We start from the raw sequence: 72,089 nt of genomic DNA, 5'->3' as shown, positions 1-72,089 counted from the left end.
CACTGGTGCAGGTGGACGGCATGCAGAGCACTGAAACTATATATGCTGGGCATGTGGTCGGCGGGCAAATGCAACCCGTTGGAGGTCTGAAGGAAGGAATAGTTCGCCAGCTGCAGAGAGGGATGAAGAGGCACGGGTGCTGGGAGCGTCTTACTGCCCATGTCTGATTCCAGAAAGTTTCTGTTGGAGACAAAGACAGAAAGAGAAATGAGTAAAGTAAGAGCAAATAACACAATGTCTCAAAAATAATACACCTGCAGACATCCATTGAGAATATGCTCACTATGTTTACATTTTCTGTTATAGTATAGGCCTGTATTATGCGTTACTTGGAAACAGTTTGTTTTAGGTCCTTACAGGCTGAAGGGACTTCCCTAAAAAGAAAAAGAAAAACGCGCACACACTCACGTCAAGACATAAACTGCACATGTCAAGTGAGACACCTTGTCTGACATATTGAAAGAGCACACTTCAACATGAGCACAAAGCAATGCTCAAGCCTGCCAGATGAGTGTATGTGTGCGTACATTTTGGTGTGGGCGTCTTCTGAATACCGAAAATATGCCTATGGCCATGAAGACGAAAGACAGTAGGTGACATATCTGCCTCAACTGTTTAATCAGGTTGGATGAGAACAGACACAAAGCACAATAACTCCTCTTTGTCTCATCAGGAACTACAAGCACACACACACTCAAACAAACAGGCTTGGTATGTGTATACAGTGTTACTCATATCGTCTGGAGAATTTTTTTTTCACACACTTTTATAAGTACCACGTGAAACGAAACAGTGTGTTGTGTGTTATATTACTGTGAAAACAAAACTAGTCTATGCCAGATATGGTTCTAGTTATGATGGATGAGGTCAAAGCGCTGCAAATGTTGTACAAAATTTTAAGTCATAGCCTATGTGTCATGTTTCTAAAGGTCAAGAAAGTAAAAAAAAAAGAAAAGAAAAAAGGAAGTAAATCACATCTCTAGAATTTTTTTAGCTAAAAATTCTGAAATGTAAATGACGATGCTTATCTTGTGTGTATTTCTGTCTTGAATACTCATCGTGAAGCGGAGAGGGTCTGATCTGCGGTAAATAAAAAGTGAAATAGCCCTAATTAGTCTTTCTGAAGCTCAAAGCTCCCCCGGGGATTTGGACGCTCTGATCATGACGCAGAAGTAATTGACTTTTACTTACGGGGGTCATTAGAGGAGATCAGGACTCGCTCCCGAGAACAGGCTCGTACCCTTAACCCTTTGAAGTCTACATACCTTTAAAACGAGTGCAGGAGGGGAATGTGTTAGGGAACTATCTGCTTAACCGCTAAATCTAACGCCAGTTGAAAGTTTTGGGGGGGACTAGACATTTCTGAATTGTGGGATTTCACAAGTGCTTGGACATTTTTTTCCGGTACATTGTTGGCTAATTAGTCGGATTTGCGCGCTGTGTCTGGATAAATCTCCCAGATTTTGTCCCCCACGCCAGGCAGAATCAGTGTTGTGGGGCTAAAGACGTTTATCCCAGACAAGGTGGTGAAAGAGTCTCAAAAATCACACCGCAATTTGCTGAGCTCGTGGTCGGCTACCCCCATCCACCCTGGGATACAGATCTCAAATGTGACACGTCCCCCTCAAAATGTAGTGAAACATTTTATATATATATATATATATATATATATATATATATATATATATATATATATATATATATATATATCAAAACATATTGTAGGCCTAAAGTAAAATCTGATTTGTTAAGCCTAATTTGAAACATCCATGCATTTGTAAACACCCATCAGTGTGTAAATACTTCAAAATATTGTCAGACGCATGGCAAGTGCCTCTGTCTCAGTAACCCTCCTTATCAATAACTGTGATTGCTCAGCTTTCATCAGTTGCGCGTTGAGCGCGAGGAGGTCATAAGTGTTTTATCTCTCGGTAGGTGTGAATGTGCGCCTGTCGCGAGTATGGAGATCACAGAGAAATCTCGACGTGTATTACAGGATTTAATCACGGTCTCGAGGCTCATGCGTTAACGACGAGTCTTTGGTCAATTGTCCAACGATTATCAAGTAAGTGTATGTTTTCCTTTTTCCGCGCAGCCCCCTGAGAGGATGTGATCACTTAACCCTGGAGAGAGGGAAACACACCATTCATTAAGCACCGCCAAAACAGTTGACTAAATATACAAATATATGTAAGTATTGTGGAGAAGGCCTAGCGCTTATTGTGTTTTCAGTTTGATGTAATACGCATGTGTCTGTACTATATCATAAGGAAAATAATTGACAGTGTAATATTTGAAAGTACTGAATAATGGCTAGAGCATATTGTCAGATGCATGCTGATGTACTTTGTGTAATCAGATCAACACACGTAACAGTTAAAGCTGAAAAGGTCACAGTACAAATACTAAAATACTTATTAATTTTAAATGCCTAATCTTTGAACTGATGCAATGTCGAAATTCGTTGCATTTTCTCTCTAGAAATTAAACAAATTGTGCAGCCTATACCTTAAATGTTTTTATAGGAGTCATTTCTGACAGGGGGCATCCAACAGATGTGGTCATTAATTTATGGCAAAACCATTTTAACATTAATATTTTAGGCTAAAATGCCAATCGTTATTAATATCTAAAATATTTCAATTGTTGGGTAGATTTAGATTATGTATTGTAGAACACCTTAAATGCAAAATAAAATCATTATGGGACAAGAAAAATATTTATTTATACATTGGCATATTTTAAAATATGCCCGTATTATTTAAAACAAAAAAACAAATATAGGCTTAGTCCATATTATTTTAAAAGGAATGACGTTTCGTTTTATTAAATATTAAAAAGGTCGCAGCCGTTTATGATTAATTGTACCTACTGGATTTTTCTGGGAGACAAAATATATTTTGTTTTATTTATGACCATTTTGATGCTTCCGGAAGACGTTAGGTGAACGAATAGCGCTTAAAATAAACCGAAACAAACGAATAACTGCTAATTTTCTCAACACCGAGCATCACTGTAAAACCATTCAAACCACACGCGAACCACGACTCGAGATCACCGACCACAAGGCCTCGCATGGCTTCGAAAAAAGAAAGTTTTCTACATATGCATAATACAATCTAAAGATTACAATTTACGTGAACGAATTTGTTACAGTTTTTAAACGAAAAACATTGGGTGACATGAGAGCAGCTTCAAGGCTTTCCACAGACGACATTTGTGAATCTTAATTTTGTTTGAGTAACGTGTATGTATTGTAAACAAGTTATTTTATTCCCACAACAATATTTTAAACGTATTGACATAATTTATAATTAATAAGAATTTGCAATGCGCATCCCACCTGTTGATCACTGACCCGATCACGATTAAAGACCATCATTTACACATTAGTTACTTTGCTATGACTTTTATCTGCAATAAGCAACAAATTACTTAGACATTGCAATGAAGTTAATTCAACAACTGTTTCAAGAATTTTCTTTAAACAGCTGAAGTGTTACAAGTTGTAGGCTACCCGTCATGCTTTACAAGCAATTTCTCGCTTTACTAATTCATTCTTAAATGCACTTGAACATTACACATTTGTAGTTTAGGCTACGTCTTGTACAGGAAATCATTGACAGTGCAATAGTAAAAGCTTGTCAGAAATATTCCAAAAAGCCAGAAAATATTTACCAGGTCTTGGTGAAGCAGGGCGATCCAAAATAAGTTTTAGAGTCACTTAGTTTTCCCACAGCGTTTTTAAATTCAGTGCAAAACTCTCAGGCGCATCGGAGAAATGTTCGTCTTCCTCAGCATGTTCTCGCAGCAGAGACACGGGAAAACCCTGAAGTTCGCACAGCTGTGGTCCAGCGGTTGTGCGCTGTAAGTATTTGGTTACTCGGGGTAGAAACTCTCTCTCTCTGTGTCTTACTCTAGCTCTGTCTTGCGGTCCCAAAGTCAAACCGCCTCTTTATTGTAACCCAACCCGCGACGTCACACAGCCAAACCCCCAAAATACTGAAGTGAAGTTTCCTCCACTGGTACAGCAGCCCTCAACGCTGAAGGACCAAACACATGCAGACTTTTATCCCAGGCATACATGCTCGAGGACTGAACTGAACGCCACTGCAACTTTTGAAACTTTTACGTTGGCAATAAAGGTCTTCCACCACTTGCGCGCTGATAATCAGCAGAAGGAAAGAGAAAAATCTAAAAAATTAAAATGGGAACATTTTGCATTAAATATGCTACAATGAAAAACAGCCTACCTTTTCCACATTATTATAATTATTATTATTATTATAAAGAAGTTTTCACTTATAAGCTGAGCTTAGAAAAGTCTAATTAAATAAACGCTCTCATCAATAAAGCATAAAGTCGAAGCATTCTTGTTTAAAGTGAGCTTCTGTGCGAGGTGGGGGCGGCAACAAATCAAGCTTCACTTTGTATTAATTAAGGTAAATATACAACTGTCACCTTTAACTTGTGCTCTCTGCGAGAAAGAAATGAGAGACCAGTTTTAAACGTACCAAAACCATTAGTCAATTTGTCACCCCGACCCCAGTGAAGACAGATTAAGAGCACGAGTTTCATTTTAGTAACACGGGAAAGGTGAATTCAAGAAGTTCGAGCACTTCTCTTTGATACGAACTGAAGCGCGGTGGAAATTCTTGGTATAAACGTTTCCTCTTGGGGTCAAACACACCTAGGTTAGCGTAAACTGCGAATGAGAAAAAATTCACGTAATCTCACAGTTGTGTATATAAGAGAGAAATAAAAAATAATTTAGTTTAAAATGAAAATAGACAAAATGGTTTAAATTACATGTGTAGCCTACTTCGATTTCAACTGTTCTGCTCGCATGCAACTTTTTAAGATTTAGGCTAAATGTTAAAAATACATCAAATTCTCATTTCCCCTCTATTGTTTTTTTAATGGAAATAAACAGTACATTTTCACTAACTCTAATTTGTTGACTCGGGAACTCTGTTGTGACGTCACCCCACACAAGATAAGATGAGATGCAGGTTGCAGGTTCCTTAGAGTGAGACGCACAGAAACACTCTCAGTGGATCAGAGCTGGACAAGGACTCTGGTGCGCATCTGTTGCGCGCTCAATACGCGCCACCTGGTGGCGAGAGCGCGTACAATTGCAATCCAGCTACTTCAGAGGCGCTCAGCCTTACTCCTACCTTCGTGCAGAATTTAGTTCCAATCATGTTCTACCTGTCATTTTCAAGTGATCCATAGACTTAGTTTAGCGGGTTCAGGTGTGTTTGCTGAGAGCTGTTAGTAAATTTGGCACCCTTTATATTCTGAGTCATTGTTTTTAACTTGTTTGAAAAACCTGGAGCAAAAAAACAGTCACGAGTAGGCTAAAGAGTAAACAATCGACTGATTTAATGGGAGTGTATATTCATGTGTGAGGTGTTTGGAAGGTGTCGTGTAAGCTTAGACGTTGGCTTAATTCCCCATCTCACACAAGAAGGAAATGTTAACTACTGTAAAAAAAACTATTGTTGGTTTAACTTTATAAATTAAGTTACCTGGTTGCCTTAACATTTTGAGTTCATTGAAATTAAAAGTGTGAGTTAATGCAACAAAGGAGATTGGTTTAATAAATAGAAACTCAAAGTATTATGTTATCTGAACCACATTAATTATCTAAGTTGATTTGACAAAAGATAAAAAGTTGTGATAAGAAATCGTTTTAGTGTAGGATAATGCATAACAAACTATGCTTAGGCCCATTTTACTGATCATCTACACAGAAGATACGTTAAATGCTGAGTGCAAATGCCCATGCAGTTTATTCCATGCAGGTTTTATCAGAATATTCTGGCTGTCTGTGAGTCCATGTTGCATCACTGAGCACAGCGCAATAGCCCTGACCTCAGGAAATTAATCAGCAAAACCTGCCACGGAAGCCGTGCGCCCACTCTTCGGCTGCATATAATAAAAAACAGCAGCTAGACATCATTTACATTTTTGGAGGGAAAAAGAAAACAAACTGTAAAGAATAGATTTGGTGCGAGCGCGAGTTGCGCATGTTTAATGCGTGGCTCACACAAATACGCTCTGCACATGCACATGAACGCACACACGGCTGCCTGAAGATAAAAAGAACTGTTTACAGCTCACTTACATATTTCATCACGTCTATTTACATCACTTTCGCTAATCTAAACACTTCAGCCACTGAAAGTTTAACATTTCAAAGTCTGTGAAGTCAGAGAGCTGCTCTCAAATTCTGAACTACTGACGGCTGTCTAAATACAGGCCCCCTGCCTGCGTCTATCACGCTCTTTAAAGTCCTGATAGATAGGCTACACATTAACGTATTTTTTCAAAGCAAACCTGAGTTGTAAGCTAAAGGCAAAACAGCCTGCAGTCTCACCAGTTCCATTTCAATTTTATATAACGCTTTACTGATTTTCCAGCCAATCGCAAGAAATTCGGCATGGATCTCAATTCAGATTCCAAATGGAAGTGAGCATCTCTATGCCCTACTCACTCAATGGCAGAACCTGACCATACATTATTAATTTATTTCCTTGAAGTGACCATTGCATGTTCCCTTCGCGAACGGACCTGTGGAAGGGCCCTTCGTGAAGGGATTCAGTTGTTCACTTTCGTTTGGAACGCTCCTATGGCGTCCCCTTCCCGAAGTTCCCTTCAAGGGTGCAAAAACGCAGTTTTCTCTTGCCTCCCCTGAGCCCATTAAGTTTTAACAGCCTAAAGTGGGGTGGGATTGGTGGGGGGTAATAGAGAATGAATGGGAGAAAGTCACGTGAGAGGAAGCAATGCCTCCATCGCGTTATGATTGGATGATTGAATATGATTGGTTATGATTGGTTTGGGTGATAAATTCCACCTTTGGTTTTCTCTGGGGGGTGGTGGTGGATGTGTTAGTGAGCAATCAGTCTGCTTGGTGAAATTAAAGGTACATCTTCATGTTTGTAACCAGTGTTTTCAGAGCTTTATGACTGATGATCCGAAAAAAGGTTGGGTAGGCCTATATAAGGTGTATCACTCTACATCAAACTCTACTGATAGTCAAACGAATTTCCCAAAAAACAAATTTCAGAAAAATATGTCACCTGACCAAGTAAGTAGCCTATCATATCTGCTGCTGTGGTTCGTATTTTGTTTTGACAAGGCTTGGTCACATTCACTTTTTCACTCTTCACTTTTCAAGGTTACTTTTTGCTTTGACAATGTAATTCCTGTTGTTAAGAAGAACTGTCAATGTTAAATTCTAGCTCGCTGAATAGTTCAAATTCTATTGACCAAAAACTGTAGTAGCAAGCCTTGTTTTCTGTATTTACGGACATCACGTAACCACGCAAGAATGAATAGAGTGGTGCAGGGCTGACGTCAGAACCCAGAAGACTAATATGCTGGTGGTTCCTTTGTGATTTTCCTATATACTGTAAAAAAAATTATTTTCATGATTTGTTACTGTAACTTTTTTCTTTTGTCAAATCAACTTAGATAATGAATGTGGTTAAGATAACATAATATTTTGAGTTTCTATTTATTAAACCAATCTCCTTCATTGTATTAATGAACTCAAAATTTCAAGGCAACCAGGTAACTTACTTTTTTAAGTTAAACCAACAATAATTTTTTACAGTGTATGGGGTTTTATAATGGGGCTTTTCGGTTTATGTGTAAAATAAAGCCTGTGGTAGACATAACTTGATTATTTGACGTTTAGTTCTACAATGTAAATTACTTACACCCATACCGAAAACGTGAATTTTAAAGCAGTTATTTTCATTTTTAAAAACGTACACTGTAAATAAGACAGCTTGGGGTGTGAGTGTGTGCACTGTACGTTGTAGAACAAAAACATCAAAGTACCATCAAGTTATGTTTACAACAGGCTTTATTTTACTCATAGATTGAAAACCCCCATTATAAAACCCCCTATAGGAAAATGTTGAAGGAACCAATGGCGAATTAAACTTCCAGGTTCTGACGTCATATTCATATCATATTTCTCAGCGAAATATATATATAATAATCATAATTACAGTAGTAGGCTTCATCCATTTAATATTGTTTAACACAAGTTATTAAATAGCTCAATAACAAAATTTTAATATTTTTAGGCAAAACTTTCATAGTTTTGAAAATTGTTTTATTTAGCTATGCTTTATTCAATTGTGGTTAGATTATTTTTTCCTTTCTGAAAACCTTTCTGGTTTCATTTTTTTTTCCCCAGTAATGATCTTACCAGTCTCACTAGCATGCAAAAATCAGGAAGAAACTTATGCATTAGCTTATAATAAAAGCAATCACAGCTGTTCATATATTAGAGAAAGAGAGCTGGAGAGATGTATAGGGCTGGGTTGTGAGTCAGCTGGATGGAATGGGGCTTGGTGCTTCTCAGGGAGGTAATCCAGCACGGCTTTACGTTCAAACTGAAACCGCAAAGCCATAACGATGCCCCTTTAGGTCACTTATTCCCTCTACAAAAACAACAGGCTTTTAATGGCTAATGAAGAACAGAGGTGTAGCTTCTCTGAACCTCTCGTGGTTACGTGAAACTGCTGTGTTTTTAGCTCAGATGGCTTTGGAGGTGATTGAGATAATTGAAAGCGCTCAGAGGCGCTTCTAATACTTTACGGGTAAAGGCCGTGTTTAGACTTAGGAAGGATCATCTTTTGACAGACCTCTCAATGGTGACACACGCCGGATGGTATTTATGAGGGAAATGATTATGCGTTTATAGGAAATGTTACAGCTGCTGCTGATGATGATGTTCGCAATGAATATGCACAGGTTTAGTGTTCAAATCCTTGATGAATACGGGTCAGATGTTTGTTAATTCATTTATGCTGTGTAAAGTCCACAGTCTCTTTAAGAACATGTTGGCCACTTTCCCGAAGAGGGTGTGAACCGAAGGCACTTGGTTTGACCCGTATCAACAGTATCTGCATTTACTAAGACTTGGCTAAATAATTACAAACATACACCCTGTGGTCAAATTTATGAGCCCTATGCTCTTATCCTAAGCCCGTCCTATTGAGTTTCATACCCCTGAGATAAAGCCAACATTAGAACATCGATTAAGCATGAACAAAGTCATGGAGTGTTTTAATTCGATTATGTTACATAATATCTTTATCCTCCTTTCCACAGAAGGACTTGTTCGAGCAGACATAAATTCCTGAGGAAAATTTAGTTATTTTTGTCCTCCAACCTCATTTTATGGAATCTGTATGTTTCTTTGTGCCAACATTTACGAAACACATCAGACTTTTATAATAATGCCTTTCAAGTTGCACTTGATACATAGAAAAATACTAATGAATGTAAAGCCTCATTCTGTTTTTGATGATAATTTTAATGACTCAATTATGCCAGTAAACAATTTTTTGTATGTGTATTTTTGTGTTTCTATAACTGAAAAACTTCTATAAAATCAGTTTTATTGGCATAATTGAATGAGTCAGATTCATGCAAGGAATTAAAAACAAGTGAAGGTGATTTAGAGTGTTATCCTCTTAATTTTTCATATATTAGGCAAACAAGTTTTAAATAAATGTAGTTTAAATAAATGTAGTGCATTTATATATTTGTCATGATGACCAAAGTGCATGTCTGAATCGTTTTCCTATTCGACAAGTCTGTTGTTCATTTTTGCTGCAGTATGTCAGCATCCCTTTCTCACTTTCTTACTCTATGTTTCATCTTCTATCTCCGCTGACCATGTAAAGAACAGAAAAAACATCAGATGGAGCATTTGACCTTTTAAAAAAATATCCGCAGGACTTCATGAAAACAAATTCTCTTCAGCTGAGGTCTCTTTCCCTCATGTCCAGCCTGAAAGAGTGCGAGAGAGGGAGGGATAACTAGAGCAAGTGAGAGAGGGAGCTCGAAGGATAGATGTGTAACACCCGTCAGTCGCTCTTCTGACCCCTGTATGGCCAGTGATAAATGTTTTTACCATGGCTGAGCAGAAGTGTCAGCACGGGTCAAGCTCTGTGTGAGCTGAGGGAATGTTCTGCGCCAGAGAACGAGTATGGCTGAATGCAAAACATTTCAATAAAGTCGTAAAATAACAGTGTTATCAGATCTTAGGCAAACTGGAGGGAAGGAACAAAGCTGCGCTTTGATATATTAAACAGCTGATGCTTTCAACGAAACACTCCCAGTCTCCGATTTATGCAAATGATGTTCGTAAAAGTTTCATAAAACATCGCATTTAGACAGCAAATACTTTTGGCCTACATGCAGCCACACAAATCATGTTTAAAGTCACCATGAAATCAAATTTTACTCTTCTCTTCTCTTCTTCCCGCCCTAATTTTTTTTCTTGTTCGAGAAGCCGTTTCACTCAGTACGTATACAGTACGTCGCAATAGGGAAGAAAAGGGGGTGTCCAGTCCTGCTCCTGGAGGGCCGCTGTCCTGCAGAGTTTAGCTCCAAGCCTCCAACCCCAATTAAACGCACCTGAATCAACTAATCAAGGTCTTTCTAGGCATACTAGAAACTTCCAGACAGGTGTGTTGAGGCAAGCTGATCAAAATTTTACAGGACAGTAGCCCTCCAGGAGCAGGATTGGACACCCCTGGTCTATCACAACTTCCACCGCATGCCGACATTAAACATAACAATCAAAATGTACATCTTAGATTTGGCTCAGAAAGCTTTTTTTTTTTTTTTTTACTGAAATGTCATATAATTATGCCCAAAGCACAATAGTATGAAGTTTGTGATTGACTTTAGAGGTCATAACTGTGACCCACACTCCAAAGTAGTCCCTCCATTCATAGGGCCCTATCTTGCACCCAGCGCAATTGACTTTGTACACCGACGCATGTTTCATTCCTATTTTGCACCCGCGCAAAGCGCGCTTTTCCCTCCACAGAAGCACGTCGCTAAACTAGGGAATGAACTTGCGCTCCCTGGGCGGTTCAGCGCAAAAAAAGGAGCCGTGTTCCGGCGCAAACAATCCCTGGTGCTATTTTACTGTTCCATAAAACAATTGCGCCACTGGCCAGAAAAAACCTAGTCTAAAGTCAGTGGCGCGTTGCGCGTTGTTCATTATGCTATTTTAAGGGCGCATGCTTGACCATAATGTATAGCGTGCACAACACGCATACACTTTGATTCTCTAATCTACACAGAAGCAGCAGTTTTCATTTTTGCAAATCATATTATTACAAACGATAGATGATAGATAGATAGATAGATAGATAGATAGATAGATAGATAGATAGATAGATAGATAGATAGATAGATAGATAGATAGATAGATAGATAGATAGATAGATAGATAGATAGATAGATAGATAATTTATTATAAAAGCATACATGTAGCTTACACATTTACCCACATTATTATATACCTGTTTAACCGAAGCTAATTTGGGTGTGTTTCTCCATCCCCAATGTCACTTCTCTCTCTTTTACGGCCGTGATGAGAGCGTTGCTCTCCTCGGCTGTGAACCGCTCCTGGCGCGTGCCTGGCAAATCCGCCGTTATAATAGCAATACGCCAAGGAAAAAGCGCGTCTGCTCTTAAAGGGAATGTGAGATGATGCTCTGATTGGTTTATTTCACGTTACGCCCCAAACCACACCTATGAATAATGAAGCTACTTCAGACCAACCCCTTTTAGATTTGCGCCAGGCGCAAGAGCCATTTATCCCGCCGGGAAAATAGCAACAGCGCCGAGACCCGCCCACAAAGTTACTTGCGCTTTGCGCTTTGACACTTGCGTTTCAGATCGTTAAAATAGGGCCCATACTCTCGTCTGTACAATTTCGAATCCAGGGTGAATAGCTGTCAGAGGGCAGAGTTAAGATTATGAATACTGTTAATTCTTCTTTCAAACACTCAGAAATACAGAAAAATAAACATATTTCTGCATATGTCCGTGTTTAAAGGTCAGAAACATTTTACAACTTCTGTTCTGCCCACCCACAGAGCCTCAAGAGAATTTTGGTTTGTGATTGGCCTATTTTGAAACCGAGTCTCTATATAGAGTATGCCTGAATCTGGGAATGGGTTGGTAAGACCTGGTGGGACCTTCCACTTTAGAATGCCAGGAGTGTGTGTATGTGTGTGTACACGCTTTACTTTAGACCATCAGGGAGCTGTTGATGAGCCTTTCAGCTGTGCTTGGGAAAACATAGCAAATCCACTGCTCTCACCCCAGAGTCCCACAATCCAGTGTGTTTTGCCAGAGTCAGAGTTTATAGGTACCGATCGGCTCGGTCTTTAATCTGCTGATGATTTAAGATCTGCCGACGGACGCTCCGCCACTCTGTGGGTTCACTGCACTCATGGCAGGGCGATATAAGCGGCGGCGAAAGTTAAACAAAGCGAGCAACAGTAACACGAACATCAGAGCAAAATTTGTATAATTAAAATTAGTCCTACCTTTTAGGAACAGCTTGAGGACTTGATGTTTTCCAGATGTCACAACTTCAAAACGCTAGTATTTGCATCTTTAGCCAGGAGCGAAACACTTTAAACTTGACCTGGTTGACTGAGACATGTTTTGAGCTGTGTAAAAAATGATTTTACAGTATTTGGCCTTTGACCTTTTAAAGATGTGAGGTCCGGTTTAAAGCTGTCAGGGTCATTTTGGTAACAGTACTGAGCATTTGGTGCCTTGTAGCACTGTAAACACTGAGCGAGATCTGATGAGACCCAGGACTCTCTCAGCATGTTTGATTTAGCTATGAGGTTTGGCTGCTTCATTTCAGCAGATTTGTTTCTCTACTTAATATTATTTTTGTTCTGATATTATGACAGTGTAATTGCCTCTAAAAATCCCTGCTGTGGGTGAGACCAGGGATAGCAGTCCAATGTCTTTTTATAATAAACCTGAATGGTTTCAACATCTCTATGGCACACAGAAAACTGTTAACAGGTTGGTTAATGTTACTTTGCCCCGTGATCCACAGTTAATAGTAAGAACATCTGGGCTAAGATGCAATATTGGAACTTCATGTCCGATCAAAAACATTAAAGGGTTAGTTCACCCAAAAATGAAAATTCTGTCATCAATTAATAACCCTCGTGTAGTTAAGTGTAAGACTTTCATTTATCTTCTAAACACAAATTAAGATATTTTAATGAAATATGAGACATTTCTGTCTCTCCATTGACAGTCCACACAACTACCACTTTGACGCTTTAAAAAGTTCATAAAGGGATCGTAAAACTAATCTATATGAATTGAGTGGTTTAATCTACCGTGAAGAGACACGATCACTTTATATGATAAACAGATTTAATTTAGGCTTTTATTCACATATACACGTTCATCAACTCACAGATCAGTTGTGGTAAACGGAAGCTCAAGCATGTTTGCTTGACGTGCGAGAACCAATAAGATTAATTCTCGTGTTACGCAGCACGTTTGAGCTTCAGCAAGAACCAATGAGGTTCATTTTTTGTGTTATGTAGCACGTTTGAGCTTCAGCAAGAACCAATAAGATTCATTCTCATGTTACGCAAGTACGTTTGAGCTTCTGCAAGAACCAATGTGGTTTGTTCTCGCACGTCAAGCAAGTATGGTTGAGATTCTGTTTATGTTCGCTGATCAATATTTATATGTGAATAAAAGCCTAAATTCAATATGTTCATCATATAAAGTGATCAAATCTCTTCAGAAAATGTTGACGAAACTGCTCAATTCATATGGATTAGTTTTACAATCTCTTTGTGAACTTTTCGAAGCAACAAAGTGGTAGTTGCGTGGATTGCTCAGATTTCATTTAAAATTTCTTCATTTGTGTTTCGAAGATGAACGAAAGTCTTACGGGTATGGAATGACATGAGGGTGATTAATTCATGACAATTTCTTCATTTTGGGGTGAACTAACCCTTTAAGATTTCACTGTGGATGGAGTTGCCCAGGGTTGTGTTTCCCGCAACTGACGCAACAATGACGCAACTCGCTGCTTAACTACCGTAGTGCGATGCATCGTTGAAGAAATTAACTAGCTAGTCACGACTGTTTCCCGAAACCTTACCGTCGCAAATTTGTCTTTCAACGACGTTGGTAATGATGTCACACAGGTGGTGGAGTAATTACTTATTTTAATGAATACGTTTGAGATCAAATTAATTCTATAAATTACGGACATGTCATCTGAGGACTAATTCTCATTTTCTTAGTTATTTTGCTTTATTTCCAAATTCAATCATAGGCTCATTCTTACGTAGAGCACGTACGCACATGCGGACTTTTCAAAAACGGTTCTTTATATTTTTTGACAAACTTAAATATGTTAATGACATTTGTATATATTCGAAATAAAAGATATAGATTGTACTGAATGTATTTTGCTCAAGATAATGATTTATTAAGCCCACATGTCTTGTAAAGAAGAAACTCTGCTTCTAACCACAGGTCGAGAGCTGTCGTTCCAAACACACAACTCTGGATTTGCAGTTTGGATGCAGTTTGGATTGCGAATGTTCGTTGGAACGATGGTTTCGGGAAACACGGACTCGTTGAACTATGCTGAGAACGAAGGAACTTGCGACCATAGACGGCTAATGATGCTTTCGGGAAACACAACCCAGTTCAACTTTGCAGAAATAGAAAAAATTTGCAAAGCGAGCAACAAAAGGTTCAAAAGAAAGAAATAGCTAAGTTGTCTTTTTATCATGTTAGCCCTGGTTAGGACACGGTTTTAGAGAGCAGGTGCTAAATACATTTATTTCGGTTGGTTTGACGACTGGCCCCTCACTTGTTCTTTCAGGTGTTGTGTTGTAGGCTGGTGGGATTAACAGACATGTGAAATACATGTTTAAAGCTCACTGAATAGATTTGTCACAGATTTGTCAAAGTTCCGTTGCTCAGAGTAGCATGTCTGTGAGCTCACGAAATGTGAGAATTCTCCTATGTACTATTGAAAACTCTCTCTTCCTCTTTGCTTTTATTTAGCAAAATGACCTACAAGCACAAGGGACTTTTAAACTCTGAACATACGTTTTATTGAGACATTACAAACATCTCTCTCTCTCTCTCGTTTTCGCTTTTCCTTCCTCTTTTACTTTGTCACATTGGCAGGGTTTCAGAGTAACCTGAGATCCATCATTTTAAATTATGTTTTATTAAATTGGTGTTTGCATCAGTTGTACTGAGGCCCTTGTGAAATGACGAAAAATGCTTCTCTGGAGGGTGTCTGAAATGGGAAATTGCAAGATATCATGAGACCTCATTAGAAACCTACATGTGCATGTTGGTGAGGGGATTCAAAGCAAATAGGATTTAATTTACCAGGAAATCAGAAACCTTATGTTAAGGAAAATATCTCAGAGTCCTTAAATGGCCTTCTATGCTATTTAAACAGTTAAGCAGTTCTAAAATACAGAAACATGTGTGCAGAAAAGATGCATGCATGTACTCAATGGCTAGTTTGGAAAGATTAAAAAACAGTTAAGTAATTTATTCCAAATAAGGTCTTCATCTTATTATTCATAGATAGACATGACCTGATTCACTAAGTTGATGTTTCTTTAACAGGTTTCAAGCAGCAACTATTAGGTGTGTAACAATGTTTTAATAGGTGCTTAAAAAAGAATAAGACAAACCTTAACAATCTCTCTCTGAATAAATGACAGGACCGCTGAGTTCTCACGGCATAGTCTCCCATTTCCCTTTTCAGTCCTTCGTTCTCTCTGTTTTCTTTAGTTCTGTTAAACGTGACAGTTTAAAGTAATAAATCCGAAAAGGAAGAGGGATAATATTTTGAAAAATAAAAAAGATATAGAGACAGAGACATATATTTGGATGTGGGTATAAGTACGTGGGTATAAGTACTCCAGCTTTTTGTTGGTTGGATTTTTAGAGTTGGGATTCAAATCTGGCGTAAATCACTGCAGCAACCCCCCCCCCCCCCCCCCCCCCCTCCCCCCCAAAAAAAGTTCAATCATATTTCATTTAATCATCATAATTATTTATGAGGGTGGTATTTCATTCGTACATCAATTGTTTACAGATATAATTCTCATCATTTTATTCTCTGTCTCATGATGACTGATCTATATTAATCCAAAAGTGGCTTGAAAGTCTGGCTCATAGATCCAATGATGCTAGGTAATGGTAGTCCTGGGTTTAAACCTTTAGCCAGTTAGATTTGTAACTACTAGCCTACACCACCCCAAAAAGTGTAACACTCAGATCGTCAAAGGTCTGGTGGTATATGTTCCGTGTGTGTGTGTGTGTGTGTGTGTGTGTGTGTGTGTGTGTGTGTGTGTGGAGAGAGAGAGAGGATCTTGGCAAGCATGCAGAGAATAATAAATGATTATACTGCTGGCAGTAACAGTGCTTGTAAATCATGCTGTTTGGATGCTCTTATGCATCCAGTTACCAGATGAGAAACAGGGAGCTTGGTATGGTTTTCTTATGCATTAGCAAACAGTAAAACACTGAATGATAATCTACTGGTACTACAATATATATGCATAGTTTTTTTTTGTTTGTTTTTTTTTTTGTAGCCATACAATAAGGTTAATTTTGTTAATTACATTAACATTAGTTAATGCATTATGTATCATGAAATAACAATGAGCAATATTTACAGCATATTAATAGGTTTATCAATATCCTATCCTTCATCAGTAATTAATATTAATTCATAAAACATGAAATATTAAAATGTATGTATATATTAACATTAAGCAAGATGATTAAAGTCCAACTGAAATCAAAATTGACCCTATTTACTTTGTTAGCGCATATTAAATCAAATCAAATCAAATCAAGTATATTTGTATAGCGCTTTTCACAATACAGATTGTATCAAAGCAGCTTCACAGTATTAAAATAAAATAATACAACAAAGTTTGTTTCTAGTGGAATTTATTGATTGATAGAATAAAATTAAATATCCCCAAAATATCCCCAACTGAGCAAGCCAAAGGCAACAGTGGCAAGGAACCGAAAAACTCCATCAAGTGACCTAATGGTGTCCTAAAACTCCATCAGGTGACCTAATGGAGAAAAAAAAAACCTTGGGAGAACCCAGGCTCAGTCGGGACTAGTTAGTTAGTCGGGACTATTACTAGTCTTGTGGTGAACAACTAATCCGTGCAAGTTAAAACACAGAAAAAAATTGTTTGCCGTCGTAATCTTTAATCAAAGTCTGAAAAGTTACTTCCGGTCTGGAATGGCGTCCCTTCTCTGATGACGTAGGTTTGAGGACTTGGGCTGGGAAACCCTTAACCACTCCCCTCAAACCGTTAGTCTGCTATGAGTGAGAGATGGAGAGGAGGAGCGCTAGAGTAAAACCCTGCCCTCTGTTCAATATTCCGTTTCACTGGGAAATACGTCACAGCACTGGAGAAAAGTCGTTTGCAACTTCCGGTTCACGCAGACTTTAAATGCTGTAAACGTGTTGTTCATTGTTATGTCTTGTTAGCTTTAATATAAACATATATAACCTATTTGTAAAGTGTAAATATTATTTTAAATAAATATTTTCTGGAGGACTAGCCTGGCTGATTCTCTTCCTAAAAGAAAACCTCACATTTTCCTTCTTTAAAGGAGAGCACAATGAAAATATCTGCGCATGTGTGCAAGTGTGCTGGCATGCTTTAATGTTTGATGAAGAGCATATAATATGTGTGTCGTTCCATGTGATGTAGTGCACTCGGTACATATGTATGTATGCGTGTATGTTCTGCTGGTGTTTGATGTAGAGTGTGTTCTACCTGTGGAGAGTGTGTGTAGTAATCAGTCCCATCTGTACAGACTCAGCCAGTAGCCAGATTGATGTCAGGGAGTGAACACACACACACACACGCACACACACACACACACACACACACAAACACACACAAAATATGAAACCTTTAATGGTGTACATGAGAGTACTTTCAGAGCATGTGTGTATGTATTTTCGTATGTGTGTGTGTGTGTGTGTGCAGGTGCATTGGCTGCACAAGATCCATCAGCTGCGCCAGTGTAAACAGGTCCCATGTGCAGGAGATCGGTATCAGTTATCTGAGGAAAGTGGCATTTAACTTGAAACTCAGAAACACTGAGTAATGACAAAGGAGTGGAATATGTATAAAATGAAAGAGTGAGAGGCATTGGGGTGTGGAGGAACTTGTTGACAATATGTGTAAAGCACCATCAGAGGTAGCTGTGATCCTTCATTTGAATTTATTACACCATAGGTTCTAGCTATTTCTACAAAAGCACCACCTGATAATAATAAAGTCTGTACTGTGATGTCCAAAATACCAGCGTAGCATAGTGGCCCCTAAAAGTGTGGACACTTAATCAAACTTAATGCCTGAATGTCATTGCATTAGATAACAAAATGTCAAACCTAGATGAATCTAAATAATGCACGAGGTGTTCTCAGAACTATAACTTTGCTTTTCTGAGCCATTTTTGCAATTACTTTTAATCAGCTTGTCCTTGGGTCATTTTTAGTAAAGTCAGTTTCCATTGAGTGTCCATGCAGAGTGACCTCCAGGTGTTAGCTCATCACATAAAACATGTTTCACATTTGGCAAGTCTCATTTCACCATTTTGTTGTATATTTATTAGTGCGTTCAGTGCTCTACAAGTAATGTTGAATATGCACAGTCTATTGTATAGTACATCTCTCATGTAGTACAACTATCCAAATAGGTTTTGTTTTAATGTTATAATGATTTAAACTTTTTTTGCAAAAGTGTGCTATATTTTTTCACAATAAAATTCATTATTTGTACTGAAATTCTGTTATCTTTAATGCAGTTACATCGATACATTTAAGTGTGGCATAAAGTAAGTGTCCAAATAGTTTTGTCTTTATTGTTTTATATTTTAAAGCCAAAAAACTTGAAAAGTTTGCTATATTTCTTTACAATAAATGCCAATTGGGTGCTATAATTTGTTAATATACACTGCCGTTCAAAATAAGTACTGTAGTAATGCTCACAAGGCATATACAAGGCAAATATTGTGAAATGTTATTACAGTTTAAATCAGGGGTGCCCAATCCTGCTCCTGGCGATCGACTGTCCTGCACAGTTCATCTCCAACCCTAATTAAACACACCTGAAGCAACCAATTAAGGTCTTCAGAGCACGTCAGGATCACTTGAAAATTAAAGGCAGGTGTGTTCGATTAGGGTTGGAGATGAACTGTGCAGGACAGTCGATCGCCAGGAGCAGGATTGGGCACCCCTGGTTTAAATGAACTGTTTACTATTTTGATAGATTGTAAAATGTCATTTAATCCTGTAATTTTCAGCAGTAAGTGTCACATGATCCTTCAGAAATCATTCTGATATGCTGATTTGGTGCATTATTGTCATTGTTGAAAATGGTTGTGTTTTCTGGAAACTGTGTGTGCGTGCGTGCGCGTGTGTGGTACAATAAATGGGGCCACTGTATACATACCACTGGATTATACATGTAAATATTCTTTCCGTTTTCTAATACCATCAGTCTGTCTGCTTTCATCATCACTAAAGAGCTTTTTTTTTACTGGTTATGGATATTCTTCCACACAGAACTCTTTATTTTCTCTTCCCTCTGATATAATTGTAGAGCTGTTGAATCGCATAGGGTATCCTTTCCCGAAGGCCGCTCTATGGGTTTTGAGTTTCGTGTCCAAATGTGTGAGGAGTGAATTTATTAAGCTATAGAAGACTTTTCAGGCATTCCTTCTGGTCTGACTAGAAAGAAGGATGTGGAAAAGAAGGAGAGAAGAATTGCTTTGTGGTTAATCTGAAAGATTAGTGAATATTTGAGGGATGATTATTGTGCAGTTGAGCAGAGGTTCGAGCAGCTTTACGGTGGGAACGTCCACTGTAACGGGAGGCTGCTGCCCAAAAGCCCTGACCTGAGATCAGATTACGTTCCCTACATTTCCTCATCCACAATTAACTATCAGAGGGAGCAGAGCATATAAAAGGGCACTCAGAACATTCACTTTGTCTACTTTCTCAATTGATTTTCCATTGTTTTCCTCCTCAAATGTAAAACTTAAAAGCACGAACAAAAGTTTTCGAATTTTATGAAACTCAATAAGCGCATATTTCCTGAACCGACTGTTTTTTTGTTCTGTTCTCTCCACCGTGAGTGCTGGGAGTTTATGGGTTTACATTAGAGCAGAATTCATGGACTACAGACACTCATAAAAGTGACAGTATGCAGCACCGCCATATAAACTCTTACAAGCTCAACTGCACTGAGGCTCTCAGCTACTGGGGTCGATTTAAGAAAACCTCTTTCTCTCCCCCTCTCGTTCTCGCACTGTTTACTTTACATGCCTTGGGCTGAAATATGGGAGGGAAAATAATTGAAAGCAAAGTAATTTATTAGCTGTGTTCTCCAGTTCTCTGCTAATGCCAGTGCAATAAGTAGCAGCTAATGTAGAGGGAGGAGGCGGGTGGGCTTGCAGCGCTGACGGATGAGTGCAGCTATGCTCCGAAACATTCCTGTGTTACGGCCGAACCCTGGAGAACTGTATTCTGGTCCAATGCATTCCAATGCTGTGTCGCATTCACACATAAAACAAATGTATCCAAAAACAGCCCTCCTCCCTGACTCTCTCTCTCTCTCTCTTTCTCTTTTCCTGCCTTTTTTTGTTTGTTTTGCGTTTCTGTTTGTATCAGCATTTGTTACAGCGTCTCTCTTTGTTTACCATCACAAAAAGAGCATCTGTGTCTCTGGAAGAATATGGAATTTACTTCATGTTATTTATAGCAGTGTTCTCTCCAGAACGTTCACATTTTCAGGTAAACTAAATATAAATATCACAAAAGCAATGTCCAAAAGTGCATGAAAATAACATCCAAGAAGCCCCAGAGAGCGATGCAGGATGCTATTAAGTACAGTTATGAGGATTGTTATCTTTTGAAAGGAACAGAGAGATAACATTGATAAATTAGGAGAAAGAACATTGCGAACTCTCCATCTGAGTATGACACATCCTGCACATCTCAACACTGGTTGTCAAACCAAACAAACCTAAATGGATTTCTGTTGAGCTCAAGCTAGGTCTCAAATGTTGCCAGAAGAAACAGTCATTTATAAACCCTCTTTGCACTGCTAAATGTAATACTTGACTTCTGATTGGTCAGTTGTGAAATTCAGCAGTCAAATTTTTCCAATATATTCCATATATATATACAGTATAAGACACAGCAGACTTGTGCTCTCTTGAAAGAAAACGCAAACACAAACACAACTGTTGCCATCTTGCGTCTAAGTTATTGATTCCTTTGGAAATATTTAATATTAATATTATTTTAATGTTGCTGCAATGTTCACACTTTGTAATGGACTATGTTGTTTCTAGAAAATAGACAAAATATAGGTTAAATTATAAAATAATTTCAACTCAAGTCAATTAATGTCCACATTTTTACTTATTTGCAGAGTAGCTGTGCAATGATAAGGATAATGTCAGCAAGTCATTATTGTGAAAAAAACAATGACAGGATGACCAAGACCCTCACAGCGATTGACTGAATTAGATGAACACACTCTTCCCAAACTCATTTGGAAATGAGACACTTCTCATGGAGGTTTTTCAAGGAGAACAGTACTTCCTAATTTTGTATTCAACGTGTAATTTATCTACCTTGTGAGTTATGTAGCACAGCATTTAATATTGGCCCAACCTCATGTGTAGGGTTGAATCTTCATATTCTGGACTTTTAAACCTGGGCTAAATGAAAAAATAGACACATTCTGTGATTTAGGAACAGCTGATTTTGCCAAAACTAACAGATCACATTTTGCCTTAATTCCTTCTGTGTTACAACAGACCCAGAAAGCCGAAAGCTGGACTTGGATTTCATTCAGATTTCTGAGCGGCACATAGAAAGCAAATGCAGTAAATCTAGGCCGGAGTGGAAGGCCTGTTATTATCTCTAAAATAAATGAGCTCACTAATTAATAGCAAGACGAAATCATGTAAATCCTTTCCCATTGTTTTGTTTCAAAGAGAGAACAGCATGTACCCAACCAACACAGAGACATGCCTTTACACGCAAATAGAAGATGAGCTGGAGATTTGGAAGGAGAGATAAAAAGTGAAAACAAGAAAGAGTAAGGAATTCTCATGCACAGAAGGACATATCCAAACACAGTAAACAAACATGTCTTTAAAATCAAAATATTACCATGAACTGCATCGGCACAACAGTATGCAAAATTTCCAACATGACATATGGTGAATATTGACCATTTTAGACAAGGTTTCAAGATGTCTCTTGAATTTCGATGGTTTCATGCTTTTGGCTACCAATAATAATTGTGTGGTCATCACAAAGCATATTTATTGTCTTGTTTCATGGTTTTATTAATGGTTTCTAAGCATTAGGACACATTATGCAAGCTTTCCATGTTGGCATCTGCCTAATTTAACTGGCTGAATGAAATTGCGCCAAAATACTGTAGGGTTTGTGTGGATGCACAACCTTTGAAGTCAACAATAAAAGATGTGGAAAGAGTTTTCTCCTCCCTCTTAAAAGTTGAAAAGTCTATTCATGTTGCCTGCTTATCGTACCCTTTCCTTATTATATGCTTAATTGCATTTTATGACTTACGTTTCGCTTTTTTTCCCCCCTTGCTGTCTGGAATTGGACCTGTGATCCACTTTCAGGTTGCAGCCCTCAGTTCAGAACCGTTATGTTAATAAACATCATGAAACTCTTTGCCTTAGAATCACAGATTTAGACTTTGGTTACATGAAGTATTATGCGAAATCTGTCATCACCAATGTTTGGCCTGGAGAACAATACATATACCGAAATTCAAATTCAATTCATAATCATTATGGTAAGGGGTTGTGCATCTCCTCTTGCCTACAGGTACAAAAACATTCCCATCTAGTGTTCGCACATATGTTTGTAAACGAAAAGTTACTGGGTGCATCTGTCAATCCAGATTCAGTGTTTACATAATGGAAATGTTAAGCAATCCAATTGTTCTTTACTGATTTTAATATTTGAGAACTTTAGGTTTTGAAGTTCCTACGGTGACAAGACAGAAAACCTCTCCATCCAAATCCCTCATGTGGCTAGGCATGCGAATGCAAACTCCTTCACAGAACGAGAATAATAATGGTTCTAAAGCCAGAATGTTTGAGACCTTCAGAGCATGAAAGGTAATTCAGTGTGAGGATTGCTTCCCCACATGGTGTGAAGTATTTTGAACAAACTTTATTTGAGTCTATCACATTTCAAAATCTCTTTGTGAGGGTTTGAATCTTTAAAGAAGAACTTAATGGAAAAGAAATGTGTTCTCTTCAGGCATGTATATATTAATATAAAAACACACAAAAGAAATTAAGCAAGGATGCATTCAATTGATCAAACGTGACAGCAGAGTTGTTTTTTTCAGGAAAGTAAATATGTTTTTCAGGATTCTTTTATTAAGATTTCTGAAGGATCGTGTGACACTGACGACTGGAGTATGACGCTGAAGATTCAGCTTTGCCATCAGCAGGAATAAATGTAAAATATATTTTAAATAGTTAAAATATGTTATAATATATATTCAGCCAATTGGTAAGCATAAATCTTACAGAACCCAAACGTTTGAACAGTATATAATTATTTTTAATTAGATAAACATCAAACATTATTATAAACATTACTTTTGTTTATGCAATATGTATTACTCAGATTATTATTACACTCTGATCACTCTTGTGATATTCATCTCTCGTTTTGTGACCACAGCTAATTGCTGCTTTTTCTTGGTTTGTTATTGCGTGTTAAGGAGTGTCGGTGCTGTTGTTCTGACCTGTGGTGAACTCTGGCTCACTCTGCTTATTCCCAGGCAGTAGCAGCTGAAGTTTGGGGTCAGACTGACATCACAAGTATCATAAAACTGTGTATGGTTTTCCTGTCTGAGGAATAGAACAGCCTGTTTACAAGTGTGTGTGTGTGTGTGTGTGTGTGGTCTCTGGAGCACAGTCTAAAGGGAGATTCAGAGCACTCATATTGTATATTGAGAACTCAGAAGGCAGAGATGACCAGTGCAGGTGTTTCTAAACACATAGTGACATGCACATTACAGCGATTATGAATACACACATGCTGTGGTGGAGAGTTGATGCATCTCAGATATTAAAGAAATATATCAAATTGTGTGTGTAATTCATAGGCTTATTGCATAAGCATGTATTATCCACAATTAAGAACAGCTGGGCTAAAATTCGTGAGAAATTCACGTCGGATCAAAAACATTAAAAGGGTTAGATCACCCCAAAAATCATTTACTTAACCTCATGCTATTTGATACTTGTATAACTTTCTTTCTTCTGCGGAACACAAAAGAATATATTTTAAAGAATGTTTCAACTGTTTTTGTCCATACAATGTAAGTCAACACTGAAAACAACATTGGACTTTTCAACATCATTGTATTGCATAAAAACATTTCTCAAAATATTTGTGCTCCCCTAATGATGATGAATTGAATCGGTGTCTCGTAGAACACAAATTAAATTCTGTTATATAAGAGTGCATTGATGCAATACAGTTATATTTAAAGACATTTAAATATTTACACTGACTTTTCGTCTCTTGCTGTGCGAATGGAAAGACCAACTGGTTCAAACATCACTTAAACCACTTCACATAACAAATGATCAGATGAATGACCTACAAAAACATGACATGTGCCAGAGTCTTTAAAATCTTTACCAGACACAAAGATGCAAGGTAATGTACACACTAAAGTAACATACAACACATGACATGCCTGTGTTCTCATGAGCCCTCTAAGAGTAAAAAGTGTTGACACAGATAAATGGAGGACATTCAAATCAAACTACTGTGTATATGACTAATGATCCATTAATGAGGACCTACTCTTTTGTAAACATACACAGAGCCAGCGTCTTTAAAATCTTTAACACATGTGAATGCTCTCACTGCTGCCTGGCCAGTAATGTGCTCTCTGATTGGTGTGTAACACCTTCTTTAGCCAATCGCATTTTGCGGTTTTGCATCTGCACATGGCATATGTGGTTGTTATACTAAAATCATTTGTAAAATGAGCCTTGAGGAACGTTTTATTGCTCAGATGTTTCCTCCTTTCATATTTAAGGAGACTTAATGGAGTCTCGGTTATATTTCATTTCAGTATCGACTGTTTCACCTATAAGGAGAAAACAACGCTCATTTGAGACAACTGTTGACACAGTAAGAGTATAGAGATTCATGTAGATTACATATGTAATATGATCTTGGAAAATGTTGAGGAATGTCTGAGTTTCGCATTGTTAAGGTCTCTTCTGAAAAGCTAGAAGAAACACAGGTCTCCATTCTCCCCATAATCTCATTGGTCTAGAACAGAGGTGTCAAATTTAGTTCCTGGGAGCCACTGTCCTGCAGAGTTTGGCTCCAACCCTAATAGAACACACGAACCAGCAAATCAAAGTCTCCAGGATTAATAGACACTTCCAGGCAGGTGTTTTAGAGCTGGTTGGAGTCTCCAAGACAATGGTCCTCCAGGAGAGGAGTTTAACACATGATACGGTCTTGGAGATAAAACTGATACACGTAATGATTTTCCTACTCAGTTTTTTTGTCTTGTTTCCAGTACAAATATCTAAACATTCTTAAATCAAGATACATTTACATATTAAGTCTTGTTTTCTGAAACGAATATCAAAATTAAGTGAGTTTTTGCTTAAAACAAGAAAAAATATCTGCCAATGGGGTAAGACAAATAAGTTTATTTTTCTTATGCTGTTGGCATATACAGTATTGTGTCATGTTTTAAGCATAAACTGAATTTGAATGCATTTTTCGTAAAACAAGACTTAATGTCTTAAGTCATTTACTTTTTCTAATTTACTTTTTATTTAAGATTGTTTAGATATTTGAACTGGAAAACAAGACAAAATGCCTAAGTACAAATAATCTTCCTTCTTTTTTTTTGCAGTATTAAAGATCTTATTTGTGATTTTTCTTTCCTTTAAGTTGAGCCAATGTTGTTTTGTTGTGGATTGATGGAAGACATCTTGAAGACATTTTGTGACTGTCTCTGTAGCCTAGGAGATACTTTAAGCTTCTTCTGGAAATCTTGACAAAATACAATGGTTTTGTTAAAGCGGTCCTTTAGACCAGATTTCATATGCTGATGAAGGGACCCATTCTTCCGTTCTCTTTCATTTTGAACAAGACCAGACAACAATGCATCCCTCATGTCTCGTTTTGAATAAAACATATTGAAATGACAGTGTCCGTGCCCACAGCCCCACCTCTTTTGCTCTTTTCTAAGTTTAGCAGCTCTGAGAAGCACAAAATGAAGTCATTTCTTAATTTATGAGCTCCTCCTGTCGGATCCATGTGTTTTGAGTTGTGCTTGGAAGCCATCTTGTGAATTCCTCAATGGTAATGGGGATTAGGAGGGCACAGCTAATGTAAACAATGCCTAAATTCTTCCATCTGATGTTGCAGTTTATCTCTGATAGAATAAAACATTGACCCTCTGCGAGCTTAGCAACCGATGAATACTCGGATCACCACATGGTCATTTTGCTGTCACCCTTTTCCTACTAAAATATCTGTTCTAATTGAACAAAAATGTCAATCTGGTAACGGTTCAAAACAGAGCTGTTTGTAATGGAAACGAAGCAGCATTCTTCCATTAAATATTTGAATACACAAGCAATGAGCGCTTTGGAAACTCAGCAAAATGCAACAGTGAGATAAACAGATGATGTTTTCTGCGCAATCGAGAATGAGCTCCAGTCGGTGAGAAGAAGTGATGAATTGTTCGGATTTCATTTCTTCAACATGGTTTGACAGCTGCGCTCTTTTCATCTCCACACTTCTGCATCTAAACGGTGGAGTTTGATGCTCTGGCCAGGTGTTTGACTTACTGTCCAGCTCTCCGTGGGTAATTTTCCGCATTATTGTAATCAATGACATAATTGAGGAGGTTGAGATGTTTGCCCTGTCTGCAAATAGCCCCAATCAATGACTGCGCTTCAATTGGGCCAATTAAAGAAATTGTGGTAACATGAGACAGATGGAGTGGGTGCTTAGAGGCTGGGCTCCTCAGCATCCCCACGGTCCTTTTCATCCGTTTCGAGGTTTAAATTTTGACTACTTGGAGTTCTTGATCCAATCTCCCCAACGGCTGTCTTTAACTACACGTCTTTCTGTATACCTGTTATATTTGTTTTTATAACATTTTGGCTGTCTTCACTATTCATTCGTTACAGATCCCTGAAGCTCAGATGACTGATTGGATCTTTCAGTGGTGTTGGCTGAAGGTGAAGCCGTTCTCTTGTACACCCTCAGAGGGATGAGACTCCCAAAAAAAACAAAAGTAAGAGAAAGCAGTGATTGGATTATGCGAGTGTTAAATCACACCACAAACCCACAAGCACACTGTTGCAAAAGCAAGATATAATTTCTGCTTGTTGATCAGTAGTTTGAGTTTCCAGTTCATATCACCTGTTGAAATGGGCATGTATCCTTGATGTTCAGGGCTCCAACAGCGGTCTGCTTCTGTAATCCTCTGATCGGGAAATTCTGTTTGAAGTGATTTTACCACAGGAATTGCCAGGGATCTGTGGTTGGACTGGACTCATCCGCAGTGTGTAAAATAATCTGACACTCTAGGATTCCAGAGCTGGTAGCGGTTTGGTGGGAACGCTTAATGTTAAACACTATCATTTGAAATTGTGGACTGTAGAGGAGTACATGCTAGAGGTTTACATTGTATGTGAGAAATTGGACTGGGAATTAATTTTTTTTTTTTTTTTTTAATTAATTACATAACGTGCTGATTGATAAATGCAAATCATTTTTTTTTATCTTTGACCAATACTTTGCATACACTTTTTTTTTTACTTTGAGGTACTTAGTTATAAGACATATGTTTAGGATGAAAAAATCCTTACATCCATTCTCCAAACCACTTATCCTCTGTAGGGTTGCATGGAAGAGGAAAACAGTTCTTTTAAAAACATGTTTTGAGACTCTTGGAAAGTGTGGTTTGGCAAGGCACTTTGCAGTAACGTACATGTTGTGTTAATTAGTTAATTCATTCAATAATTGTTAATTGACATCTTGCATTGATAGCTAGTTGGTAAAGAAGTATGGAAGAATTATTTTATTTTTAAATGTGCATGAAATGGTTGTAACCAAAAACAAAGGGTGAAATATTTTAGATGACAGTTGTGGTAATAATTCATGCCATCTGTCAAACTCAGCTCATGGGCTTTTGATGAACACTTGTTAGCGCTCACTAGAGCTGTTCATAGAGGTCCTCGGGTGGTCGTGTTACCTGACATCAGTCTTTAAATTTTCGCGGATATACAGTTTCACCGTTTCATGGTGTATCAAGGTGGTGTCCTTTCTTCCCCATGCGGCCTTAATTTGACTGCTGATCCCACTGAAGATTCACTGGTTAAATTCAAGGCGTTCCTACAGTTTTCATTATGACTGTTTCATAACGAAGTGCTTGCTGATTTATGTCATTCTGGGGAAACATGTGAAACGCCGCTGTGCTTCTCTTCTCCTTTGAGTGAAGATCCGCTCCATAATTTCAAACAGAGCTGAATTTACTCTAGAAGTACACCATGAGTATATTTACATCCTAAAATGTCTATGAACAGCTTATTTAGAACATACAGTGGCCCCAAAAGGTATTTTGATACATTTCTGGACACTTACGTCATGCTTAAAAAAACTTCCTTGCATTAAATTAATAAAATATTAAACCATATGGAATTTGAAAAAAGAAAAGGAAAAAAAAATGACTCACTTTTCTGAGCCATTTTTGCAATTACTTTTAATCAGCCGGTCCCAAGGTCCCATTTCAGTGGATGTATGAAGTCAGTTCCTCTCGAGTTCACACAGGTGTCCTAGCCGAATAACCGCCGGAGTAGTTCATCACATTAACTTTGAACATGTTCCACTAACGTCTGACAATCATAAAGTGTCTTCATTTGGAATGATATATTGGAGGCTAACAAATTTCTTTTTGTGAAATATTTTTCTTGAAAATCTTTTATTCACTTATATTACATGCTTATGATATGTTTATTTAATGAATGCCACCTGGTTGAATAATTGTTAAACAACGCAAGGAGATTCATACACTTACGAATGTGGCTAAAGTGTCCAACAGTTTGTATTTACATGAATAAGACCGTGAGAACGTGGACTCAAAAGTGCCCTCAGCAACATGCTGCCTTTTCTCTACTGTGCTGTTTTTCATGAGGTATGCAGTTCTCCTCTTTTGAACTCTAAAGAGTTCTAATAGCCGTCTTGATCTTCCCTTTTTCAAAGAAAGAAATGTTTGGAAACTTTTCCAGCCTGAAAATACTGCTCCATGACCCTTAAAGTAGGTCTAGTCTCAAAACTAGAAGCAGCTTAACTGCTACTTGACACCCTGAGTAATAATATGAGAGAATATGGATGAGTGAATTAAACCGTTGGGGGGGGGGGGGGGGGGGGGGGTTGCTCTAAGACTCTGACCCAGCTGTGGTCAGAGGAATCTGCTAGTGTAAATTATTTGCCGTCCTGTCCCGAAAATGAGATAAATGCATTCATTAGACATAGCAAACTGTGCTATGTAGGGTGCCTTGGTCTGGCTTTGGGCCATAAGCTTTAAGGAGAGACAAACACAAGTTGTCCGGCCAAAACAGAAGCTTCATCACCCTAAGGCATGCTCAGAGCTCTCACAGACAGCGTGCTCCATTCACAGGACATTCTTCTGTTCACAATCAATCTCACACCCTGTAGGAAAATTAGCAAGGCTGCATGTTGTGAGAACAGACAGCTGCAGGCAGCCGCATGGAAATGAATAAGAATGAAGATCCCATCCCAGGAAGCACGAGAGAGTTCAGATGGAAAGAGAGGGCAATCGGTCTTATTTATTATTTTTTTAATCCAAGCAAACACTCCAGTTTTCTGATGTTATATACACGATTTATTAGAACTGTCAAATTGAGGGATTTTTTTTTTTCTCACACTGACCCCCGGTTTCACAAACAAGGCTTAAGCCTAGTCCTAGACTAGACTAAAATGCATGTTTAAGCTGTTTTAACTGAAAACAACTTCCACTATCTTAAAATAGGTCAGTGCTATTGTTTTGTCTCAAGATGTACACCAGTAATGTTTTTTCCTAAGGCATGTTTATAAAAGCTACTTAAATATCCTAATTGAACTAAGGCCTAATCCAAAGCCTGTCTGTGAAACCGGGCCATTGTGATACATTTATTTGTAATATAAAATATTAAAATATATGACCAGCTGAACTTTATCACTGGTAGATTAATCGATAAAAAAAGAAAATAATAATCATTTGTTGCAGCCCTACTTAGAAACCCTATAAGCTACAGCACTGGGACGTTTGAGGATTTAAAAGGTTTTACACAAAACCAAAAAGTTTTGTGGGCAAATATCTCTGAACTCATTTTCAAATGTGATGAATGAGACAGGACAGATAGCTATTACATCACTAACTGGTGTCAGTGTGGAATCCCTACGGACGTTCTGTGGAAAGCGTTTGCATTTGTTTTGTGTTGATTATCATCTTGCCTGCGCTTGCTTGGCCGCTGCAGGTGGTTGGCCCCTCTTGGCATGGCTCTGAGATGCTGGGCTCAGTTAACGTAAAGGCTGAAGCATGCGTGTGAAAATGAACTGCTGGAGAATGTGGCCAGCCCCACCGCACCAGCTGTCTGCTGCTTTAGTCTCCATCACAGTGTGGAAAGAAACGCTGTGCTGTCCGTGGGTGGAGCTTGTGAGGCTTTATTCTAAAATGAGTGTATTTGCTGTGGGACCTGATTGAAATTGCTTACATTTTTCTCTTTTCTTTTTTAAGGCTGAACAGGGGGGAACAGACACTGTGTGAGTGTGAGTGTGTGTGTGTGTAAATACACACTTATCTTATTAGTACCTGCTATTTCAAGTATGAAAGTTAAATATGATTTCTATTAATTGTAAAGTCTACTTTTAGTACATTTAAACTGTGTGTATATATATAGGCCATAATTGTAATTTATAATTTAGCTTATTTATTTATGTAGTTTTGGCTACATTACATTATATTGTTTTAATGTGTTTGTTTTACGTTTCAGAGCGATCGTGGTGTGAACTGGCATATCAGAAAGAAACAACTATGGTACTATTTACAAGTTTAAGAAATTACACCATAGATTTAGGAATTTAAATGAAACTGCAGGTCTTTACCACTGTTGAACATAGATTGTGTTAATAGATAGTTAATTTTTAAGATTTTTTTTATTGTATTGTAACAGATTTGTAATGTTTTTTATTTTATGAATAGAAGTCTCTTATGCTCACCAACTCTTTTATGCTTACAATTTAAAATATTCTACTTGAATATATTTTAAAATGTAAATTATTCCTCTGATGGCAAAGCGGAATTTTTAACAGCCGTTACACCAGTTTAAAAACCAAAAAAAAAAAAAAAAAATTCATACTGACCCCAAATTTTTGAATCGTATGTGCATGAGATGTTAAAACAATCTTTGGTGGTGGGCATAAAGTAAAAAAAAAAAAAAGAAAGAAAAAGTCAAATAAATGATTATAGAAGCATTTGTGTCTCAGGCCAAAAAAAGGCCAATGGCCATTGATGCATATTAGGTTTCAGCACCGCAGACAGCACTAAGTAGGACTTCTTTATTGCACATGTGGATCGAAACTCTTAGACAGGTAAGTTTCCTCTTAAGATTTGTGTTAGTCTTACACAGCGGTATTTATACTGAGAACAACATGGAGAGACTCAGAGTATAATAACAGAGGTGATTTTCCAGCTCCCATCTGGATAGCGCTTCCTGAGAAACGACCTGAACGACAACAGCAGTGATTCGTGAAGAGAAGCGAGCGCCGCTCACGACGCAATCTTGAACTTGTTTCCCGTCTCCCACGGGAAGTCCACAGTGGATTCTGCTGCTTTTCTCTCACTGATGGGCCTATCCTACGGTTAGGCAGCATGCAAAAAGCCTAATTTGAACTGAAACCCCCAAGATGCAGGCCCTTCTTCACAACCCGCCACTGCTCTACTGAGAATCCAGCAGTTTTATGAATTAGTCAAATAAGTGTGGAGCCAGGACTTATTGCAGTATGATATTCTTGAATTTGACTCTGGAGGACGGTTCATGTCCACTAGACTCATCTCCACTTAAGACTTACTTTGACTCTGACTTAATCTTTTGGGGGCTCATGGGGGTGTTCTCTGGTTCACCACATGAAGGATGTGTGGATCAGAATGCGTATGATGAAACACATTATCACACCGGGCTAAAAGATTGAATCCTGAAGTTTTCCAACAGCTTTCATTGCGTCGTACTTTTCTATTGACAGAGCACATCATATTTCTTCTGCCTATCCAATTACTTCACATTTGAGCATCATAAATACTGTGGAAGAGAGACCGAGGGAGGAAACTTTGAAGGCCCATTGTTCCTGTGTGCTGGCTTGGATCAAACTTCCCCTACCAAATCTTAATCTGAGCAGTTATAAGTGACAAACTGGCTTCAGATTAGCAACACGGGGCAAATTTTGCCAACAGCTCTGATGGAGGAAAGGAAACTGCTGAGCTCGTAAGTCATCCGAAGAGTATTCCAGACAAACTCTTTATCTGACACTCAGAGAAGTACTGAAACATGTGTCTCGAGCGCAGGCTAGATTTTTGACTTTAAGGGTCCCTGTACATGGAAAGTTTATTTCTGCATCGTGTGTCAATCTTTAGATTTATTACGTATGGCTAATTGATTTTATTGCAGGAAAGAGGAAAAACTGCTCACATGCATATGTTTAATGCATAACCTGGTCTTGACGTGAACGCACTTTTACTGGCAGTGACATGTTCGTGCTAATTCTCTGAATCAGTCAGAGCTTCTGAAGCTCTCAATGGGGACTCAAAAATACCACACCAAATTGAATGAATTTTAAATTTGCCATACCGTAGTACTGAGATCCATGTGGAATATTTGAAATATGTTAAGATGAGCATGGCTCATAACTCACGGTGAAATATGGGGATGATGATCCGTGCAGGTTTAGCTGTGCTAAAGAAGCCCTTGTCTCAGAAACTGCACGTGGACAATGTGTTGAAATTGTGGGATATGCGATTAGGAAATGGATTTGAAAGGGCCTGACCGAATGGATTGGTTCTGCTGGACGTGCGTCCCACTTGCTCCTGGTCTGAAGGAGCATATGCTGTACAGCTCAGTGTATCAGATGAAACCTGTATATCACCGCAAAATACTGCCTGTGGCTGTATTTGTGTCAACGAAGTTTACACGGCTTTATAAATTAAATTGTAAAAAATTAAATGTGAGTCTGACTATACATTCTTTAATTCAAGGAATGAATATGCATTATAGTCTCATATGGATCATAATGATTTTATATTTGGTTTAATTGAAAAGCATACATTTGTTTGATCATTATAACTATCCAAACAGTTTGATTTAAATGTCATATGAAAAAAAAAATCCCGCCCTGAGGTCCATTTATAATGTTTTTAAAAGTTGTTGGTGCGTATGTACTATAAAAGGTCAATTTATTTTTTCAACCTTTACTCATATACTTTTTTAATTTTTAATTAAACAAGCTGTTTTGTGCTGCTGTGCCTTTTAGATGCATGTGAACTGAAATACAGTGGTTTGCTGCTTAGGAACAGCACAAGTTTTGTCAGATTTTACTCATATAATTTGTTTTGTTGTCTCATATCTCTTTGTTCTTTCTGCAGATTATATCATTACACCAATAGGTGACAACAAGTGACTGTCTTTATGAGTGAGTCATTGAATCAATGCTAAATAGATGTTTTTATTAGCTTAGTTTCAGTGAATGCCTCTTTTTTGGACCATGGGGGTTGTTTTGAGATTTCAAAAGTTGCGGTATGTTTTCATGATACTTTCATCCATAAAAATCTTGATATTATCCATTGATATTAATATTATCCATTTTGCTGACATAAGAAAAGTCAGTCTTTTGCTGAAAACTGTGTCCCACATTGCAACTCAGCTTATATCAGATGCCACCCTGACACCTGTCAATCGTGGAGTCTGATTTTGTGCTCTCTGGTTCATCAGGGCGTGACTCTCCCCCGTAAAACACACACCGTGTGATGCACAACTTCCCTTTCCTGCCGACACACAGCTGCGTGTCTGAGGCTTGGCGCTCCGCTCTCGTAAATCAAGGCTTTCTGCAGCAGCAGGATCCAATCAGACCCAGGTGGAGGCCCAGGGGGCAGCTCGGGGGCCAGGCCTGGGGAATACAAGCTCTGTGCTGGACACCAGAAGAGACTAAAGGGCCAGTACAGGAAAAAGTGCAGAGGACCCAAGCTGGATCCCTGAGGGATGCCAACACGCTGAAAGATCTTGAGGAAGTTCCATCACATCCAGTACTAACCTTAAGTTTCCCTTTTACTCTTCCATACACAAAAACACACAGTTTTGTGTTATTTTGTTTCTTTCCCAGTGATGTGCCCATACATACTTCTTTCAACAACTTATCCCCCAAACACACAAAGACATACCCACAACCCTCTGCTGGTGTCTCCTCACAGGAGAGAGGGTTTGCAAGGGAGGGGTGAAGGAGGGATGTTGATGAAAAGTGGCACAGGCCCACGGAATGTGATCAGGCCTCCACATCTGCAGGAAAGACGAAACCGGCCTCCCAATTTTACAATGATGATGTCAGCCTGCCTACATGACAGTGTGTGGCTGAGGTGCCAAGTTTCTCCTCTTTTGCTTTGTGTTTTTTTTTTCCTTCTCTACCCTTTTTTCACTGTCTTTTCTGCTCTCTGTGCTTTTTTGTTTGAACAAACCCCCTTCCTTTTTTCTTTCTTTTTTTGTTTTTGTCATTTTTCCTTTTTTATAGCATGTAATTCGCATGGGACAGTATTAACCATGCTTTCATATGGGGGAATTGAGAGCTGGTAATTTCTAATTTCAGAAAGGACTAAACATATACTGTGTTTTGGACTGTAATCAGCTCATCTTTATGATAAGCAGCACAGCTGACCTCAATGATTGAAACAAAACTCACGGGTGTAATATGTTTCACTTTCTGTTTTTCTGTACTAAAAAATAGATATTGTGACTGGCTGAATACAAGGGCCAATTATATCCTAAATTATGTACAGTGAGTGACTAATGTAAAGAGATATATTATTTGCATTCTGTACTAGGATACATGACTAATTTGAATGCTCTTCTCCATTATTTGATCATTATTTTATTATTGATTCCAGGATCAGTAGGAAATTGACACAAACATATTTTAATTGAAATTGCTTTTTCATGCTTTCCAAAGAATTGCAGCACTCAAATAAAACTAAGTTTTGTGAATAAGGCACAATCTATTGAGGAATAATTTTGCATGCTGAAAAAGAATGAATATTACTTAGCCTATATTTGAAAGTTTGGAAGTCAGGATTTTTTATTCTTCTGAAAGAAGTCTCTTATGTTCACCAAGGCTGCATTTACTTGATAAAAAATACGGTAAAAACAGTGTTATTGTCAAATATTGTAACTATTTAAAATAACTGTTTTCTATTTTAATATAATTTAAATTGTAATGTATTCATGTAAAGGCAAAGCAAAATTTTCAGCATCATTACTCCAGTCTTCAGTTTCACATGATCCTTCAGAAATCATTCTATGCAGATTTGGTGCTCAAAAAAACTTTTTTTCTTTTTTTTTATCACTATCAACATTGAAAACAGTAATGTTTTTGTAAAAACTTTTTTTTCCAGGATTCTTTGATGAATAGACAGCTCAAAAGAACATTTATTTGGAATAGAAATCTTTATATAAAAAAAAAAACATTTTGAACAGTAGGCGAGTATGTTTAAACTGGATTTTGGGTTAGTGAATAATATGCAGATTTTTACGTGGAAAATACAACGTGGAAAAATGGTGCTGTTGTTTAGCAAAATCACCTTCTATTAGATATTTTGTATGATACATATTGATGTTTATTGATTTTACATGAAGGAAACAAATAGTCTAAATGTGTATTCTCTAATGGAAATGGAAGATCTAACTACAACTAGTTGGTATGATTTTTACAGTCTGGTACTGAGAGCCAAGGTAGGCGTTGCAAAGTCTTTTCTTAGCCAGTTGGTACAGTTGCAGAAGACTCGGAAATATGAAACAGACAGTGAAGAAACTTGAATGAATGAATTATACTCTTTATTCATTTCTCCTCAAAATACACTTGTAAACACCATTGAAGCTGGTGACCGCAGATGCAGGGAAAGTCCCTCTGATTGGCATTTGGTGACACTTGCCACCCAGGGCAGGTCAACCCTGCAGAGTCTAGCTTGGTAGTGCTGATGACAATTCCCGTATGTTTTTCTTGTGTGAAGTCTCTCTTTATGAGAAACAGCTTTTCTCTTGTGCTTTTCGTGGGAAAAAGGATCCAGATTCCACTTCACCGAGAATGTGTGTGGTGAGGAAGCACGCGTTTCATCATTATTTAGATCAGTTCACTTTCATAGAATATTATTACAATTCTTTTCTGCTCAAAGTGGTACAACACCAACATAATGAAGTCATAAATTACATGCTGTAACTCTCCTTTTTCGGGCGGGAAAAAGATGACTTTCATCTAATTTTACCTCAATGAAATAAAGATGGAAAATTTTTGCTCTCTTTGTGCCAGTAGCAATGGCTTTTAAAATAAAAGCAGAGAGCGAAACATAGTCCCTTGACAAGATGACTGGGATTTTGCCAAAAAAGAAAGTGGTGAAAAATCCATTCTGCCTACCTGGGGGTCAGATGCAGTTAGCTTGATACTTTGATCAACAGTAAAGAAAAGTACTTTCCCTTCATTTAAAATGTCCAAGCAGCAGCTGTAGAGGGATTATATTTACATATTAAGGAAAACAGGACGAAAGAATGGAGAGAAGGAGACGTGGTGAGGAAGGTTTGTGTTACAGGCCGGGGCTCCAAATGGAAGCATTTTACTGAACTGATTCTGCTGGGCTACTTTCAACACCAATCAGCATTACAGTGTTAAAAGAGCTAGAGTGTGCACACACATACTCGAACACACACTTACATGCAAAATTCTGTTCACAGTTTGATGTAGGCTACACAAACATACAAAATCTGTTTGTTGTACATTCTGTACACACACTCATTCCAAACATTCCCTCTAAAAACATTCACACAACACTCTGTGCCCATTATTTCGTCCACAGTTTCATCCGGTATGTCAACAGGCTTTGGATAGATCTCACTGGAAAAGTATTTTCGTGGATTGACTTCACCATAGATCCAAGAGCAGCAGCAAATGTTTTATTTTAAGGAAGGAAATAACAGGACGTGTTTCTTTTCTAATTTGAAGCAGTAACAAGGTGCACCAGACAGCTTTTGGAAGCTTTCGCAGTCCGGCTAATTCAGAAAGTGTCCTTGGCACATCTGATATGCATTATCGTGCGCTGGAGTCCCTGCGCTGAAGGCCGCAGGTGTGAGTGGGTGTGCTGTTCAAAAGAGTAAACAATATAATGTGTGGTCATAAACAGTGGACGTTATTTAATCGTGTTTAGAGCACATCTCTCATCTCTAAAGCTCAGACTGCTGGATGCATAAGGTGCCGAAACCAACAGCAGGTTGGTTAACTCTTTGATTTAGGTTTATTTCGTTTATGCGGCCTTGGTTTGTCATTTCTCTGAATCACGGATATGACCACACACATGTTTGAGGAGGGTTGCCTCTGTAAAAACGGTGCGGGATCCTGTAAGCACAGGCTGGTGACAGCTCTTCTTCGTATTTGGCTATGTCCTGCGAGGCTTCAACAGCATGATTGAGTTATTTTCTGGAACAATAGCACAGGATAATCTCTGTGTCCTTCACATTCATCTCGGAGTCTATATTCAAAGGAGGAATTCTCTTTTTCTCTCACTGGATGTGTGTATTTCACTCTCTCTCTCTCTTTCTTTTCCTCCTCATCTGTTCTACATTTTCTTCTAATTGCCATTTTTCAAGTTACAGTCATCTGTTATTGTTAGGGTTAAAAATGTCAATCACACAAGTACCAGAGTTCTGCATGTGTATGTGTGTGGGTAAAATGTCTTGTTTCCATCTTGTTTCTACTCAGACATGTGGAGATGTGGCAGATGTGTCCTGTTTTTGTTTCAAGGTGATGTTGGTGTAAGAAAAGGCTCTTGCTAGCTTGTGGTTTTGCATTGGTACATGGTTTGAGCAATTACATCGTTTTTTGTTTCTACATGGAGTCACACCTTTTACTAAAATCTGAAGGAAAGATGTTTTGTGTTTCATTAAAATATCTAAGAAACGGAAATGCGGATAAATAAATATACAACAACCTCTCAAACTAAGAAATTAGCTTGAGTAAACTCTGCTGTGTCCATATGATTCGGACGTTGATGTTATTTTTAGTAAAAGATAACAACTTATTTTTATCTTCCCGTCCATTTCTTTCTCAGCACGTTTATGCGGGTTATGGAAAGCATGTGTGGTTGAGGCAGATATGTTACTGGGATTCATTTAGCCATGTAAGTGTTACTAATCAGATCCTGACTACTTTTGTTTTTCTTTTCTTCTTCCTTTCCTCTCTCATTTTTTTCTCCTCGGTTTTGGTGGGATGATGCCAGCTTCCTTTTCCTCTCACCATGTCAGATCATCTATGGGAGCGAAGCAGACCAGGAAAAGCTCATTAAATGGCTAAGGATATTGAGTTTATTCGGCCCAGTCAGAGCTGGTAAAAAGGGCTCGTATATTGTGGGAGTGGGAAAAGAGGGGTCTCGCACCAAATCAACCTTTTTGTTAACCTAGAAAAGTCTGTTCCCATTTCTGTGTGTTTTTCTGATTTTCTTTTAGTTGGGTGTATTAAATAGGCCTTGCAGTTACTCATCTGTCCCAGAATCCCTGTCATTTGCTGGAACAACCATCCACAGTGTTTTCTTAATAGGATGACCGGCTTCCTGGCACAGTCCTGGTTTCACAAGGTGTGTCCTGATAAGTATAATATTAATAATAAAAATAATAATATATCACCTATATTGCAGCCGATGAATGTGTAGCCTATATACATTTGCATTGTTTCTGTGTTGTTATTATTAACATTTTGTGTTAAAGTTATCTGATGAAACTGAAATAATGAAATGTTTTTAACAATGAATATGCATGTAAATGTGAAATACAGTTATATGACATCCGTTTTTAAAAGTAAATAATTCTGACAATACCTGGTTTTGTTCTTTTAAGTCATTTGAGCTGCAAAAAAACGGTTAAAAAAAAAGAAAACAAGAAATCGAAATGTTACAGTAATTTAAAATGGTAAAAACCATAATTATATATCTTCTCAACTGTAAGGGGTCAGTAATATTACCAAGGGGCAGCATGTATATTTGAAAATAGCAGAGGGCCTAAAACAGACCCTTGTGGCACTGTGGAACAAAATGGTAATGTCAGATACATACGATTTAAACCATCTTAATGTCTGTCTCTGAATACCAGTGTAATTTTGTAATCGATCTAAGAGTACACAGCACTATGATAAGCTTAATAACGACCAGATTGAAGTTGTTGTTGTTTTTTTGGGGGGGGGGGGATTTGTGGAAAGTAATTAATACTTTTATTCAGCAATGATGCATTAAACTGATAAAAAATTACAGTAAAAACATTTATAAAGTTACAAAATATTTTTATTTGAAATAAATGCTGTTCTGCAATGCTTTCGAACTTTCTGTTTCTTTTCCTTATCTTTTGACAGTTAAGAGTTCGTTATACTATAAAAAAATACCCTGTAAGTTTCAAAACTGAAAACTTCATTGTTATTCCAAAAACAGCTTTTATTGAAACCAAAGCCAGAAAACGACAGGATCTAAAAAGTGCCTTCGCAGAAGCGCCTACGTCCACATTACCGTGTCTTTTGCGCCACCCACTTGAGCGTTAGTGAATAGTTGCATGAGAACGAGAAAAGATCGACACAGGATCAATACCATTACCTTCCAAAGGATCATAATGCTAGGATAGTGTTTTTTTTCTTTGTTTTTTTACAATGTGAATGTCTCAGCAGTGCATTATTTGTTTGTATTCGGTACATTTCACTGTGGATTATTTGGTAAATTTTGGCGCAGGCTTTGTAAACAGACTTAAACAAAATGGATCTGCCAGCAACGCCACAGACATGTAAGTTAGAGTCCTGCACGGGTTCGGGTACCCGTGGGTACCCGACGGGTGACCCGCAAATTTTGATCAAACGGGTGAAAAATATCCAACTGTGTCGGATACGGATACGGTGCGGGTCGGGTCGGACACGGGGGAAACACGGGTCTAAACACGGGTTTAAAACAATCACATGCAAACGTAAAAATATATGCATATTTTTAGGAACACATCTACAAAAATATACCTGTATTTCAAGTTGATAAAATAATTTAAAATCCACATCAGTTTATTTGTGCCCACGCGCCACGCCCTCCCAGGATCTATAACGTTAACTTACCTAGGCTACTTTCACTTTTAAAAATTCCTCATAACCGCGCGCGCGATCTGCTTGCAGTTGTCGAGATGGATGCTGAGGAGTTGAAGAAAAGAATAGCTAGTGGAGATTGTAAAGTTGTCGACAATACGTCATCAAAAGTCAAGTCCTGTGTGTGGGAGAAATTTGGAGTTATCTGAAGAAAACAATATTGTGAAAGGCTTTGCTGCATTTCGTGTTGGATAGCCGCAAATGTGGAACTTCATCGCCGAGGAAGCACGCAGATAATTGTGGTAACAAAGCAGTTCTATCGAACAGTATTTTTCAAATTTAATACTGTTAAGTATGTGTGGTGTGCAGGGCGTGTTTGAACCCAAAATTATCAGGTCTAGGCTAGACGAAATTGCGTGGCAGATATAGTGTTGTAGCCGCGTCTGTTAGGCTACTCAGTTTTGTGGTAACGTTAGCCATGTTCTTCATGTACCGGCCTTTTGACAGCTTCGGCTGAAGTTGTCCTTGTGTTAATTGTCGTTATAACTTCTGTATGACCTGGCAATAAACATTTTTGTAATTGTGTCTATAATGTGATTGGCTAAACTGATTTTATTTCGGGTGCGGGTCAGGTGTCGGTTCTATTTTAAGCGGGTCGGGTGCGGATTTTAATTAGTGCTGTTGACGGATAATGGGTCGGATGCGGTTTGAAGCACTGCAGGTATGGGCGGGTGCGGATTTACAAAATCGGACCCGTGCAGGACTCTGATGTAAGTAACCATGTTTATTCTAATGCCTGATCTGTGATCAGTGATTTCTGATGTATAATTATTCAAGTTTAGACAGATTATCTCTTAAAATCGTTCAATAAATGCATCATAAATCAGTGACTAAACAATCAACTTCACGTTGTTTCTCTTAGTAGGATGAAAATAATCTTATTTAAACTGTGATTAAATTACATACAGAAAGCGATCAAAGAACGCTCCCTTTCCAATCTCCCAGGCTCTCAATCACACAGCATTTAAGTTTATCTGGACACTAGTCAAAACTCGTAATGAAATCAATGACACTGTTACACTGCACAACGAAGCTCTTACTGTATTTACATCGTGTTTGCATTGTTATTTGGTGAAAGCATTCGTGAGAGTGCAGAAACTGCGTTGCAATGATGAGATCTCTTCATTCACGCGATCAACAGACTGACTGTCATCTGCACAATGCTCATCACTGCAACATTTTATGTGGTGGGAATACATCTAACTTTTCACGATTCGTTAATCTCGATGGCTGTAATAGTAAAAACGTAGTAAAAAAAGATTTTGAGAGAGTTCCACTTGTAATACTAGCTATTTCATATGCAAAGATGTCAGCCAATCACAGCAGTGGGCGTTTACACTGAAGTCTCACAGCAGACACGCCCCTTCAAACAGAGCATTCAAATCAGAGACCAAAATCAGGCTTGGAAAAATGCCTTTTATTTGTAAATTATGAAAATTATACTAACATTATAAGGGCACCCCAGGAATCATTATAAAATAATCCAGTTCATGACCCCTTTAAGCCGCAACTGTTTTAAACATTGATAATAATAATAATAATACATTTTCTTGAGCACCAAATCAACAAATTAAAATGACTTCTGAAGGATCATGTGACACTGAAGACTGAAGTAATGTAATGTCGTAATGACAACACGTGACGTTCTTAAAGCTGTTCACGTCCCCGGACTGGGAATTATATGTTTCTATGGCAACACTATCAACGGCCAAACAGTGATCAGGTGGTACAGCGGTCACCAGAGGTGGAAAGAGTACTGAAAATTTGTACTCAAGTACAAGTACCGTTACATTGCTGAAACAATACTCAATTACAAGTAAAAGTACTGGTGTCAAAAAAGTACTTAAGTAAAAGTACAAATTACTCTTCTCAAAAACTACTCAGAGTACTAGTTACTAGTTACTTTTTAGCTGGCGATAGTTAATGTATTACCAATAAATATTCAACCAAATCATAGATTTATGTAGAAAATAGCTACTTTTAACACGTTTTACCTTATTGTCGAAGGACATTAGTCATGATACTGGAATTTCTAACTTCAATATGACACCTTGAAATATGTCAATATTCAGTAGGCCTAGCCTATAATTTTTAATACCATCGGGAAAACTACCACATACTAAATATTTTAATATATACATTTTTGTCCATCCATTTTGTCAAGGCAATCATTATTTTCAAGCATCGAAAAACACAACACTCATTGTAACAGTAATCTATTTGAATGGAAAAGTTTAATTCAAGTCTTCTGAAGAGACACGTCCACTTTATACCGTGAGATTTTAATTTAGGCTTTTGTTTACATATTTAAACATTGATCAATAACCATTACAATAATCTAACTTAAATATTTACTCACTCAGTGTATTTGTCTTTACAATAAGGTAAACGTTTACTGTTGCAATAGCTCACACACAGCACAAGGAAGCTTGATTTCAAACTGAATTTAATTTGCAAAAAAGACTAGATTTTTCATAAATTTTGACAGCGTTTAATTCAAGAGCATGGAGAGATTGGAGCTGGACGTCATTTGAGTCTGCAGTGAGAACCACTTGGAGAGATTCGCGAATCGCGATTGCACATGATATGACACAGTCCGAGAGCGCACACTCAATATCCGAGTCCAGTTCATTCGTATATTTGAGAGCTCGCGTCCAGTTTTCTGCGATTACTTGAATGTGCCCTCGCGTTACAATATTGCACTCGTGACATTTGCCATTAAAAAATGCCATAGAAACTTGCAGGTATTAATAAAATTATGCGTAATAGGCCTACCTGCAATCCCGCGCTGAGAGGAGGCGGGTGTGTCAAACTCGCTGTCGTTGAGATGAGAGAATGCGAACGCGCAGCTGGTATCGTATCGGTGTATAGGCCTATACTGCAGAAAATGAGTAGCCTATTGACTGACAGATATTTAAGTATTGATATGTATCAAAATATAGTTATTTTGACAATACTACTATGTAGTTTGTTGTTTCTCCAAACGTTCAGTCCAGCCATTAATCACTCTGAGCTCCTTGCCTCCTTCAGCTCTTCAAAACCTGCTGCGACTGCGGCGGCATTAATTCAGTCCAAATATCAGGGGTTTTATTGGTCCGTTTACGATCGAATATTTTTATTGGCTACCTAAATGCCGGTCAAAGATTTGAATATCAATTCAAATTGTACTCAGTAACGAAATGTGATTTTACAAGTAACGAAGTAGATTACTTAGCTTAATATGTACTTGAGTACAAGTAAAATTACAGATTTAAAAATATAATCAAAAAAGTACAAGTACCCAAAAAAACTACTTAATTACAGTAACGTGAGTAGTTGTAATTCGTTACTTCCACCTCTGGCGGTCACATGGTACAAGTAGGAGCTCTCAGGAAATTCCCAGTTTACAAGCTGTAATTCTGAGTTCTACAAGGACAAACGCTTTTTACAAGTTGGAATCTCATATAATTACAGTAAATACAACATGGTGTGAACGCACCTTAATACACACACAAACATAAACACAGTAGATCTTTACCTTTTTTGCAGTTCAAATGAATTATTTTAGTCTAAAACTGCATGTATAAAAATGACACAAGCTACCACTTGACATTTCACATAACATGTGCATTTATTTATTTAGATTAATCTGGTCACCCTGTTTCTTCCATTACATCTCTCTCTATAGAATGGATGGAGAATAACTGGAAAGACTGACTTTATTTATTCTAATTGCCCCACTGGTCTTATGCTACGTACATCCCATTCCAGCGTTCCGGCAACCATCAGGTGTTTCATTTGCTTCCCTCAATGCTCCCTGGGAAATGCGGTTTGCAGGACACCCACACAATCAGGATGTTCATTTCACACTGTTCATGCAATGGGATTTATGTCATAGATACAAAAAAAAAAAAATTCCTCTCTCTCTCTTTCTCTTCTTGCATTAAAGCGTGTTTCTAAACTACTAGTCAGAAATCCAGCCCTCTTTCTGTGAGTCTGCCTCCTGGAACAGTCACTGGAAATGACACCTGCGACACAGCCGCGATGGCTATAAAATGACAAATTCGAAGAGGGGAAGGAGAAAAAGCGAGAATGAAAGAAAGAGCAGAAAAAAAAAGTGTGTGATGGGAGAGCAGGGTTTTCTCAGCGCTGGTTGGAGCAGATGGTGAGCACATTTTGCACATCATTTGTGAATGATTTCAAAATCTATTTATCTATTCCAAAGAGATCGCTGGAATCCCCATCTGCCTGTCTTTTTTCTTCTCTCTTCTATAATCGTTTCCATCCCTCCATCTTACAGCGTTGCAAACGGAGAAGTCGAGGAGGCTGGCTCGAAGAAGAAGAGAGAGAGAGAGACAGAAGACAGAGAAAGAGGGGGCCTCCATCATAAAGAATGTAATACTGCCACTGTTGAACATCGGCAGGGAGCTACAGGCAGAAGCCCTTCAGAGTGAGTGATTGACTTTAATGTAAATCACAGGTCTGACAGACCACAGCACAACAGGAATGCTCAGAACTTTGCGTGTGTCTGAGCATAAGTAAATACGCATGAAACTTGTACATAAACATGCCACTTTGCTTTTAAGAATTCTGAAAGACCCCTACATAAACATACTTACCCGCAGCCCTGCTAACACGCACCATAACCTGCTTTAGGTTTGCAAGCGTTTAAGTCCGCATTATGTTTCCATGCTGCTACATGTGTCTATTGAATTAGCATCTTTAAAGACACTTCATCATTAAAATGACCTGCAGATATTCCGAGTCAGATATCGCTAAGCATCCTGAACATGAACAAATCATGGTTAGTGATTATGTTTGGACGCGTGTGTTTGTTTTGATTGGTCGCTCCAGCATGCTGGCATCCAAGCGTGACTTTTCATCTTCCTGCAGATCTACGTACAAAGTCTGTGCTTTAAAAATAATGCTTGTCTAGCAAGCATCCATCAACGAGGGCTGCACTGCTGTAATGTTTTGTCCAGTCTTTTGGTCTCCTGCTGTCCCCATCAAACACATCAGCATGGAGGAAAAACTATTACCACTTAGAGGGAAACAGCGAGAGGAAAGTGCGTGCTATGCAGTCCGCATAGTGAAGCGCAAGGTTATAAATCTCTCTTTTATTCAAGGGCCGACGCTTTGGTGTTAAAACCCAAAGCGTTGCATTGGGAAAGTGCAACAGATCTAAGAGGGCTCTCTAGAAACGGACAGCCATCAATTGCTTCTCTATGAGTTTGGAAGGAGAGAAACAGAGCGATCGATCAAACTCCTGTTGATCATACTGACAGATATTTCCCGCTCTCGGGACATTAAGTGATTTGATATAGCAGATGCCAGGATTAAGACTGTTTGCAAGTTTCTCAGTGGGATCTGCGGAAGCATTTTCTCTGGTCTGAAGGCAACATGTGCAGTGTTTGTATCTGTATATCCTCATCTTGACACTTTATAACCTACAACAAAATTATTACAACTCATGACACTTAATTATCCTGATTTAATATCCTGTGGTTTCTGATGATACTTGTTACTGTAACTGCCAGGGAAGCACAAGCTCATGTTGTCTTAAGCCTTTCACTATTACATCATTTCCTGTGTGGGCATCCACAGATGATGAAATGATCGTTGTTTTACCCACTCTAAAAGCGGACAGGATGATAATCCCAATGAAAGCATAAAAGTCTACATTATATCCATAAAAAGCAACTGTACATTTGAAGGCTAAATGCATTTGCAACAATGCGTTTGGCGAGAATCCCATCGCAAATTCAGTGCGTCACATTAGGCTCTTTTTTTCTGTCCTGACTATTCCTAAGCTGCCAAAATATATTTTTCCAAGAGTTATATTCCTGTCCTTGAGAAAGACAACCACTACAAAGGCTAAAAATGAGTAGGAGAAAAAAAGAACGAAATGAAACGCTGAAACATACGGGAGTTCGCTGAGCACAAAAGACGCCAGCGTTTTAATGGGTTCCATATCGGAATTTCTCTGACTGCCAATCACAGAACAAAATGACATCATCTTAAACTCTGTTACACAACAAACATGCATTTAAGCAAATAATCTAATAGTGGAATCATTGCTGGCGTAGACAAGACAATTGATGTGTTCCATATCAGATTTTCATTACAGTAAAGAACCAGCTTTTGATTGACAGCTGAAAATGTACTGGTGTAGGAATATTTTCACCTCATCACAGACATGTAAAAAAAAAATGGGTTTGCATATTGAGGGTAAAATTGTGCAAAACAACGACTGGTAATTGTTACAGAAGATGTACAGTACTGCGCGGTTTAACAACAGATTCAGATTTCAGTCTGTATGATTTATCGACTACACATTTCTTTTGGATGCTTAATGACATTAAAGACAATAGATGACATGTAGGTGCAACGTTACTTATAGTCAACAGAATGTGTTAAAGGGACCATCAAAATAAAGTGAAACCTTTTTGACTTATTGGAACAAACATAATGCATTGTGAGGAATGTTTCAACTGTTTATATAATGAAAGTCAGTGAGGTCCAAAACAACACTATACTCCTTTGACTTTCACTATATGGCCAAACACATTCCTTAAAATTTCATATACAGGCATGTATGACAAATGATGAAAGTTTTAATTTTGTAGTAAACTATCCCTTTAAAATAACTTTTATTTGAAACGCCATCACCTTCATCAGCATGTCCATGTATAAAGTAATGCCACACTCTGTTGGAAAACAGCTCTCATATTTAAGTGTGTAAAGTGCAAGCGGGCTTCCAAATAACAGGTGATTTTACAGAATCGCCTGCCATAGTCTTATGCAATGAAGTGTTTATTACGTCAGCACTTTTAAGTCAGACCACCACAAACCTCCAGCCGTGCTTTTGTTTCATGCCATGGACTCAACAACTGGTTAGGAATTGCAAAGTTGATACAAATAGCATCCAAATTGGATGAAAGCATCCAAAAGTCAGTTTGAGATTCGCAGGTGGTTCAAATTGAAATGTAATCAGGCTAGACTTTATTGCAATGGGTATTAGAAACCATTCTATAAAAATATTAAATTTCATTATTTAAATCTTCCAGTTCAGTTGTGCAAATTGCAGGCGTTGAAAGCTTATATGCTTATGTAACCTTATTATTTTATTCTGAATGATTCCAAAGCCCCCACAGCCACCTGGAGTGAATAGACACCCAGCAATATTTTAATGTACAATTACTTACAGTAAATTAGAATAAAAATATATCTGCCGGACCACCCTAGCCTCTTAAATCAAACCATATGTACATATATTGCTTTAAGATCAAATGTAAAGGGCGTGATTTAGCAATCAGTCGCTTAAATTTCTCCAGAGGGCTGTTTTCACCCAATAATGCAACTGGGCTGTGGTTCAGGATGAACACCCCTCTGAGGAATGCTGGGAAATGCAGTGCACTCTGGTTAAGAAAAGAAGGAAGAATGAAGGAAGAATTTTCATTGGAAAGCTCCAAACACAATTGCATAGGTATTGTTCATACGGACTCAGACAAGTTCAGCTTCTTTCTTTTTGGCAAGTTTCAAGACTTTGGGATTGCCAAATTTGATGGGTTTTGTCCTGGGTTTTCATACCCTAAGGGACTTGAAAAACAAATTTGATTATCTAAATTGTAATGGCAGACATCAAATGAGTAAATACAGTGAGGAAAATAAGTATTTGAACACCCTGCTATTTTGCAAGTTCTCCCACTTGGAAATCATGGAGGGGTCTAAAATTGTCATCGTAGGTGCATGTCCACTGTAAGAGACATAATCTAAAAAAAAAAAATCCAGAAATCACAATATATGATTTTTTAACTATTTATTTGTATGATACAGCTGCAAATAAGTATTTGAACACCTGTCTATCAGCTAGAATTCTGACCCTCAAAGACCTGTTAGTCTGCCTTTAAAATGTCCACCTCCACTCCATTTATTATCCTAAATTAGATGCACCTGTTTGAGGTCGTTAGCTGCATAAAGACACCTGTCCACCCCATACAATCAGTAAGAATCCAACTACTAACATGGCCAAGACCAAAGAGCTGTCCAAAGACACTAGAGACAAAATTGTACACCTCCACAAGGCTGGAAAGGGCTACGGGGAAATTGCCAAGCAGCTTGGTGAAAAAAGGTCCACTGTTGGAGCAATCATTAGAAAATGGAAGAAGCTAAACATGACTGTCAGTCTCCCTCGGACTGGGGCTCCATGCAAGATCTCACCTCGTGGGGTCTCAATGATCCTAAGAAAGGTGAGAAATCAGCCCAGAACTACACGGGAGGAGCTGGTCAATGACCTGAAAAGAGCTGGGACCACCGTTTCCAAGGTTACTGTTGGTAATACACTAAGACGTCATGGTTTGAAATCATGCATGGCACGGAAGGTTCCCCTGCTTAAACCAGCACATGTCAAGGCCCGTCTTAAGTTTGCCAATGACCATTTGGATGATCCAGAGGAGTCATGGGAGAAAGTCATGTGGTCAGATCAGATCAAAATAGAACTTTTTGGTCATAATTCCACTAAACGTGTTTGGAGGAAGAAGAATGATGAGTACCATCCCAAGAACACCATCCCTACTGTGAAGCATGGGGGTGGTAGCATCATGCTTTGGGGGTGTTTTTCTGCACATGGGACAGAGCGACTGCACTGTATTAAGGAGAGGATAACCGGGGCCATGTATTGCGAGATTTTGGGGAACAACCTCCTTCCCTCAGTTAGAGCATTGAAGATGGGTCGAGGCTGGGTCTTCCAACATGACAATGAACCGAAGCACACAGCCAGGATAACCAAGGAGTGGCTCTGTAAGAAGCATATCAAGGTTCTGGCGTGGCCTAGCCAGTCTCCAGACCTAAACCCAATAGAGAATCTTTGGAGGGAGCTCAAACTCCGTGTTTCTCAGCGACAGCCCAGAAACCTGACTGATCTAGAGAAGATCTGTGTGGAGGAGTGGGCCAAAATCCCTCCTGCAGTGTGTGCAAACCTGGTGAAAAACTACAGGAAACGTTTGACCTCTGTAATTGCAAACAAAGGCTACTGTACCAAATATTAACATTGATTTTCTCAGGTGTTCAAATACTTATTTGCAGCTGTATCATACAAATAAATAGTTAAAAAATCATACATTGTGATTTCTGGATTTTTTTTTTTAGATTATGTCTCTCACAGTGGACATGCACCTACGATGACAATTTCAGACCCCTCCATGATTTCTAAGTGGGAGAACTTGCAAAATAGCAGGGTGTTCAAATACTTATTTTCCTCACTGTAAATAAATGCAGGTTAAATGTTCATAGCATTGTCTCATGGTATTTAATTTTAGCCAGATGCTTTGAGAACAAGCACAATCAGTCTGACAGTGAACTTGTAAATCTCACTCAGCTGGGCCAAAATAAAATCCAATATGATTTATCTATATATTTATTCACTAATAGTACATTCAAGTTTGAATGCATTTCTTAAAAACAAAGTATGGTGAGTTTTAGTCTTCATTTCTCTGTTTGCCACTGATACAGTAAGTGGCAACAACCAGCAGCATCAGCAACTCCCGATGAACTTGAGCTAATAAGGAATGAAAGAAAACTTTATGATGGTTATTTTTGGTTAATTGCATTAGAGCAACAGTTCAGATTTAAAACGAGTAATTTAATTACATTTGCATTTAACAGTTGCCCAGGGAGTAGTAGCATGACCCTTATTGGGTTAAACGTGTGTGTGTGTGTGTGTGTGTGTGTGTGTGTGTGTGTGTGTGTGTGTGTGTGTGTGTGGTACACTTGTAACAATACAGACTTTATTCAGTATGTTTATATGTACACTACCATTCAAAAGTTTGGAGTCCGTATCATTTTTTTAAAGAAATTAACATTTTTATTCAGCAAGCATACACTACATTAATCAAAAGTGACAGTAAAGATATTTATAATGTGACAAATGTTCTTTTGAACCTTTTCAAAGAATTCTGGGGAAAAAAATTGCACTTTACTCAAAAATATTATGTGGGAACATGTGACACATGTGACTCCAAATGTGTGGCTGAAATTGGTTGGTTATTTTAAATTGTAATATTTCACAATATTACTGCAGGTTTTTTCAATTTATTTTTTTATAAAAGACCTTCCTCTCCCAAGTGGTCACAGGAGACACATTTGAGACATGTTGTAAGTAGCAATGTGTCTTGTTTGACCACATGTGATCAGATCACAAAAGACAGCTTTTAATATAAACAAGGCTTTATAGTGTTTCTATCTCAATTGTTAAGACTCTTGACTGAGAGTGAGAGTGAGAGTGAGAGTGAAGTTCTCCATTGTCCATATCAGAAAAACGGCCAAGAAAATGCCCCTAGCTAATTGTCCCTCTGTCCGCACTTACAACGAAAACTCACTAAACAAACACAGATGCATGTAAAACAAACAAGACTCGGTTGTGAAGAAATAGTGCTGATTACTGCCACTGCGCTCAACGGATGGAATCACAAGCTCTGTGCTGGTTTCAGTCCTGTTAGAGACGCTCGTCGCGGCCTGATGGTTAATTTAGTCACACTAAGCTCCCGGTGTCATGTTTGTCAGTTCATCAGAATGGTGTGCGAGTTGGAAGCTGAACTTGCTTTCCGAATGACTGCATTCCCTGGAGCTTGGCAGATCAAATCTGGAATGCTTATACATTCTTTGTCCTTTCTTAAATAATTTTTTCACCTGCAGTAAATTGCATGTTATTTCCAAAAAGTATCTCTCCTATGGTTTACGTAAGCTCACAAAATATGCTACACATTTCACAAGACAGTAGTTTGGCTGGCCGAAGCGCGCTTGGGTGGGGAGGTACAACATTGCTGCGCAGACACTAAAAGAACAATTCAGAACGGTCCAGCTGAAAACACCCACTTCACTCCCTCGGGTCTTAACCCCAATATGAGTCCAGATGCTTTTATCAACTCTACACATACATCCAAGCCCAAGCACCTAATAAATACTACGAAGAGGGACAACAGGATCATGAGGTCACTCAAAACATTAAGTGCGTGTGTTCAAGTGTGTCTGCGCAGGAGATGATGACTGATCTTTGTGTTAGTTAGTCACGGTGTGAGAATGCCCGTGAGGTTGTTTTGATTTAGATTTGTTGATGTGCGTGGGTTTGGGGTGAGGACGTCGCGAGTGTGTGTTCAGTAGGTTCCCATCAAACCAGAAGCTTTGAGTGACCTGATCTCATTTTCACCAACAGCATTAATCCTGTTGCTTTGCTCCTGCTTCTGCTGCTGCCACATGTGGTTTGTGTTTCTCTCCCAAAGAACCGACCTACCTATTTCCTGATTTCCAACCCCCTGATTGATAGCCACTCTTTTTTGCCCCTTCCCTTCTTCTCTGATTCCTAGGTCTTGATCTGCGAAAGGCGAGATGGGCATAGATCTCGGGTGAGAGAGGTTGAAAAACGAGCGTCAGGCAGAAAGGTGTCCTTGGGAGACCCTGTAGCGTTTTATAAGGCGAGTTGTTTGAAACGCCATAACGTTTTATGAGGTGAAACACTGGTTTCACTTTAACCTGTGAAGAGTAAACCTATAGCAAAGGACAAGATTACATCCAGATGCATAAAACTGACCAGCGGACCCAAATCGAAACACGTGCACATGCGCGCACACACACACACACACAAACACACATGCACTCCTGGGCTACAAACATATCTCCTTTGACCTGGGAGGTTATGTCCCAGTTCGGTAATATATTCTCGATAAGATCCTCTCCTGTTTCAGAGCAATCTAAGACTATGATAACAGAAAAATGGAGGTCCTTGTCTGAAAACCCCCTCCCTAATTCATGAACTGGTGAGGTCATATAATTAACAGCCTAGTTATCATAATATCAACATCGTCCGTCTCCAGTAGGATTGTGTTGCATTGGCGCAAATAGAGGGGGGAAGAATGTTAACACTAATATTTATATACAAATAAGAGCTAATTCATTTATGGATTATGTTTATGCTTTATCACTACTGTTCAAACGTTTGGGGTCATTAAGATTTTTATTTTTATTAAGAAATATTATTACAAAAAAAATAAATAAATAACGATATAATTATTAACATTTCAATAAATCTATATTTTTTTAGAAGGTATTAGTGAATGAGACCAATAGCCTCCAGTGAAATTATAGCTAAAAATATAGATTAAAGTGTCAAGTTTAGGATGCAGAAGTGTGTGCGTGCTTGCGTGCGTGTGTGTGAGTGTGTGTGTGGTTCAGGAATACCCGGTTAGGGGATAGAATATACAGAATATACAGAGGGCCAGAGATATACAGAGTTTAGTTCCAACCCTAATCAAACACACCTAAACAAGCTAGTCAGGGTATTCTGAGTTACTAGAAAATTTCAGATAAGTGAGTTTGATCATGGTTTGAGCTAAACTCTGCAGGACAGTGGCTATCTAGGGCTGGGTTTGAGGAACCCTGTTGTACAGTATAAAAATCATTATGTCTATGGAATGTCCCTATCAAAAAACATGCAAACTCAATGCGCGGGCGTGCGTATGTGTGTTAATAATTTAGATTAATTTACATATATCCATTTAAATATCTATTATATATTTGTCATCACTTTATAAAGTACAGTGAGCATTGCATAGAGACCCTGTGAGTCAGGATGCAGCTTGTGTACAGTATGCATTTGCCATTTTTAATGCAAGACTGCCTTACAAAAAATTTGGAGATCAAATGTTGCATTAAACAAACTCTGTAAATTACCCAAACATTCTGATGTGTATTTATAACCTTGTGTGTGTTTGTGATTCTGGTTTTATTTGTGGGTTGGATTAAGGGAACGGGCATTATGTCTGCAGGGGCTGAAACACAATCAGCACAGTAAAACAAGATCAGAAACTGGGACCAATTTCAGGTTTACAAATAATGACGTTAATAAAATAGGCCTAACTGTTGGACTACTCCAAGTCTTATTCATTAAATATCATGGCAGCTATTTGAGATATGAAATACGGTCAGGAGCAGTGATACGAGCTCTTAAAGTCAATGTTGTGGAGCGCTCTATAATTGATGTCAGGCCACCGTTAGAAGTGAGCAACAAAACGTTTGCATGATAAATAAACCTCACAGGGACAATGTCCTACATGTTCCGTGGCTCAGAGAAGCATGCTAATTATTTTGAATGATTTGTTCGTTGTTATTATGGTGATTCAAAGAAATAGGTTTTGGTCTGAAAATTCATATAAAACTTTATTAGGCTTATAAAGTGCCCACTTTGAAGTCATAGGCTTCTGTATGCATAAAGTATCTGAGAGAGAGGCCGAGAGAGAGGCCAGATCTTTGTCCCATATGACCCAAATGTGACCTCATTTCCCCATTAAAACATGCCAACTCTGGTCTCACACAGTAAGAGTCAACACTGATCACTTTTTTCTAAGACAAACATTGATTATTCATGGAAAAAATGCACTATTCCTTTGCAGACATCTGTAAACCTGCACACCGTGGAGTCAGTATGAGTGAGTGCATGTTCGAAATCAGTAATGGCGAGAGAACATTGTGCTTAATACGTTTTTCGTCTTCAAACCAAACTTGGGTCTTCAGTTGACAAATTTTAAATCCCGTCTGGCTAGCGCGCTTCCCATAATGTTTAATGTTACGTCAGCAGTTAGAGAGTAGGCGGTCTTCTGTGGCTGTTCGAACACATTCATCCAGATGAGCGTTTACAATACGAAAGCAACCAGTCGAATGCGTTTTCAACTATCTCTGGAAGTGGTCGAAAGTGGACAAGCTCAAAATGTTTTAGACCCCATTTATGCCTGTATTTACTATTTAGCATTGTCCATTTGTGATCCAGTCGACGAAAACACTTCTTATGGTTATGTTTCTTATGGGTTAGTTCACCCAAAAATAAAAATTATCCCATGCATAATTTACTCACCCTCAAGCCATCCTAGGTGTATATGACTTTCTTCTTTCTGAAATGCATACATATACCTTCTTTCTTTTTTTATTTACAATAGTAATAATATAAAGATTAACAACATCCAATCAGGGGTGCGTTTCCCAAAAGCATCGTTAGCCAACTATAGTCGCTAGTTCCGTCGTTATCATCGTAGTTCAACGAGTCTGTGTTTCCCGAAACCATCGTTCCAACGAACATTCGCAAACAGCATCACAAAGTTGTGTGGTTGGAACGACAGCTCTCGACCTGTGGAGTTTTTTGTTTTTAGAACATGTGGGCTTAATAAATCATTATCATAAGCAAGCTGACATTCAGTACAATCTATATCTTTTATTTAGAAGATATACTGTCCTTTACGTCTTTTAGTTTGCCAATAGATTTAAAGCACCGTTTTTGAAGAGTCGCATGTGCGAACATGCTCTAGTGCGTAAGAACGAGCCTATGATTGAATCTGGAAATAAAGCAAATAACTGAGAAAAATATGTGACGGTCCTCAGATGACATGTCCGTAATTTATAGCAAAACATCTAGCATTAATTCGATTTCAAACAGATTCATTAAAAGTAGTTATAACTCCACCACCTGTGTGACATCATTAACCAACGTGGTTGAACTACCAATTTGCGACAATACAGTTTCAGGAAACAGTCGTGACTAGCAAGTTGATTTCTTCAACGATGCATCGTACTACGGTAGTGAAGCAACAACTTATGCTGATTAGCTTCTCTAAAAACAAAGGGTCAAAAGGTCAGTGAACACACTGTACAATACAAAGGATATCACACACAGTACATACAGTATTTATACTTAATTAAATTCCTGGTTTTAAATTGAATTTGAACTGAGATTGCAAACATAAGGAATTACAATCTAAATTTTTACACAAGGAAGCTGCTCCTCCTGACTCTCCTTTAAAAGTAAAATAATGTGTAAGGGCAACACAAACCTGACCCTTTACACCTTTACAGAAATGCCCTCGGGCTGATAATGTGTGAGCGCAGAATGCTAAAAAGGGACTGTGACTCCATTTGAATAATGATACAACTGGGAAATCTGACTTGCATAAATGTTTTTGTATACAAACAGCTCCAGAGAAACCGTAGTGTCAGGTTTCCAGTTCTGCAAGCTAATCAAGCGTAAATGTTTTACAGCTCAGCGCTGTCATCTTAACACTCTCCATAGAAACATTACCTTATTCTTCCACCCGCCAGGAAACTGTCCAGCTGCACCTGTGGGCAGGAGCTGATGGGATTAATCTTTACATATGGAAGCAAAATCTCACAAACTTACTGCAGGCTTTCTCGTGACTTTCAGGAATACTGCTGTCCGTTATAAGGTATCATGCATATTCAGTTACATCTGATGTTTTTGATTTGATTTCCATTCTTATTTGCAACACAATGCTTAATTTTAAGTTTACGTTCATGTACCGTTTTAGTATATTCTTTATAACCACTGGCAGGTTTATCATATTCAGACAAACACGTAGCGAGGAACTACATCACTTACTTCAAAATTATACATGGCTGTTAAAACCACTGTAAATCAATGAATATGCTTCAAGCGTATAATGACGTACATCCCACTCGTGAGAGGTAAATTTAACATGTTTGTCTCTGTGTGTGTATTTGTGTTGGCATGCACATGTGTGTGTGTGTGTGTGTGTGTGTGTGTGTGTGTGTGTGTGTGTGTGTGTGTGTGTGTGTGTGTGTGTGTGTATGGTCAATTGTTTTTCTGAAGCTGGCTCTCTCATTCTCCAGTGGAGGGCAGTTCGGGGTGAGTGCAGGTAATAATGAGTCTCTCCTGAGACTTTATTAGAGTTCAGTAAGACTCTCTGGGCGTCTTTGTGTAATGCGGACATTCCCAATATCAGAGCAGATGCCTCCCACTCTGCCTGGCTGCTCTACACATGCATCCACAAAAATACATGCGCACATACACACAGGGCCTTAGAAAAACATTAATCATTTAAACTGGGGCCTAATTCCAGCTACTTCACCCGCACGCCAATCACAGCGGACTGAAATTGATTGCAGATTTTGGCTGATTTAAAAATGAGAGGGAAGACACAATACCAGGTAACTGAGCATATAGGTGAATCCACACCATGTGCAAACACAGCACCGCCCTCCAATCAGGCCTTAAAGGAGTATTTCACCCCAAAATGACCATTCTGTCATCATTTTCTCAATTTACAATACAATGAAAAGTATAAAATATTTTCTCTTCTGCGTTCTAAAGAAGAAAGTCATATTGGTTTGGAAAAATATGAGGTTCAATAAATGATGACAGAATTTTAAATGGTGAAGTATCCCTTTAAAGCCAATTTGTGAATGAATTATTAGTATTTTTTTAAGAAAGTGGGGAATTTTTCTAAAAGGGTCTAAAGGGGATTTTTAATGTAGTTGATTGAACACGGTTGGTGCTTTTACTTGTATGTGTGTGACTCTGTGACTCTCAAAAGCTCTTTTCTGACTCCACTGAGGGTAGGCCTACGTTTACACGACAACGATACGCTTAAAATGGAGAAGTTTTTCCTTTGCGTTTTCCGCGTACAGACGACACCATTGTCAAAACGATTCCCATTCACACGGATCTGCGAAAACGACTAAAAACGCTGTGTTCTTCTGCCAGGCCCATAGATGGCGTTGAAACACTATAGATTGAACGTAATACACATGTGCATGACGTCATCATTTTCAGAGATGTGCGTTTTTGTTGTTTACACAGAGACCGTTTTCAAAAACTTGCACTAACCCATTTTCAAAAGTTTGCGTTTTCAGCCACCCAAAACGCTGTTGTTGAGTAAATGAACAGCCAAAACGTATAAAAAGTTTTACGTTTTTAGTTGAAAACGGTGTTGTGTAAACAGCCCCTAAATTTATAACGATCAGCAGGGCCTTTTTTTAGCAACATTTTGCTACCAGATCTTTCATTTATCAATTACATTTTTTAGTAAATTGAGCAATAAAAACATTCTACACATCTGACATTATTCTGTGGTTTTTAATGACATCTCCAGGCTCCTAACATTCTCATTATTCTATTTATCCTACAGCATGCTATGTATGCATTTGGGAAAAGCATCAATTCACTTAACTGGGTGCAGCTGAGACCATTTTGTCTGTTTAAAATAAATGTGGCTACCACTGAGATCACATGAACTCATTAAAAAAATGTTTAGGGCAGTTCATCAACAATTCATGTTTATGTTAAAAGCTTTATGTAGGAGGCAAATATTGCATCTTGTGACATGCATCATTTCCACCAATTATGAAATTAGCCAGAGTCCAGGAAGCGTATTTACTGAGTAGAATTGTGTGCAGTCAATTTCAAGGGGGGCAAATGCACATAAAATGCTGTTTTACCGTGAGACCTTCCCCTGCAGGCATTCCTTTTCACCTCTGGATTTCACATGATGTGAATGCTGGACAGAGTGTCAAAACCACTTGAAGAGATGAAATTTTGAAAACAAGCTTTTGGCACTGCATGAAATGAAGGGTTCTCATGTTAAACTGTCCAGCTGTTAAGACTGTGCAATTGTGCATCATGAACCATGTTTTGGTCACATCTGAATTGAAAAGAAATGTAAATGAATTTGAAACGAGTGGGCCGACGCCTGTCACCTTCTTGATTAAACCTCTGTTTATCGTGGATTTGTTGACTAAAGATACCAAAAGAAGGTGATTGTTGACTGTGTAGAGTGTGTAGATAAATAATTAATAAATTGTATATTTAAAAATGAATGTAGCAAGAAAACAGGTTGCATCAGATTCTAAATGATGGAACAATAATGAATGTAGCCAAAAGAAGCAAGAATTTACATTTGTAAAACAAACATTTTTGGGCCGCGCACAAAAAAATTACGATCTGTGTCAGTCAGTTTGGATACTCATGCAGTTAACAGTATCCCTCAGCCATGTCCTAGTGTTTCCTGTGGCCCCTGTTCTGTGTCACCGCTCCCTCAACATACAGTAGGCACTGTGTGGACGCAGAGAACAGACACCTGGGTTTCTCACAGAGAGTCGTCAGACTCCTGCAATTCCATGGAAAATCTCTGGTGTTTAACTTGAGTTTGAGCTCTGTGTCCGTGAATTCTAAATCAGGTCCGTTCTGGCAGACTGTAAGGGTCTGGTTAGATCAGGTGCAGGATGTTTAAAGTGAGACACCTGCAGACACTCAAAAACATTGTTTCAATAATCTTGTAATTGTCTGCTTTCTGCACAATTCTGGATTTTAACATAGTTTTTTTAGTGCATTCTAACCTCATTTTAGATGCAATTTGTAGTGCATTTTGAGAAATGCACATCACAAGTCTGTATATGAGCCAGAATGTGACTTGGCTCCTTAATGATCAGGTTATTAAAGATGTTTTATACATACTTTGACTTGTGCTCAGCTGTGGGGGCAAATCATACCAAGCACAGTTGTAACCCCAAAACCAGAACGCAAAGTTTCTGTTTCCTTGGATCGCGTTCAAAACACACAGCCCATTCTGTCGGAGTCTGTGCTTCCAGGCTACCTTTGCATGAACGTTTTCAAGCTGGGAAAATTTGTAGCAGATGCCACCTGTCTCATCCAATCAGTCAGCCCGACGGTTAACCATCCACCTGATTTGTACAGCAGCCAAGCGTTGCCCTAAAAATGCTACACCGGGGTCAACTCGAGGTGTGTGTTTTACTGTAGCTCATGCAGAACAGAAAAGGGGTCATCATGAAAGTTTAGGGAACACATGTCAAATTTTATCACGAAAACAACCTAAAAGTATTGCAATTTTAGGACAATGACAGTGTTTCTTATGGATATTATATCTGCTGTAGGCACATAGCATGGTTAGAAACCTGTTAGGTCACTAAGTTTTATCCCCAATAAGGAATTGCTTTCCTCCTGAGGGGAAAACTTCCATAATGGCTCATTATAGCATTTCTGGGTCTGAGAAAAATAGTAAATCTCAAAGAAAACACTGCTAATGTGACTGTTTTTCATTTTTCATGTTATCTGATAAGCTAGCTTTAGTAATTCATCAGGCCTGACAGGCAGAGGGAAGGTGCTGAAATGTGTATTAATGTAGCTCAGTTATGAGGAAATGAGCTGGAGTTGTAGCCAGCTCTGTGGTGGCGCACTGCGGCCTGCCAAGGGTGGAACGGACCTCTAACATGAGCTCCCCATGCTCGGCCTGTCCTCTCCAAACTGACATCGCTGACCTCTGCTTGATGACTCACTCTGGCCAACAGAGGACAGCGCTGCCTTGCGGCGAGAAAACCCTGATTATGTCAGTATACAGGCACTGTGAAATAAATACAAGGGCTGTGCAGCCGAGCCGTTATCTCTTTGTGAATCTGTACCTGTTGCAATCACAAAATGATCTGTATCTGTGTTCGGAGAGAATTGGATGTGGGCAGGGATTAAACCAGAAGTGATTCATAAAATTACTACAAGCCTTAAAGAAGAAAAAGGAGCTCAAGAGGTTCTTGGAAGCTTTGAACTTTAGGGGTTAATAAGGTTTAAAACATTAACGTTTCAAAATGTAGAATGATATTTAAGCAATATCACACAAGCAAGAGTGCTGATGTTTGGAGGGGGAAAAAGGAGGACTGCGAATATGGCATTGCTTTTCTACAACAATTCAATATACAAGAGGTTAATATTGAGCAACTTACGTTTTGAGCATAATATTGCCATTGTCTGTTTTTGCTTCACCAACAAAAATAGTTCCAGGCAACACCACAGCAGAAGTGCATAGTAGTGTTTTGTTGCAGAACGTATCAGCGCTTTTGAAGGAATCGTTTGAGTGAATGATTGACTTGACTCACTAATAAATGATGACTGCATCCAAAATCGCATACTCTCTGAGAAGCTATTAGGAGTAAGTACTTTGCGACCATTAAAAGTGTGTGTTCTATATAAAATGAATGTCTTGACTGTCATTCGCAAATCCTCTCCTGTAAAGTGTCCAATGAATGTGCACTTCAGAATCTCACTGGGTACTTTTTGCCAACTATTTTATGAATACTAATACTAAGGACATCCTACTCTTTCCACATAGCCTACTGTTTTTTAACCTACTATATAGTAGGGAAGCATGATGTAACACAGCTGACATTTTTCTGTAATTTTTAATTACATCTCCAGGCTCCTACTCATCGCACCATTTATCCTAAAGCATGCTATTGGATGTCCATAAAAATGTATGCATTTGGGAAAAGCACTGAATCACTGTGCCTTTCCAAATAAGGAAATAATTATAATGCTTGCTTGTATCTGCTCTAAGACAAAACACTGATATGGGCTGCCAGGAAAGTTTATTTTAAGTTTACCTCTGGATTGAACTCAAGTTCTGGAGGACCTTCCTTAACTAAAGTTGAAGAGTGTGAAACAGAGGTCTAGTGATCGCCACCAGTCAGATGAGAATTCCCACTTGAACAAGGGACTTCATGATGCACTTGTGACCTCATTCTGTCTGTGCTTAGCGAGAGTTAATCGAAGACATTTGTCTTTTGACTGACCCACTCCACCCGTCCCCCTCTGTGGTGGCTGTTTCTGCACAAATCTCTAACCAATCATACTGGTAATACCACCGCTGTTGGATAATTATTCCTCTGGGGACCAGGGAAACCTATGCTATGTACTTTCCTTCCCTTGTTGCCCTCTGTCAGGCTGGGCCAAGCGGATGGCAGGCGGGTAAACAAGTTGCTTGAGTTTGTGCCAAAATGCCCTGGAAGCCTCATTTTGATAAGTCCCATTCAAGAACAATTTTCCTCATTTCACATTGGAAAAGAAGAACTTGTCAAGCAGAAACTTTACAACTAAAGTAATGACACTTTAGGGATATCCCCGCAAGACAAATAGACGAATAAAAGTTTATGCTTTAGACGTAAAGCTAATCTGCGTTGGAAAGCAATGTGTCCGTGCATTTGAATGGAGGCTGTGGCTCAGCTGCCAAGCCAGATGTCAAGGCCCTGCGTGAAGGATGTTGGACGTACAGATCACGGAGAATTATTTGGATTGCCCGTCAGGCCATAGAGCAGACACACATCTGTTTTTATTCAGGGATCTTGAACAATCTGTGCACTGCGCTGGCTCTGCAGGCGTGGAGCAGCGTCCCTCTGCGGGATTCACCTACCCTGAGAACAATACTCTGGACCTGCTTCTGATAGTATTTCAAAATGCCTGAAAGATAAGGCTGAAGCTTTGCACCCTCTTTCTCTCTTCGCAGAGGCTGTAATTTACGGTGTGCTCCCTAAATTAGAAGTGCGCTGAAACGTTGGTTTCCCAAAAGGCGCATTTGTTCATTTCAGGATAAGCGAGAGAGGAACACCCGGGTCGAATGCTCTCGGGGTAGAGGCACGGCGAGAGGAGGTCTAGTTATTGTTGGGACGCCACTGTGATGAAGTGTTTAGAGTTGTTTTTCCTCTTGGCCCTTTTTGTCACAAACTATAAACTAGAGCCGTGATCAGCCAGGCGGTAAGTGTTTCCATCAGCGTTTCCTGGGTGAAAAAGCAACGACCCTTCATAACACTGTTTGGCGGCCGTTCCAGCGCTGCATGATTTTGGAACCAAAGCGCCAGGAACCAAATATTTGCAGTCGGTAGGGCCTGTCTGCAGATTCACCAATTAGGAAAAAAAACACCAAACAGCTTATTTTCATTTTGATCGTTGATACTCATGTTTACTTTACAGCTCATTTTAAAAGTCCCAGTAGATTTCACTCCTATTTTCACAACCCAGGACGGTATTCTTTTGCAACCCAGTCTTTCCAAATAGTCTTTCCACGATCTACATTAAAGGCACAATATGTAAGATTTTTGGTTTAAACAATGTTATATATTTTGTTGACTTACATGTGTATTTACATTATCCCAAATGTTTCCAACAATGTTTAAATCCAGAGAAATCAGCTATTTTAACTGGTGTAACGGCCGTGTCCTCCTGTTAATGACGTCATATCTGCGCTACCCTTGATTTCCGGTTTTACTTCCGTCGAAACCATGGAAACACCAAAGATGCTTTAATATATTGGGCCCTATTTTAAGCGTATGGTCTAAAGCGCACGGCGCAAGTTCACTTAGGGCGTGTCCGAATCCACTTTTGCTAGTTTAACGACGGGAAAAATGGTCTGCGCATGGTCTAAAAGGGTTGTCCCTATTCTCATAATGAGTAATGGGTGTGTTTTGGGATTTACGAGCGTTAAACCAATCAGAGTCTCATCTCCCATTCCCATTAAATGCCAGTTGCGCTCGCGCCATGGCAGATTCACTATTTACATGATGGAATTTGATAGTGGAAAGACCGAAGTCGTCTCCAGAGCGCAAACGGATCTGCTTGTGCGTGAGGTTAAAGCCCACAAGCAGACCATCTACGGGACAAGCCGGATTCCACCATATCTTTATGTAGACAATAATAATCTTTTACATTGTAATCCTTTTATTTTAAATATTTGGCATGTTTGTGTGCTGCTGTGCGTCCCTGTGTGTGTAATAACCAGAGTGTACAGGTACGTGCGTTGTGGATCCGCCTATAGGCGCACATTACTAACGCGCTCATTAAATAACAAAAAAAATATTGCGCCATTGACTTTAGACCAGGTTTCAGTTGGTCAATGGCGCAGTCTATTTCTGTTGCCTCAAAATAGCAACACTCCAACAATGCGCCATAACACACCTCGTTTTCAGACCAGCATGCCCATGGGCGCACAAATGGGCACAAAATGCATTTGCTATTTAAACAACGTGTAGGACGTGAAAACGATAACTGCGTCGGACTGAAACTAGCAAAAAACATTTGCGTCACGCTTGGCGCTGCATTGCGCCGGGTGTAAGATAGAGCCCATTATGTGTTTTATTTGACAAGTGAGTAACTGTTAACTTTATCGGCAGAAAACCAACTTTTTTCAATGTTTTCATAATTTATTTTGCTACTTTTTTTTATACTTTTCAAACAGAGAAGGAAAAACGAGAATATCAGAATGTTCCTGTGATGTATGTACATCCATTGTTGGAGGATAAATAAACTATAAGTTTGAAAATTGTGTTTTAAGATAATTTATTTTCTGATAAGAGTCTACAGGGCCAAAAGTGCCCAGTTGAAGAAACAACCCTACATTTGCATTGCATTTATGTTCTAAGGAGATCTACAAATTAAATTCCAATACTGCACACAAATCACTCTCAGCTTGCAGAAACACATTCTAAGCGCTTGCATGGTTAGTATTTCCAATCAAAATGCATTGGCACAATTTACAAACACTGGCAAGCTAAAAAGGTGAAGTAGTTCATTTAATGATTAAAGCCCCCAATCAAACATATGTTACACTACAATCACTCTGCAGTGAACCAAAGCTGAGCAACGCAACACAAACAGCCTTGACAACGTTTTTTTTTACCAAACAGATTTCCACACGCCCTCTCTCATTCAAATAATATTCTGCATTCAAAAATGCCCATGGGAATGTGATTATTTCATTAGATTTGAAGGCTATAAAAAAAAGGCTCTTTTGATCTTTTTTTTCTTTCTGACTGGCATATGGGACATCCTGGAATGAATTCAGCCCTTGTTGAGTTTTCACGAACCCATATTCACAAGTACTGTAGGCTACTTTATATAATTTTCTTTCTAGTCTATAATAGCTTGTAGTCCGAATTGAATGTGATATGGACAAAAGACAGTGTACAGAAAATAAATGGTAAGAGAATACATCTTTCTACTGAACTGGGCTGCAAACAAACAAAAAACAAATACAGCATGAACAATGACTCTTTGAGTCGGTTCTTTTAGTGAATCAGATATACAGCGCAACAAGTGATTCGCGAACAAATTACTTATGGTCCAGATTTCTTGGCCCAAGCAAAACACGAGGTACAGTCTGACTAGTCCTACTGAATGACGTCTTTTTGGCTACCAGCTATGATTCTATTGGCTACCAGCAATACCAATGGTCAATCAAAAATAAAATACAAATATGGATACATTTTCAAATGTAATGAAAACTAATATGGTATGTGTTATGCTTTAGATGCATGTGGTCAAAAGAGGATTAAAAACCCGAAACATTTAATCATATTAGTGGATTTTTAGACCTTATGCATCAAAGGAATAAGATCGATATGTCCTGCCCTGTCTTCCTGTTTCAGTGGAAATTACATTAACACATTAAATAATGCTGCACATTTCAAGGCACTTCAGTGGGCCTTTAAGAGAAGGCAGAGTAAGCAATGTCGCAACAGGTAGGACTTATTTACGGCATTACCACCACCTGCAAATGTAGTATTTAATAATAGGCATTGAGTAATATTGAGTGATATTGTATATTGTCTGAAGAAAATAAACAATATTGATGTTTTCTTTCTTTGGCTTTCAGGTTTTACCAATTGTAATAAGACTTGAATAAGTGTCCTTGTGTGGGTGATATGGGAATGAGAAAATTGTGATGCAACCGTTTGTATTCTGCCAATTCGACTTTCTCCCACATCTGTCATTGAAATAATTTCACATTTGTATTCCGTTACACATTGTTGATAGTGGTTACATGTGCTTCATGTTTCTGGTAATTTGTCAGCTAAATGAAGTCTTTCAGAGTAAGTGTAAGTAATATATTCTTGGGAAAAAATCAATCAATCACATTATGGGTATAGTTCTTCATGATGTGTGTTTATATATCCACCAGAGATCTTGCAATCTTCCTTTCAATGACCAAATAATCATCTCTGAGTCTGAAGCATCTCCCTGTGTGTGTGTGTGTGTGTGTGTGTGTGTGTGTGTGTGTGTGTGTGTGTGTGTGTGTGTGTGTGTGTGTGTGTGTGTGTGTGTGTGTGTGTGTGTGTGTGTGTGTGTGTGCCTCTGTGTGTGTGCCTCTGTGTGCTTGTATTGCCTTACACTGGATCAGTTCTTATCACCACCAATCTCACATAAGTGCCAGATGCCTGACCGTGGTCAAAACGTCATAACAGCACTCCTGAGGGTCGTCCATCTCCAAGCTGTGGAGAAGTGTGTTTTCTGTCGCCCTCAACTTTGTGTGTGTGTAACCACGGTGATGAACTTTGATGCCTCCGCTGGGAGTTTAGAGTGAAGAAACCTTGAGGTGTTATTCCTCAGCTCTCACAGGAGGTGTGTCTTTGCTTGTGTTTAAAAAGGTGTTATTCTTTCGTTCGTTGGGGAGTTGCTAAACTTTGTTCCTGAACCATGATTTAAACCTTTGTAATCTTCCGTAATTACAGAAAAATGTGCGCACTGTCTCAGCTGGAGATGTGTGGTACTGTGTTTCTTAATCTGAACAACTTGTGGTCAAAAGGAGAAATGTTGAACAGGGTGGAGTGTGATGACGAGAAGTATTTACATCCCATCACTCCTGATGAATGACTAATAGCATATTATATATATATGAAAAGTTCAGATGCAAAAGCCTTTAAGTGCCATCTAAGTGCCAATTTTACTTAAATGACAATTAATAGGTCATTTTCATTGCCATTTAAGTGAAATTACTGAACTTAAATATACAAGCTTGATAAAAATGATAATTGTGTGTGTGTAGTGTGTGTATACTGTACATCTCCCTGCTGTTAATCGTATATTGATTAAAATAATGGGTTACACTTTATTTCGATAGTCCACTTTAGACATTCTACTAACTATAACTTTTCAACTACATGTCAACTAACTCTCATTAAAGTATTAGTAGACTGTAGTAGACTGTCAGTAGACTGGTAGGTTATGGTAAGGTGTTAGGGTTCGGGTCAGTAGAATAAGGTGACTTGCAGTTGCCAAGTTACTTATAGTCAGTAGAATGTATGTTGGGGGACCAACAAAATAAAGTGTTTACAAATATTAAGCAGACAGTCTATTAATACTCTAATGACAGTTAGTTGACATGATGCTGCAAAGTTACTTATAGTTAGTAGAATGTCTAAAGTGGACTATCGAAATAAAGTGTTACCAAATATTGATTGTGAGGTTGTCACGGACTCAGTTACACCTTCAGCACCAGATTCCATAACACCTCCCACACGATCACTGTCGCCTGAATACTGACTCAGTCAGTACACCTGTTGCACCTCATCACGGCCACACATAAACACCCATACACACATACACTCTGGTCTTGTCAACCACTATGGTGTGTTACTGCCCAACTGCCTTGCTACATTGAATTTACCTACGGTAATACTTCATCTTCGATTCTTCACCTTCCTCAGCCCCGAGCCTAATATTCAGCCCATCCCCAACCTGCCCAGCAAGATACCTTTCACAAGACTGTTTCTCAAGATGATGTTTTATTAACAAAGTTTGGGAGAAGCACGTTCAGATAATTAATCGAATCGTTATGGGAGGAGCTCATCTAGTCAACTCAATTAACATCAAGATACAGCAGTTTTTACTGCTGTTCTATGACAGTTTTCCAGCATCCCTCCACCACCCCATCTCCTCACTAAGTCCTATCCCAAACCTGGGATAGGGGAGTACTCTGGGTTCGGGCCAAATTCCGAGCTCGGAGCCCTCCCCTCGGACAGCATGCCAAATACGCATATCCTTTACTCTATCTAATTATATGTAAGTGTGAACTTGTGAATTAAGTTTCTATGCTCAGTTGTCTCTGATCGACTCACCTGCTCAGTTTGTTTTTGAACTTCGCTTTCAAATAAACCTGTTGCATTATCCACGTGAGTCTTCTCTTCTGTTCCATGACAGAGGTGTTATTAATCACATTCATTTTTCATACTGTATGTACACTACAGTTTAAATGTTTGGGATCTGTAAGATATATATATATTTTTTTTTTTTTTAAGATACATTTAGTTTTTGTGGAAACCATGACTTTTTCAGGATTCTTTGGTAAATAAAGAACAGCATTTAATTTAAATTTGATTTTTTCTTTTTTTTTAGCAGTGAAGTCTTAACTGTACATTTTGATCAATTTAATGCATCCTTGCTGAATGAAAATATTAAGTTATTTAAAAAAAATATATGACTGACACTAAACGTTTACATAGTGCCTTACATTCTCGGCTGATTTCAAATCCTTCAGTGGTGGAGAAAAATGTTTGGACCTTAATGGGACAGTTACAGCATCTACCAGCATACTAACAAGCCAAACCATGACCTTTTGACTTGCGGAAATATTTCAAAGTCCTGTAATAAACATGAACAGGTGAATCTAAAAGAATATTTTGATTACCGAAGAGCTACAGTACACGTCTATGGGCTCATTCATTATGATTTAATAGGGGTGTATTTTGCCTGTGTAGCTTTTTATTTATTTTCCATTTTATTTCACTGTTTGGCATTGAACACAGACCCAACAGCAGGATTCATTCTATCCTTCTCCTTTTCTTTCTTCTCTTCTGCCTATTAATATCATCACAGCAGTTCTGATCCACATAAACTTTTACATTTGGCTCTTTTAATAGCTGCCATTTCTTTTATCCTTTTACTTTGACGTTATTTTCCAGAAACTGTAATAATTGAAAACAAGAAAAAGAGCTAATTAATTAATAATTCTGCTGGGGAACCCTAAAAAAATGCCAATTGTTTTCATGTGACACTACAGAGGGGCCTGGGTGAGCCGTAAGCTATTCTTAAGTGTTTTCATTTTAAATTACAGATCCTGTGAATAGACGCCACGGCAAAGTGAACCGTGAATAGGCGGAGAACAGTAAGGACTCCAGCTCTGACCTGAGGGGAAAAGCAAAGCCGTGCCAAGAACAAAAAGAGTGCAGAATGACAGCGACTATGCTGAGCAATCCCACATGAAAAGCGCCAGCCTGCCTGCAAGGAGGGAAAATGGATTGCCTCTGTAAGATCAAAACTCCAGTCTCCTGATGCAAGAGGTGATTTTGCATTTGCATGCTGAGTGTTAGGACCTCGTTAGTCCTCAGACAGATGTGTAAAAGTAGTACACATCGGGTTAACGCTCCAACACTGATCACTCATGCTTGTAAAATACAGCGAAATGCTTTTGATTGAACTGATGCACTTGACTCAGCTTTACCATCGTCTTTGTAAAGCTTCCTTTCCTCTAGTTTAAATCAGTCTCTTTCCACCCCCTGGTAGAATGATTGTGGCATTGAGTGTCTAAATTGCATCGTAATGAGAAAGCTGGAGGTGCAGTAGATCTCTGCATTCGCTTTGGTGGAATTATTTGGCCCCATCCTCAAAGGCAGGTTCACGTTTATGAGAGACTCTGGCACAGGCCTCTGGGGTCTAGTACAGGGACTGCTGTTGTTGTTTTGTAACAGTGTGACTTCTGAGAGAGAGAAAAGGACTCTGTGGAGCATGCAGAGTAGTTAATGTAAGCCATGTTAGGGTGATAGTTATTTGTTTATGAGTGTGACTGTGTTGGTAACCTAATATTAGTGTGACTCAGTCCTAGAAAAATTAGCATGTTCATTAATTCTAAGGAGACAGGAAATCCTTTATATTACATCACTAAGATCTGCTGTCATCCTCCCTCAGGCTCAGCGGACATGTGTTTTTAACATGCATTAGAACGGTGAGACATCTCTGAGGTTTGAGAGTGTTGTGTTATGGGCGTTTGTGTGTGTGTGCCTATGATGTGTTTCGGAAGATGGTGTAAGCCTGTAAACGGCGAGTAATGGTCAAAAACAAGAGGCATTGTACAACAGCATGTCATACACTTGCACTTTCAAATTAAGTGTGTTATCATGCACGTTAAAAGTTCGATTTCAGTCAGACAATTAATCGTCTTTTTAAAAATGTGAATGCTTTAGTCCTACTGAAATCAGTCCTGTTTTATAGTCGAAAAACCGGAGATACCTCGTCCGATTTATGCCACACATTATTTTTCAATAGAAATGATAGAAAATGAGTCTGTCATGCTCACACTCTCAAACTACATAAACTTTAAAAGTTTGATTTCAGTCCAGCCAAAGCAATTAATAGCCATTTTAAAAATGTGAATGTTTTAGTCCGACCGAAATCGTTCTGGTTTTGGACGTTAAAAAAATCCCTGACATCTCTCTTCCGATTTATGTCACACACTTTTATTTTTCAATAGAAATGACAGAAAATTAGTTTGTAAACTCCAAAACTAAACAGTTCATTCATTCGACATGTTGACATATAAAAACAACATTCAAGGTCATAAGAGGTTCTGACCTTCTGCTAAACTTCTCATGTAAAACGATAACAGCATCTGTGATGCTTTGCTGTTCAAAATATTTCAACAATCAATTTGCCAAATCCACAAGCAGTAGAGCCAGGCAGTTCTCACTACACTTCCCAAAACCACAGGAACAAGCAGGTCCCTGGACTGCTCTGCATCTCTTGTCCTGACATCTCTATCCCACCCAGGCCTCCGACCAAAGCCCAAGCGGTTACGGCAGCTCTGCGTTCTCTTCTGGTGGTGGAGTGAGGAAAATAACAGTTTAGAATCGCCCACAGATCTCTGGGGAGTGACCATATCCATGGATATCCAGATCCTAAACCAGAGAATGTGGGTGAAGAGGTCGTGAAATGCCTCAATAGAGTCGTTTTAAGCTGTTGGAAAATTCACATAATCTCTTTGCTCACCTTGTAAAACCAGGTTTGGCACCTCAGTGCTAATGAGAAGCGACGTTTTTGTTGTGTCAAATTGAAGCTGGATGCGTATAGGAGAGAAAAGAGTTTATGTAGAGATTAGAATTGATCCTTTAAGTGCAGCTGTCTGAACAGAGGTGCTTTATCACTATTGAAGCTGGCTGGCGCTAATGCTACATCCATTATCTTTCAGTAAAAGTGTAAAGACTCCAGGTCTGTCTGACAAAAGCCTGACTCTCAGTTACTCAACACGTGAGATTTTTTTCTTTAGAACTGCACCTGAGGAGGAAGGTCTTGTTTGAACATTTCTTATTTTACAACTGGACATTTAAGGGCAAGATATGGAAAAGAGAGGGAAATAAGATCAGGAAATGTTTGAGTCAGATTCATATTGTCCATATGAGCAGCATGGCTCGCTGTGGGTTAACACCGCTAAGCTAAAGCTCTGGCTTTTAATTAAGATGTGTTTTGAAGATGTGATGTTGTGTTTTGTCTGTGCAATTTTTTTTTACTATTAATGCACACATGCATCAGACAGACACCTTTGGCTATTGAGTCTCATCTTGCGCCATGACTGCCACATTTTTAAGATGCCATGTTCAAGTTCATGTTTTTCAACATTTTATATTGTTGATGTAAGAAATACAGTAATAAAGTAATCAAATGTGAAATAACACTGGATAGTCTTCATTGTAAAAATTAAATACAGATTCAAGTTTAAAATTAAAGTTGCATAATTTATTCAGTAAAGAGCAAATTTTGACTTTCTCTTTGTCTTTTGTTCTCTGATAGACAGAATGACAGACAGCAGGTTTATTAGGCTGCTGTCACTTTAAGAGCTTATGCACAGATGCAATATACTGTTCCACAAAATGTGTTTTCTTTCTGACAAATGTATGTTCCAAAACTGACTGTGTTTACCTAAATGCTTGCCAAGACGGCATTTTGACATAATGTTGTGTGTATTTGACTGTTTAAGCACAATAAGCCACGAAAAAGAACAAAATGTGGTACTAGCGAGCTGTATGAGAGGCCAAGGCTCAGTTGTTTTTTATTAATTTTTCTTAAGTTTAAGGTTTTCATCTAATATTTATATTTTAACAATAACAACACTATTCGGCTTTTAGAACTGTTCTGACATTTCTGGAGCTTGACAAAGCCTGATCACCATACATTAAAATTGGCTTCTTATAATCTCTTTTATCATACTGGCATCGTCCTTTAAAAACAAGCATGATCTCATGCTCCTTTCTTCAGAGAAGACCAATAGAGTGCTGCCACTAAGACAGGATTCACTGCAGGGGGTTCAGAGGACAGCCATGAGTCACTGTAATCAACACACAACAGACTCTGCCATGATGTCACTTTAGTTTAAGGACGATATGAGAGGCGCTGATGCTCTTATTATTTGGGTTGTTATGGCGAGAAAGCGATAAACAGAGATAAATAAGGTGTGTTGTCGTTCCAAACCAATGTAACTTTTTTTTTCTGTGGAGCACTATAGGAGAAATGTTAAAGAAAACTCTATTTCATGCAATTACAAATTTTGACTGAAGCCACAGATGCAAAAGCACCATAAAAGTAGTATAAAAGTAACATGAAAGTAATGCATACAGCTTGTGCACTATATTTCAAGTATTCAAGTCATACAATAGCTTAAAGTAAGAAACACTGTGACCGGATAATGGAATCAGTGAGTTAAACCTGACTTGATCATTCAACGTTCACCCCAAAATGAAAATTCTGTCATCATTTACTAACCCTGATTTTGTTCCAGACCAGTTTGATTTTGTTTCTTCTGTTGAACACAAAAAGAGATATTTTAAAGAATGTTGGAAACCAACCCAACCGTTAGTTTCCAACCAACTTTCATTATATGGACAATAAAATATTTACATTTTATGTTCCACAGAAGAAATGAAATGAGGGTGAGTAAATGATGGCAGAAGTTTAGATTTTGGGTGAAATCTGATTGAAAAGAAAGATTCATTCACAAATCTGACATTTCATGAACTCTAATGAATGTTTAAAGATGGATGTCAAGACTTTCAGTGAGGATTTTCAGTGTGTTCTACACACAAAACAATCATATGGCTTCAAAATGAAGTCATGTGGACTACAGTATACTGTTATGATACTTTTATGGGGTTTTGTGTCCCTTTTCAAGCTTGGAAGTCTCGATACATTACATTATTTCGGTGGAAAGAAAGTGTTTAA

General features: G+C 38.5%; 1 protein-coding gene and 1 long non-coding RNA gene across 3 annotated transcripts in view; one reads left to right on the top strand and one right to left on the bottom strand.

Annotated features, from left to right (window-relative positions):
• The window catches only part of osr1 (odd-skipped related transcription factor 1), a 6,258-nt gene extending 2,328 nt beyond the window's left edge, over positions 1-3,930 (bottom strand). Inside the window, exons 1-2 of one of the 2 annotated variants that reach the window (XM_084092896.1) lie at positions 3,679-3,930; positions 1-180 (exon numbers count right to left, since the gene is read on the bottom strand). The exon at positions 1-180 is cut by the window's left edge and continues 501 nt beyond it. In XM_084092896.1, coding sequence (XP_083949022.1) covers positions 1-161 — 161 coding nt within the window. In that variant the 5' untranslated portion in view covers positions 162-180; positions 3,679-3,930. Of the gene's footprint in view, positions 1,081-1,191; positions 1,266-3,678 lie in introns of those variants that run through there. The other variant, XM_084092897.1, reaches the window with a different exon arrangement.
• A 34,880-nt stretch (positions 3,931-38,810) lies between these two features.
• Positions 38,811-70,638, top strand: LOC311070122. The gene is made up of 4 exons (XR_014603619.1): positions 38,811-38,912; positions 44,109-44,585; positions 44,721-44,870; positions 67,939-70,638. It is a non-coding gene; the product is annotated as an uncharacterized lncRNA (long non-coding RNA).
• Positions 70,639-72,089: the final 1,451 nt, after the last annotated feature.

Source organism: Abramis brama (assembly GCF_963993115.1).
Source record: "Abramis brama genome assembly, chromosome: 19".
Classification (NCBI taxonomy): domain Eukaryota; kingdom Metazoa; phylum Chordata; class Actinopteri; order Cypriniformes; family Leuciscidae; genus Abramis; species Abramis brama.
The sequence above is the reverse complement of the archived record's forward strand: the minus strand, read 5'-3'. Positions and strand labels throughout refer to the sequence as shown.